The 72,089-nt window shown below is 27.9% G+C and overlaps 5 protein-coding genes and 2 pseudogenes across 7 annotated transcripts in view; 2 read left to right on the forward strand and 5 right to left on the reverse strand.

Annotated features, from left to right (window-relative positions):
* Positions 1–1,126: 1,126 nt before the first annotated feature.
* Positions 1,127–2,983, reverse strand: LOC124930756 (DELLA protein GAI-like). The gene has a single exon (XM_047471108.1). It carries the CDS (start codon positions 2,834–2,836, stop codon positions 1,226–1,228), a length of 1,611 nt encoding a protein of 536 aa, XP_047327064.1. The 5' UTR covers positions 2,837–2,983; the 3' UTR covers positions 1,127–1,225.
* A 6,918-nt stretch (positions 2,984–9,901) lies between these two features.
* On the forward strand, positions 9,902–11,131 carry LOC124932707. The gene has a single exon (XM_047473373.1). It carries the CDS (start codon positions 9,943–9,945, stop codon positions 11,095–11,097), a length of 1,155 nt encoding a protein of 384 aa, XP_047329329.1. The 5' UTR covers positions 9,902–9,942; the 3' UTR covers positions 11,098–11,131.
* Positions 11,132–15,839: 4,708 nt separating this feature from the next.
* LOC124929843 lies at positions 15,840–23,707 on the forward strand (annotated as a pseudogene).
* Positions 23,708–36,515: 12,808 nt separating this feature from the next.
* Positions 36,516–37,067, reverse strand: LOC124929845. Its single transcript, XM_047470231.1, has one exon. It carries the CDS (start codon positions 37,065–37,067, stop codon positions 36,516–36,518), a length of 552 nt encoding a protein of 183 aa, XP_047326187.1.
* Positions 37,068–37,082: 15 nt separating this feature from the next.
* On the reverse strand, positions 37,083–38,060 carry LOC124929846 (annotated as a pseudogene).
* A 9,957-nt stretch (positions 38,061–48,017) lies between these two features.
* Positions 48,018–50,394, reverse strand: LOC124932955 (potassium channel AKT1-like). Of its 3 annotated transcripts, XM_047473674.1 has the most exons (6): positions 50,350–50,394; positions 50,190–50,240; positions 49,088–49,297; positions 48,821–49,002; positions 48,661–48,736; positions 48,018–48,576 (listed from the first exon to the last, which is right to left on the reverse strand). In XM_047473674.1, exons 2-5 carry the CDS (start codon positions 50,208–50,210, stop codon positions 48,700–48,702), a joined length of 450 nt encoding a protein of 149 aa, XP_047329630.1. In that variant the 5' UTR covers positions 50,211–50,240; positions 50,350–50,394; the 3' UTR covers positions 48,018–48,576; positions 48,661–48,699. The 3 variants fall into 3 exon arrangements, with proteins under 3 accessions (XP_047329630.1, XP_047329629.1, XP_047329628.1); XM_047473673.1 differs by lacking the exons at positions 50,190–50,240; positions 50,350–50,394 and adding an exon at positions 49,370–49,416; XM_047473672.1 differs by lacking the exons at positions 50,190–50,240; positions 50,350–50,394 and having other exon boundaries at positions 49,088–49,364.
* A 21,422-nt stretch (positions 50,395–71,816) lies between these two features.
* Positions 71,817–72,089, reverse strand: part of LOC124929847 — a 4,495-nt gene continuing 4,222 nt past the window's right edge. Inside the window, exon 5 of the mRNA XM_047470232.1 lies at positions 71,817–72,089. This exon is cut by the window's right edge and continues 27 nt beyond it. Within this exon, the coding sequence (XP_047326188.1) occupies positions 71,817–72,089 (273 nt within the window).

Raw genomic sequence — 72,089 nt, forward strand, 5'->3', positions numbered from 1 at the left:
TCCAGTTACCTAATTTGGTGAAAATGATTAATTATACGAAAATAAATAACAGTATAGAAAAAGTAAAAAGACAAGACATTCATTAATTCCTTTTTATGCTTAATTAACTAAATAACCAGCTTCCATTAAAACCTAAAAATAGCACCTTTTTATATGCATTTATATTTCTAGCCACAATTCTCTAACTATAACTAAGAGCTTGTTTGATCTTGGATTATTTCAAATTCTTGTTGAGATTTTTGAATATAAGAACTTTTATCTCCTTTTTTTTCCTTGAAAATTATCATTTATTTCCAATTTATCATCTAGCAACATCCTCTTACACTTTTAATAAGAATTTAATCTAGAAATTGAGATAAAATACCTTGTAAAAAAATGAAAAAAAAAATAGTGACAGCTGTTGTAAAAATAATAATTGTTATTATTATTTATCATCTATCACTTTCAAAACACTAACCATCTAGAAAAGATCGCATATCAAATTTGACAGCAAAAAAAGTAAAAATAAAGAAAAAGATTATTTAAAGTTACACTCTTGGGAAACAAACATCTCCTAGTGGGTTCAGTTTACACACCAAGGAAACTACCATTTTTAGATGAATCATCGTTTTTAATCCAACGGTCACGATTCACAATAAAAAGGATGTAATAATTCAATGTCTGATTTGGTAACCTAGCTATATTATACAATATGAAGAGATATGAGTTCAATCATCAAATAGGCATAATATCAAAGTTCTAATTTAAATTAATTTGGGTTTTTTCTAACCACACATTAGAAAAATGATAATATGATAAATAACATTGAGAGTATGTTTTCAACTCTCAAAAGTAGAATTGTCTACTTTAAAGCATTATGAAGAAATAATTGTATTTTTGGGAGGTTCTTTAGTTATTGAAATGTGATAGTTTTAAGTGTTTATAGTTGAAGTGAAAAAAGTTTGATAGTGTCACCATTTTTTACTAATTTTAGATAAAGAATTTCACCCATATTTTAACTACCTTTAAAAATGTAATTAAATATTTAAAATATTATTTGAATTCGATTTTTATTTAAAATTTTTTAAATTAAAATCATATTTATAGTATATGCTGCTGCAGTCGAATAATATATTAATAAAGTTAAAAGAAAATAAACATTTTCATTGAATTAAGCATTAATATAAGAACTCCAATGACCCGACCCAAATTAAGTAGAAAATTATACATGAACCGTTTTTATTAACTAAATAGAACCGACCGAATGATCCAGATTTGAACCCGCATGCCAAGCCGAAGCCGCAATGAGTGGGCGGTTATGCCAGCCAAGAGTCAAGCAGCCGTCATTTTCTTCCACACTATACCCTTCAGCCGAGAATAGGGTTAGCAGCATGCTGGCTTGTTTATATGCATTCGACCCGAGATGAACCGGGTGAAACCCAGCTTGACCGAAACGGGCACGCCACTTATCCAGTGTCTCATGTCTCTCGACCCGACCCGACCCTTCACAACATACCACATTGTATATCTGTTTCTGAATATACATCTCGGCCAAGGCCTTCTCGGGTTGAATTGAACAAACCTCTAACGAATCGAACATCGTGGAGTAATAGTACAAAGCTTCCATGAACCGTTCTAAGAACTCGGGCTGGTTATGATCCACTTCTTGCTCCACCACCGTTACGATCTTCGGGTTCAGAGTTTTTATCCATTTCAGAACTGAATCCATTGGTGCGGGTCGGGTCGGGTCTGTTGCTAGTAGCCTGTGGAATTGCATGATTGAGTTCACGGCAATTGCTTCTTTCGGGTTGACTTGTAACATCCATGGTTTAACATCTTCAAGCCGTGAAGCGGCGACTCCACGGAAAGCAAACCGGACGTTAACCGACCGTGCCAGCTCAGCCAATCGGAGACCGATTTCACGGAGGGAATCTCGTCCGTCCGGCGATGGTGGTCCTATGCCGGTTAGTCGAAGTAACGGTGGCCCGCCGGGGCGTAAGGCTAATGCCTGAATTAACGCCGGCCATTGAAGACCCTCCATTAGGTTAAAATCAACAACGTGAACGCAATCGTGACCGTGGAACGCTTCCAATATCGCCTGATTTGCGGTGAAATGAGCGAATTTTAAATAGGGACAAGCCTCGTAGAAATGACGGTAGAGTATCTCGTTCTCGTAAACAGAGGCGACGGAGGAAACGGGTTGCGGCGGCGAGAAGATACGTTGGCTGAGTGCGTCGATGAAGTATCCGGCGACCTTGCCAATGCCGCAATCGGTGTTGACACGTGTCAACAAATCTTGCATCTCCTCTACCAACGTCGCCGCTAAGGTGAATTCTCCCCGTTGGATTGTTTCAGCGCAGCTCATCAACAAATGAACAATCCGAATACCTGAATCTTCTTCAACGGCGGTCACACCTGATAATTGCTGCTGCGAATTTCCTGAATGTTGCCCCTCCATATGATGCACCGCCGCCGCCCACGGATTAAGATTAGGATCAGTATCCACCGTCTGATTCGCGGCGGGGCCCACTACTAGGTTATAATCATCAAGATCGGGGAAATTGGGTAAATTATTATCAGGGACAGGAACTGATTGGGGTAATTCAGAGAGAAGGGAATCGACCCAGGAACCGAGATCAGATGGGTTGTAAATAACTGTATCGTCTGCAATATGAGACAGTTCGGAGGAAGGTGCGTTGACCATGGCCGTCTCGAGATATTCAAGGCGTTGAGCTACATGCCGGAGCTCCGATGATCTGACTTTGTACCCTGTTCCTGCTAACATCCCATCAATATTATTGGATGATGAACTACCGCTGCTGCTTCCTCCTGATGTACATGAACCGTATGGACCCATATACAATCACTGATTTGACTCACCGGAGTTGCCTTCAGATTACCGGTCTCGGTCTCCGGTGGACATTTACCGGCCGGCCGATTCGAGAAGAGAGAGAGAGAGAGTATGTATTTACTCGGAAGGAGGAGTTTCTTCAATTTCTATTTATTTTGTTGATGCTTTACGCTTTAGGTTTGTGTTATTACAAACTTATCCCTTCTTTCAAGAATTTATTGAGAATCTCTACTTAAACCATAAAATAAATGAAAAATACATCTTAAATTATTAGAATCATTAATTATTATTTTTTATTATATTTTAAAATATTAAAATACAATATATAATATTTAAAAATTAAGTAATAAAGTATTAACATGTATTTAAAAAATCTCAACTTTTTAGGGAATTTCTATTAATGTGATACTCATCCATGTGGATTGATATGGACATTCAAGCAAATTAATATTTCCCATATTTAATTATTTTTATTTATTCATTATCACATGAAAGGAACGTCATATTTTTTTAGAAAAAAATGAAAAGGACATTTTTAACCACGTTTAATCTAACCAAACAAACAATTTTAAATTATTTTTATTTTAATGAATTTAGTAAGGTAGTTTAATGGTCACTTTTAATTAGAACTTAGAAGTACCCTAATAAATTTAAAATAAACTGTATTAACATTACTTTTAAAAAAAAACAGATTTTTTTTTTAAAATAGATTGAATAGTAATTAAATGGCAGATAAAAGTCCACAGTTAGAAATGGGTAGTTTTATTTTCTTTCTCAATGTCTATGTCAATGAAATATTTTATTTGGTAGTAGAGAAATTAATTAATAGCAAGTCCACATCATTAAAATATAAATACTTATTAAAAGAGGGTAGATATATTAATTAATTAATATTTAAATAATTACTCACCTCGTATCCTATAATTTGATAGGGAGCATATTTTATTGCACACTTCTCTTTAAACTAATAATTAAAATATCAAAGCAATGGAACAAAATGAGTAATATAAACAATTCTGATATTAATACTCTATTTTTTTCTATTTATAAATAAGTCCGGAATATTTTAAATTCATATCCAACGAGCAAGATTCTCGTTTTATTACGTAATCAAGCCTAAGACCTAGACCGAAGGACCTAGACCAACCAATATCCAATAAATACAAAAACACACTACTTTCCGTGAGCATGTTTGTATCGTATTGATTGATATGTTTCATCGTATAATCAGATTTATTAATTTTTAGTTTATTAAATTTAAATTTGTTGTATTCCATTGGGTTAAGTTTAATCAAAATAACTTATTCATTAAAAGTAATGTAATACTTTAATAATCAAACTAATATATTATGATTATCTATTCAATTATTTTAAAACTCAATTATTATTTGAAGTTCAAAATAATATAACACTTAAATTATTACCAGAAAAAGCTTCAAATAATTAAAAATATAAAGTTTAAGTTTCAAAGGACATAATTTAAAGTTTCGAGATATATATAAAAATATATATAAAAAATATCACATTTAAAGAAAAATAGTTGGGCATTATTTAAATAATTACAAAATCATGCATGTATGATGTGTAGATAACATTAATATTAATGGATGATATATATTCCACTAATTTTCTTTTAAATAATATTTATATATCGGTAAATGGACTGTCTAGGTTATTCATTAATACTTAATGAATATAAAGTTTGAAATAATCTTAAAAAGGAATATTCGACTTGCTAGAAAAATGTGACAATTTTTTTTAATCCATTATTTATTTCTTTTTCCATCTTAATGTCTTACTTGTTTTGTTTGTCAAATGGCCTGACAATCATAAATAATAAATATAAACCCAAGCAAAGAAGAATTAACACGACATTAATTTATGCCTTATTTTATTATCTTTAAGTTATTTAAAATGAATCTAGTTTGTAATAAAAAGTTGATTACTTAGTTCAAATTATAAAAATAATCTTAGTATTTAATATTTAAAAGATTTATAAAAAAAAATACAATAAGTATATTTTAATATTTTATTATCTCATATTATATATTAAAATTTAATAATTAAAGAATAATTATTAAAAAATTATCTCAAATAAATGTGTACCATTCATTCTGAATATCTAATTGTAAAACAAAAAAGTCTTCATTATAACACTTCTCACTTGGGAATTGTTATTCAATAGTTTAATAATATTTAATTTATTTGAATTCTTAATGCTGAATTTGTTTAATATATTTAATCACTCAAATTTAATATAATATTTTGTATATGAGTGCAATTATCTAACTTATTACAAAACAATTAATAATATGTTTAATTTACTATATAAGTTTATTAGACAATCTATCACTCAATAATAAAATAGAGTATTAGGCCAAAAAGATAGGTAGGTTAATTTTGTTTGACATCATAGCGTCAAACCCGCACTGCCATGTCATTATAAAATTATTACTTTTTCTTAAACCCCATTAAAAAAGTTGAATGACACGTGTCAAATATTTAATAGTGTAATAAGTTTAATGATAAGATTGAAATTTTCAAATTTTCTTTTTGTGAAAGTCAAATAATAATAATAATATTTATATTCGAGAATATATCGATTACCCATGCATTTCATAATCCAATGACTAAATTATAAATATGTTGTATCATAATAAAAATTTCATTTTAATCTAAATAAGTGATAGTCGAATTTAGGTAAGATCTTAATTAAAATTAGGTATAATGGGGGTTAAGATTAAATTGATTGTATACTGAAATGGTTGCCTAAGACTTAAGATCCTATATATTGACTGTATATGTAATTAATTAAGTCATGTTTGAAATGAATGAATGAAAAGAAAAAAATGGGACCATAAGGGAGGTGAAAAGGCAAATGTTGCAATCGAGGACCCAAATGCAACATGCTATGGGACCATATATTTATTTAATATTAATTATTAGAGTCAGATTTTTGGGACAAGCATATGTATATACATATTGCCTTGTTCAAGGAATCTATCACTACCACAAACTTGTTTAAAACCTCATTTATTTAATTAAATAAATTGGCCACTTTCTTAATTTATGTCAGCTATAATTGTGTCATTTATATATTTTTATCAAATGGGTCTGTTATATGTACATGTTTTTATCTTGGAAACGAATATTATTAATTAATTAATTAATTAATTAATTAAACATGCATGTTTTAAATAATGACAGTTTTGTAAAAAAGAGTAAACTTGAATGTTATCTGCTGGGTTTCATTTTATATATATATATATATATATATTTTTTACCAAAATAACAAAATGTTGAATAACTTATTGAGTTTTATTTTGCTATCGGATAGACATTGACTAGAAGATTATATGATACTAACCGATTGTGTAATTAATCAGGAAAGACGGCCTAGGTTTAATGAGGGCTGGTGTGGTGGCCTACAATAATAATATATAAACTATAGTTAAATGGGTGTGACATTGAAAGGATGGTTCTAGCTAGGAAATGAATGGGTCCACTAATATGGAAAGAAAGAACATGACTTGTTTTCCTTTGCTTTGGACAGGTACGTACCCATCATCTCCATCCGTTCTTATAGCTGACATTTCATGTTATATCTTCAACTCCCTCTTTCCTAGCCCCTAATTCTATCCAAATCTCATTTTTTCTAAACAAAAATAATATCGAATGAATAGAGGAGATTAAGACATTTGTTAGAATTATAATATAGATATTCGATAAATCTCGTGTTAGGGTAGCTTAAGTAACCAGAGTACCTTTATAAAAATTTATAGTCACGATTCTAGGATTTATAGTGATTTATAGTTTTACAATTAATTAAGACTAATTAGTTTGATTAAGTAATGTATAGATGTAACATGCTAGCTAGGTAGGTAGGGAGAAAGAGAGTTGACATAGAGTGGGAATGGTGAGAATTGTTTGGTCCTAAAATGGTAAAATTGTATTATTGTTATTGAATGAATGGGTATACTTGATCAACATTATTGGCTGGCTCCATGGAGTACCAAATTCTTCTGTTGATGACTTAAATCAATATCTTATCATTGATTCCAATTCAAAGAAAGGAATTGAAAATACGATCGGTTATTTAATTCAGTTATCTCGTAAAAACTCATTTATCTCTACTTGTTTGGCTAGCAAAGGTTCACGTTATGTTGAGACTCGATTTGGTTTAATATTGAGTTTTAAATTTGAGGGGAGTTTTGGATTGCATTATTAATTGTTTTTGGTTATGATTCAATGGGAGAGGTTATTGAGTATTTGATTTTTAATAGACTAATTAATTCATAGAAGTAAACAAGTGTATCAAAGAGGTTGAAGATTTCAATTATTATTATTTTTTCTTCCAACATATTTGAAAATTGATTGCCTTGGCCCATAAATAAATGAGAAATTGGCTACCTAGCCCAAATTCAGTGCTTTTTTATGGATCGAAATAAAACAAATTAAGTCCATTTGCTAACTCAATATTTTTATTTTCTTAACAAAAATAAAATAAAATAAATTTGATAACAGCTCAAGTGATAAAAAAAAAATTGGTAAGATTTTTTTATCATTTTTTTTCTTTGGTATGAAAAATATATTTGAAAATGTTAACATTTCATCTAGTTTTATTTACTTAAAACTATTTTACGTTTTATATCTAATATAAATAAAATAACTCCTACTTTTTATTTTAATTATTTTTAAAATTAATTGTGATAAAATATTAATTATATTATTAAATGAAGAAAAAATAATTATAGTAATAATAATTCATACTTAAGTAAATATATATTTTAAAAATAGTTTGATCTTAAATGAAAATAAAAGTCACGAGGTCATATTGTTACTAGGGGTTCTATCTGTCGTCGATTAAACGATTTCGGTTAAATCTGGTTTACCTCTTATTTTTCAAACCGATTAACCAACCAGTATTGGTATAGTTTTACCGGTTCTGGTTCTACGGTTCCGGTCGGTTAATCAGTTTAACTATGAATCGATAATTCAATTTTTTAAATTAAGTAATAAATTTATTAAATATTTTTTTTAATTCTAATTTGCGTGGTACTATTATACTATTCTTCATTTTTTTATATGCAATAATATATTATAATATAATATAATAATATTTCATAGATATATTTATAAATATGTTGTAACAATATAATATATTTTAAAAGTTCATTTTTTAATTCATAGCTATATAAATTAGATTTATTTTTTTAAATAATTCTATACAAATTATATTTTAAAATTTTAAAATAATTATTTATAAAATATATCTAATATTTACGAAAATAACAAAAATAAATTATAAAATATAAATATATAACTAAGTTATTACTGGTTTACCGATTAAACCCGCTAGAAAAATATTTTAATCGAAAATCGAACCATATAATCGGTAAAAAATTAATTAATCAAAATCGTTAAAACCTATAAAATAAAACCAGTAAACTATCGGTTCGATTCGATCATCGATTTTCATTGTTTTTGGGTACCGTCAAATAAAATAGAAAATTTAAAAGAGCTGATGAATGCAATTGTTGACTATATATATATAGCCTGCTTAAGGACTTATTTTTTTTTTATTATTGTTAGTTTGTAATTATTTGAAATTATTTTAATATTATTTATTATTCCACTTTATTTATTATTAATTAAACTATTTATTATTATTTTTACATAAAATATTTTTATATGTTTTAACACATTTTCCACTCATTTAATTAAATAACTAATTTTTTTCATAATAAAAAATGTTATTTGTGAATAGTTAACCACCATAAAGGCACCAAGACTTCTGATAACTAGTTTGATAGTTACCTATTACCTATTTGTCTAATTAATTCATTAATGAAGTTAATGATAGGATATGAGAGATTCAGAAATGATCATTTAAAAAATAAAATAAATTAGACATTCCTCCATTGCAAACAATTTTAATAAGGGACAACTTCTTAAATTAATAATAAAAAAAAGTATCATTTTCCTTTTTTTAATATGAGAGTGAGAGGAGGAGGATAAAGTAAAGTATTATTTAAAAATGATTAAGTTTTTGATCAAGTGGGGATTGCTAGTTATATTCTATGTATATTATTATGATAAATAAAGCTTGATCTTAACTATTAATCTATGCTAATGATTGATGCTTGACTAGATAATTAATTAAGATGCGTGCATTATAATTCTTTCTCACACTTCCAACATTTTAATAACAAGCTTGACCTAATATAAAGAAGATGAAAATCAAAGTCTATTTCAAATGTTTGGTTTACTAACTAGTAACTATTACAATATTTTGCACCCATTTTGATGCCTTATTTGAAATTTGAGAGATTTAACATGTTATGTACTATAAATTTTAAATAATAAGTTTTGTCGATTGAGATTAATTTATAATATTACAATATTTCGTATACTCAACCAAATATATTATGGATTTTCTAGAAAAAAAAGGATTTTAGTCGTTTCTATTTTTATACATACTTATGATCTACACCATCAAAAATAACAAACTCAAAATCCGAAACTTTGTCTTATTTTGAATTTGTTAATCTTGTTATAATATGATTAACATATATTAGGGATGAAGCATGACATTGATATTTTGGTAGAATGCAACTAATAAAAACATAAAAACATGTCATGACATTAACATAGAATCATTTATAGCATGCTGCAGATCTAACTCTTTTTAAAATTTGTTTTCTTATCTATATATTTATTTGTTTATGTTAAATATTTATATATGAGAAACAATAAAGGACAAGATGAATAATTTGGGTGTGAGTCACAATGCACCAATTAAAATTATGTCAACTCTCATTGTTGAAATCGCATTACCTAACATCTCCACCGTCCGTTTCTGTCCGACCATGACGATGCATTCCACGTCGGATGCTTTGTCGGATTATCTCTTTCGGTTCACCTGACGTCAACATATAATTTACTATTATTTTATTACTTTAATTTTACCTAAAACAAATGCCACTAACATTTTATACAATATATATATATATATATAAAGACATACGACTCACCCAACTACTAGTGCTACAACATTATTAATCCAAATAACTATACAACAATCCCCTGCCTCTTCCGGCCTAACTACATACATGGGTTTCTCCTCCCAACCCGAGTTCAACCACCGGAATCCTATCGCCGCCACCGCCACCACTGCTCTCGGGTTCACTCTTCTCCCATCCGAACTAATTCAACAAATCATCCTTAACTTATCCTTACCGGATATAACTCGTCTTAAGCCCATAAACAAGCTTATCAATTCTATCACACACGAAACCAATTTTCTAAAAGAATACAACGCGCGATCTAGCGCATCCACTTGGTTGTTCCTATATAGGAAGCCGTGGCATCGGAACTCAATCCTCCACGGCTTCTCAGACGATTCCAACCGGTGGTTCAAGTTTCGTATTGACCATCTTCTACACTCCAAATTCGACGACGCCTATTTCTTAGTAGCGGGTGGTAATATATTTCTCTTCGCTTTAAACTCTAGCCGCGATGTTATCTCGGTCAACCCTATTTCCGGGACCACCAAACGTCTCCCTCCGAGCCCTTTGGGCCCGCGTGACACTTCACGATGGAGAAGGTCCGGGATGAAGTTGTTGCCCGGACCACCAGGCTCAGGCCATTTCAAGTTCTTATTCACCGACTTGATCCACGATCACCCCTTTTTGTTCATTTATGACTCGATAAGTGACGAGTGGAAATCGAAGGAAGCGCGAGAGGGTGTTAGGGAGGGTAAGGGAGGCGTGGTTCTTAGCGTGGTCCATAGGGGGAACGAGAATATAAAGATTGCTTATAACAACGGGGAGGCAGTCATCCTACGGCCGAGATTGGACGTGGGAGTGGACGGGCTTAGAGTGTATGGGGATGGAAAGATGATGATCGTTGGATCTGAGGGGGGATCGGTGAAAATGATAAAGTGTGTTGAACTATATGGATTGAGCTTAATAAATGATGAAAGGAAATGGGAAAAGATATCATCAAAGATGCCAAATGAGTTAATAGAGAAGATAAAGAGGCCTTATAATGTGATAATGGGTTGTTTGGAAGAAACTAAAAATGGAAAGATGGTAAGGGCAGTTTTAGTGTCAAATTATGAAGGACAAATGGATATAACATGGCTATGTTATGATATGGATAAGATGACGTGGACTTGGGTCCCACTTCCTGATTGTCAAATGAAAGGATCAAACATGGCCGGCATTGCCTTCTCATCCTCTGGCCTCACCTTGCCTTCTAATTAATCCCTTCATCATTATTGTGTTCTTAATTATCAAAATAAAACCACAATATATAAGCTAATTAATTTGCATGTATTTTGGTTAATTGTGTATTTCAAACCTATCCTTATTTAGGTAATACTCAAGCCACTCTATAAATTGGGATATATATCAATCTCGACCCTAACTAACTAGGGGAAAATGGCCTAATTGAAATCATATGATGCATAGTTCATCTCAATTGAATTTTTGTGACGTTTTTTAGGGAAGAATATATAGTTAAAGAAGACTCTAAAGAAAAACTTTTTCTTTTTAATTTTTTTTTGTCTAACTTCAAAAAATAAATTAAAATTGGTTATATCAAAACTTAGTTATCGAACATGGATTTGTATTAAGTTGTAAATATTAACAACTATTTGATGACTACTTAAGAAGCTCTCTTTTGTTTCTAAAATAATATTTAAATAACATTCCATATATATATAAAATTCCATATAAGTCATATCTACAATATCCTTATCATTATCCTCTAAATTAAGATACATTTAATATAGAACAATGAAATTGAAATTATGTTCTAATTTCAATTCATAAGTTTGATACACCATTTAAAATTAAAAATTGAAATTATAATCATAATAGAATTCAAAATAATTTAATTTTATAATTATTAATTTTAAGTTTTTTTTTTTAAAAAATCTTATTATTTTATCATTTACATCATAATAAAAGTGTTCAACTTATTTTTTTTTAATTTAAGATTTTAAAATGTATATATATTTTAATTTTAGTAAGTTAATATTTTAAACCGATATAATCATCTTCGAATTTAGAAAGTTAAAATTTTGAACTGATATTTTTTTAAATTTAGAAACATGTTTTTAGTTTAGAAAATTAACATGTTAAACTGATTTTTTTTCTGGATGAGAATCGAATTCTAGATAAATATTTTGAAACCTGAGCTAATAGATTATATCAAATCAATATTTTAATAATATATATAATATACATTAAAATTATATTTATTAGATTCTTCTTTTTAAAAATAAAAAGAATTATATGGTAATTAAATACTAATTATTTGGAATTGAAATTTGAATTCCAATACTTTTAAAATTAAAATTTTAATTTTAATTTCAATTCAAATTTTAATTCAAACATAACTTAATTGTTTTCTCCTGGTTTGTTTCTCTTTTTTAACATCCAAATTATGTTTCTGGAAACATTTTATTATTATTTTAATTTTTTTTTTTATATTTTAAAGGACAATATTTTTTTTTTCTTTACTTTAAACAACTTAGTTGGGATATATGAATTTCTGTAAATTAAATTTATGTTTCATCCAAGGTTTTGAAAACCGTTCCGATTATCAACTTGAAATTTTGGGCGAAATCCGGTTTAAACGGTTCAACCAATTGGACCACCGGTCGGACCTTTTTTTTATATATTTTAGATTTATAAAATAATTAATTCTACATTGAATTAAAAAAAAATAAAAAATAAAAAATGTTGTCAACATTGATTATTACCTTATCTGAAAATACAACTCTATCTCTAGAGTATATTTACAGATTGACTTGACAGTTATTATTATTATTATTTTTATCTTTGTTATTTTTCTTATCTATATATTTCATTTCTTTTTTCTTCCATACTCATATAATTTATAGGGCCATTGACTGGAACTGCAAACGGCCGTCGAATGGAACTGCAATCGGTCAATAGAGAATGACGCCTGTTTGAAACTACAAACGGTCAATAGAGAATGACACTTATTTAGAACCCACGCTCCAAAAGGTCACACCAACATAATGAAGAATGACCGACTGTTTGGAACCAGACCGACTGTTTGGAACCGACCGAGCGGCAAACGGCCAATCGTCGTCGAGGTGAGAAAGAGAAACAACGCATGTTTATGACAAACCTTTCGAACCGGAAAATTCCGGTTCAGATTTTCAATCGAACCGGACGGTTAGATCGGTTTTTGAGCGGTTCGTAAGGTACCCGTTTGAAGTGAAAAACCGAATCGTTCATCTCACCGGTTCCCGGTCGAACCGGACCGCGTATTTTAAAACTTTGGTTTCACCCTCTAGATTATTGATTTTTTAATAATATGGCTACAGCCAGATTCCTTTTTAGAAATTATTGTAATTTATGATTTTTCCATTCTTATCTAACTAATAATAATGTTTTTCGAACATAATCTAATTATTGAGATATTGTACTTTATAATTAAATTATTGACCATGCTTTTTATTTTTATGATAATATATTTAGTTTGATTGTGCTTAATAATATATTAAAAAAACAAATTAATGGATTAATTTAATTTATTTATTTAAGATAATTCAATTAAAGTTATTTTTTTTTGTTTTTGAAAAAAGTTATGCATAATAATATATTAATCTTTTAAACATAACAATATATAGAAGTATATTGACTTTGATTGTTTTGACTATCTTCTCGTTAAAATTAGGTTGGGACGATTTTTTTTTATTATAATTTATTAAAAAATATATTTTTTATAATATTTTATCGAAGTGTTGATTTATATGAAATAATGTTTTATAATATTTTTTAATTATATATATATATATTAAAAAATAATAATTATTAGTTCAATTACAATTTCACTCCAATTTCAAAAAATTTAAAACAGAACCAAAGTGAAAGAAAAATAAGAGCCTTTATTTTACTATCTTTGTTTGATTTGTGATTATTTAAAAAAAAAAAAAAAGAAACATGGATTATAATTATGTGAGAAGTGATTAAATTATTATTTATATTTAAATTAATATTATTAAAATAAATAATAATATTTTAATTAAATAATTTTAAAATATATATGATATTAATTTTTTTAAAATAATGACCCAATAACAATTGGCCGTCCTTGAAGTCTATAATTGGATATATCTTATCTACAACCCAGCTCAGTCCAACCCATATATTTCTTTTTTCTTTTATTATGTGATTTGTTATTTTTTCTGAAAGAAATGAATGGATATTTACCAACATAAAAATTTAAATAGAATACACCAGTACACAACGCTGTTGGTGTTCCTTTAACATGTGATGCCTAGGAAATTATTTTGATAATTTTTTTTTACTAGTTCTTTATACAAATAACTAAAGTATCCTTAATATTTTTATATGATTTCATTTTCAAATAAAATAAAACTTTAGTAATAAAATTTGTGGAGTAATAATATTAATCAACATTAAATTTCAAAATAATGAATTTTTTTTTATCATTTTGTTTTAATTGATTAATTATTTTTAAAGATGTCATTTATTTTAATATTATAAAAAATAATTAACTTTAATAAGAATACAAAAAATATTTTAAAAAATCATAATATTATAAATATTGTGAAGAAAAGAAATATAAATATGTTAATCAATCTTTTAACAAATGAAAACAAAACAAAATGATTAATTATCAAGATAAATATATAACTAAAAAAACCTCAACTAAAACAATATATTTACAAATATTCTTTGTATTTTTATAAATATACTTTGTTTGGCTTATAATGAAAATTCACCTGATTTTAGAATCCAATTTTGTTGAGAAACTAATTTCACAGCTTATTGTACTGCAAAACCATTTTCAATATTTAGGCCTATTTTCATTATTTATTAAATCTATTTTCAATCATTTTTTCTTAAAGACATTTCTAAATAATATATATGATACTTAATATTTTTTTTAAAAATATAATATAAATTTTAAATAGATTGTTATATATATAATTTTAAAAAATTGTTCATATATATATATATATATATAGACTATAAAAATAATTAATTCAAATAGAAATTATTGTTATATATATATATATATATATATATATATATATATAAATATTTATTAAAATATTTGATTGAATAACACTTATTATTTTAGGGTACATATATATTTATTAGAGAGACCATTCTCAATCATATAAACAATGTTATTAATCTATTTTTTAACATCATTATTATTCTCACCTTCTCTTTTGCCAATGTGGACAATGATACTCAACTTATTGTCGATAACAAAAAAGATTGCAAATAATTATACAAGTTTTTGGTTGATATTTAATATTATTTTTACCATTCATTCATAGCTACGTCATGAAAATATCATTTCCCTCTATTTGGACTTACAACTTGTTCAATTTACTTGGACTATCTTAATGAATTATTTTTTAAGTACATTATTATTTTATAAAGTTAATGCATTATTTTCTAGGTACATTATTATTTTAAAAACTAATTTGTAGATACTCACATTTTACACCTCATTTCTAATTAAAAATTGAACTTTGTTTTAAATTAAAAACATCATAATTAAATCAACAAATTTAAAATAAATATTTATATATTAATTTGTTGTGTGTTTGTGCTTTGTTTGTAGGTAAAAAAACAAAAAACAAAAAAGAAATGCTCAACAAACCAAACAGGACAAATGGACAATGCATAGAGGACATTCTTAATCTCAAATCAAACGGAGCACTGCAAGACCAGCAGGCAAACTTTCCCCTTCCTTCTTCTCCAACACGTTTCCTTATATCTGTTACCTCTCTTAACACCATCGACAGAATCCCTCTTTCGTAAAACTCCAGCTGCAACCAAATCAGACAAGGACGGAGACGCGAGGAACGCGAGGCCAGGAAATGACACAGAGTAAATAAAAGCAGCTGACAGACAGGTATCGAACACATAATTTATAAGGTTCATCTTTTAAATTTCCTATGTTCATCTTTCTCTCTTTAACAATGGAATCTTCTTCTTCTTTCATTGACTCTTTCAAAACCCACAATGCATCACCTTCATCCGATCGCATCCTTTTCCCCGTTCTCTCCGCTGGTCATGCTCTACTTCACCTTGTTGGATATGACAGTGTTAAAGGTTTGCTTTTCTCACTTAATTAGCTAGATTTAGATCTAACAGTTTATATGCTAGAAATGAATGTGTTATCTTAGATTACATCATTTTTTTTTACATCTCAGGAACAAGATCCGAAGAGTTTCCGTCAATGGGGAAGCAGCAGTACACCTGGTCATTCTAAGGTTTGCTCTACCATTAGAATATGTTTGATCTAAATCACTATTTTCTGGAAGTAATTTATAAATGCCTGCAGTCTAACTTTTTCTTCAATTTTGTTTAGAGCTGTCAAATTTTTTTCTCTTAAATGTTGATAAAAAAACACATTTAATACTTTACCAAAATCAATATAAATCGTATAATTTATAAATTAATAGATTGTTGAGTATTATTGGACCATCACCAACATTAGTCTTATGTCGAAAAATTTAGACATTTTTATTCGCAATAATTTGGCTGACTCCGTTGTTTAGCTACCATAAATTACAATTTGAAACTTACGAAATTGAGCTTATTACAAATTTTCTTACTTACTGCTTAATTAATTATAACATACATATTGATAAATCGTAAATCGTAGTGAGTTATTACGTATTTATGAAAAAAAATCCATTTTCATACTAGACATGGTTTATGATAGACAAATTAAACATCTCTGAGATTAGGTTGTTAGGTAATACTCTTTCAAATAGATAGATTTTTCAGATAAGATTATTGTAAAATAAATTGAAAAGCTAAATTTAATATACATGGAAAGTTGATTCTTTGTTTCTTCATCAACAAAACCAATTTTTAAGTTGTGCCATACCTATCTCATATTATCTTATCACGAATAATTTGACAAATTGTTATTACAAATCAAATAAACTCTTACCATATTTATCTGATATAAATAAGAAAACAGTACGATAAAAATTGAAATGTAATGTATAAAAATATTAATAATACTTACAAAGTATTCAACATCTTTTTTCGTTACGAATGAAAGTATTGCTCAAATTTTTAAGTATATAAACGACAATGTCTTGTTAATAAACATGTATATATATATTATCTAATAACATTTTTTATTGATTAATGACGTGTAAGTCTGCGTATCCAACTATTGTAACGGTTGTAATAGATAAATACATTAAAATAATATATTTTTTAATTAAACAATTTTGTTAAAAGTGACTTTTCATTATTATATGTATATGTACAAAACATAGATATAGACATTCTCTTTTAATAAAAATGTTTGGTTAGAAAATATATCATTTCGATATATTTATCTATCAAAATCATTACAACAATTGGATAAAGAGACTTAATTAATAAATGAAAAATGTTATTAGGTAGTGTATATATTTATTAACATGATATTAATTGTTTATATACTTGAAAATTTGAGAAATATTTTTGTTAATAGCGAAAATGATGTTGAATATTTTATAAACATTATTATTTTTTTTACATTTCATTAAAATTTTTATTCTACTGTATTTTTTTGTTTTTTTGGTATTTTTTTTATAATGGAGACATATTATAATGGATTTGTCTTTGACTCATAATAACAATTTTCCCAAATCACTCCAATATAGGATAATGAGAAAGGTACGGCATAACTTAAAAAATGATGATGTTGATGAACAAACGAAGAATCAACTTCGAAAGTTCATTAGATCTAGCATTTCGATTTTTCTATACAATAATCTTATTCGAAAAATCTACCTATTTAAAAAAATACCTAACAACATGATGTTACAATGGTTAAGAAATTATTAAAATTTTGAGATTTATTGGTATTTTTGTCTAATTAACTAATTACATATTTTTATTGTAATTTATGTGTATAAGATGATTTTTTCTTTTCCGTTAAATTAAATGAATATGTAATAATTCATTACTATTTATCCTATATTTATCATATGTATGTTCTAATTAAAGGGTGAGTACTAAAAATAATAACTTAATTTTATTATTTATATTTTTTAACTAAATTATAAGTATTATTTTTACATAATCTGGAGAGAAAATTTATAGCTGTTAAAATTTGTGGTGAGTTATTTGATATTTTTAGTGTTGCAATTTATATGGGTCAACCAAATTATCGTGAATAAAGGGGTCTAAATTAATATAATTTATATCTAAATTAATATGATTTATGACAGTTTTAAACAAAAGTGAAGAAACATAAGAATGCGGGAGTTTAGAGTGACCGAAAGAGGATATTTCCTTTAATTTATAAATATATTTTTTATTTTATGACATTTATTATTAATAAATGTTTCAAACATTACATGTTTGATTTACATTAACAATATTTTACTCAAATTTTATTATATATTTATTTTTAATTATCAAACAAAATAATAAAATATTTTTATTTGAATAAACCTAATTATTTATTTATAAAATCTTAATTGATATTCATTTTTAGAAAATAATTTATTTTATAAAAAAAAATTAAGAAATATTAAATATAATAATAAAATAAATATATTTTTATAAAATATATAAAAATATTATATTTAATAAATTAAGTAAAATGATAGTTAATTATATAAAAAAACTTATTTAATAATATTTATTTTATTAAATTTTATTTTTAAATAAAAAATACATGATATTTAAGTTAATAAATTAAAAAGCTTAGATATGAATTATTTAGGAATTTTTAATTGAAATTTAAATTTAAAGTTTAGATAAATTAAGTGTTATTGATTTTTATAAAATTTAAATTTTAAATACAAATATAAAATTAATTAATTAAAATTTTAACCCTAAATCATTGATTCATATTTTATGATGAATATATTATAACAAACACATTCAAAAAAATATATTAATTTTAATTTATTTTGGCAGGTTATATAAAATAGATAAATGATTCGTTGAAAAAAGAATATATATTTTTTCTATCAAAATTGTGGTAACACGTTATTTTCTCCCCTTATCACCTATATAACCTCAATATTTAAAATAATGTTTTCATGATATACGATAAAAATAAAATTGTACTTATAAAAGTAGAAAAAGAATTTATAAATAGTTAATTTAGTTTTTTTACTCAAAATTTATATATTTTATTATTTCATTATTTTTTAAATTTATTAATTAAAATATTAAATTTAATTTTTATAAAAAATAAATTTCATCAAACAATATTTCTTTTTAAATTCAATTAAAAAAATAAAAATCCACAAAATGTCTTATTTTATTTAGGTTTTAAAAAAATTAAAAAAAAATAATTTTCTAATCAATTAACTCTTAATAATTACTTAATTCATTTTAATAACAAAAAATTCTAAAATATATATATATATATATTTTATTATTATTATTTTTTATCTTATTTATATATTAATATTTTTAAAATATTTTTATTAAAAATTCTCAAAATCATCGTCAATATTATTTTCATTTACTCTAATTTTTTAAAAATTTCTCCAATCCTAACAAACGCATATAATGGTTCACTCTTTATGCGCACTCAATATAAAATATATATTAATTTGGTTATATAATTCAACAAATAAAATTTTTCAACATATTTTTTTTTGACTCGGTTTAATTTTGGGTTATTAGATTTTCGAAAAATTTATTGTTTAAAATATATATTATTTAATTTTTAATTAATTTAATTATGAAAATATTTTTTATATTTAAATTTAATAAAAATAAAAATATATATATTGTAGTATTTTAATTAATATATTTAATATAAATATATGTGTGTTAATTTATAAGGAATATATAGATGTAATTTTTAAGAAAATAATAAAATATTTACATCTATATATCAAATAATTTTATTAATAAATAGTGTTTTAATTTGCATATTCTTTATTTTTTATTTTAATTAAATTTGAATATTATATATTAACTATATTTATAAAAATCATAGATTAATATTTAAAATGTATTTTTTTAATTTATTTTAAAATTAAGTAATTTTAGTTATAAATATTTAAATTAAGTTAATAACACATTCAAGTTGTTTTGAGTAAAAAAATTGAAAATATATAATTAGGCAATGAGTTATGTATTATTAATGATTTTTAAAAAAATTATTAAAAAATTAAAGTAGTTAATATTTAAGAATAAATAAAATATAGCTATAATATTAATTATTAAATATTATTACAAATATAAAATAAATAAATTAAAACAATTTAATCCTAATAAAATATAGCATTCAAAAGCTAAAAAATATTTGAATATAAGATTCACTAGATATTCTTCATATTGTCTCTATTTCTTCGTACATGATTTAGGATTTAAGGATTATAATCTATATTCAATATATAAATTCTAATTTAATTGTTCTAATTTTTAAAATATTATTTTATATTATTTAACTTCTTATTTGAATTAACTTTTTATAAAAAATAAAATTAAATGAATAGATTGAGTATAAATTAAATTAAACTAACCTTAAATTAATTAGGATTACACATTAATTTAATTAATTAGCGATTCTATATATTTGAATATATGAATTGTGTCCAAACTCAGCTATTAATTATAGAAAAACTATTGAGGATTTGTTGTGGGATTATTTAAAAATATTTATAAATCATGGTTAAAATATGATAATCTTGTTATTATATTTATTTAAAAATGTTATTATATTTAATAAATAATTGATAAATTTAAAATCATTTTTATAAATATTTAATTTTTATATTGTTTTAAATTTATTAGTATTTATCAATTATTTATTCGAATGCTAAAAGAAAGATTTATTACACTATATAAATAATAATTAAAATGTAAATATATATATATATATTAAAATATAAATAATTAAATTTATAAAAAATAATTAAATTTAAATTATATATCAAAATATAAATAATTAAATTTATAAAAATAATAATTTAAATTATAATCAAACTATAAATAATCAAATTTATAAAAATAATAATTTAAAATATATATTAAAATATAAATAGTTTAATTTATATAAATAATAATTTAAATTATATATCAAAATATAAATAATCAAATTTATAAAAATAATAATTTAAAATATATATCAAAATATAAATAATCAAATTTATATAAATAATTATCTAAAATATATATCAAAATATAAATAATTTATTTTATATATAATAAATATTAAATATAAAAAAAAACTAAGTTTGAATAGTAAAATAAGTTAATTTGTGTACTTGTTTGAAAAAGTGTCAAAAGTGAACATAAAAAAAAAAGTTATTTTTGTAAATATTCAGTGTATGATAAATTAATAAACCATCCGGTGTATGATATATTAATTTCAATATATTGGAAGTTCCAATACTTCAGCAATATACATTTCTTAAAAGTTAATTTCAATATATTGCAAGTTCTAATACTTCAGCAGGATACACTTCTTTAAAGTATGTGACAAACTTTATGAATATTATTTTATTTATTATTTTTAAAACGTTTACAAACAAATGATTATATAACATTTCATTATATATATATATATATATATATATATATATATATATATATATATATATATATATATTTGTATGTTTTATATTTTACATTTTCAAATTTTTTAATTTTTTTTTAACAATATAATATTCTTCAATTAATTGGTTAAGGTTACTTTTCAAGTTAAATATTATTTAAGATTGTTTGGAAACTAATGTTTTTGTTAAGATCACCCTTATTTAATAATGATACTCCTTAAAATAAAAAAAAGATATTTAATATAAAAAATGTGATTAAATTGAATAAAAAATTTAAATTTAAATGCGTTTTGAATTTAAGTAGGAGTCATGCTAATTTTTCTTTATTCAAAAAAAAAAATATTTATTATTTTATAAAAAGACTCTCCTCCTAATTGAATTAATAGAGATAAATCCTAACTGGTTTTATTTTTTAACAAAATAATTTTATCTTTTATTTTTTAATTTATTTATTTTAAACTACTCTCGAAAAACTGTTTGTGTATTTTTGCCACAATGTTTGTATTGTTGACTCGTAGGGTTGAATTATTCAATTTTATAATATTAATATATTTTAACTTTACACCACAATAATATCATACTAATTATAATTAATTTTTTATTTAAAAAAATTGTTTTTATATAAATTTAGCTAAATTAATAAAAACATAATTTTGTTATTATTTTTTAATAGTTTTTAAGTTTAACTAATACATTTGTTAAACAATTATTATTTTATAAGTTATTTTCTATATATCTATAGTCAATTTTTTTAATAACTTCTTATTTTTGTTTAATAGAAAATTTAGTTTAAAATTATTTATTTAGTTGCATTTTTTAATTTCATTTAATATAAAGAGGCATTACAATTTAAAACCGAAACAATGTACACAATAAACTCTAAATTCTTAAACAAGACAAAATGTATTATTTATGAAAATCAAATAAATCAACAATGTATTATTTATAAAAATTAAATAAACGAATAAGAGTTCATATTAATAATTACTATTTCATCGTATATTCTAAATTTTGTGAGTGGTCAATTATTGAATCTTGTATCCACCTCTATCTAACACAAACAAGACAATCATTATCATCCATAACTTCTTCAAGGTAGTTCAATTCGATATTACCTTTCCTTATAATCTTATAAGGATAAATATAGTTTTGCAATCTCATAGAGCTTCTCAAAGCCATTTGGAATTAATATATCTCAGCCTTTCTCCCCTCTTATTTCTGAAAAATATAATGTCGACGATTCTATATAGAATCCTATCACGATCCCTATCATCATACTCAAGTGCGAGGTCGCAAATCGCGATGCTAAATTTCAAAAAGTATAAATTAAATATTTGATTAATTAAAATGTAAAAATATTAACTAACTGTTTATTAAATCGTTAATTAATTAGTAATTGATTAGTTAGTTTGGTTAATTAGTTAGTATTGAACTCTTATATAAGAGAGATATGTAATTGTTTGAAAACAACTTTCAATAATATAATTTCAGTTTATACTTCTTTTTCAAGATTTTAACATGGTATTAGAGCTCCAAGGTTAAGAATCTTGGTGGGTTTCCGTTGCCTCGGAGTAGCCATTAGTGGAGAGGGCTTTATTCTATATTTTATTATTCTAATAGAAGAATGAGATGTATAAGGAGATTGTTGGGGGTTCTTTTGATTATAGTGTTTGGATGGGCATATCAAATAGCAAGTCCTCCTTCTCCCAAAATCTGTGGTTCCAATGGAGGTCCACTCATCACAGCAACCAGACTCAAGCTCAGAGATGGAAGACATCTTGCTTATCAAGAACATGACGCTCTCAAAATCAAGCAATCAATTTACTCTTCTTCTGAAAATAAATGTAGGGTGGTAGCAAGTCTAAGAGAAGTTTAAGAAAGGACGGTGAAAAGAAGAAATCAATTTCAAGGTCGATGAAGGCCGGTCTTCAGTTTCCGGTGGGTAGGATCGGGCGGTTCTTGAAGCAAGGTCGTTATGGTAACCGTGTTGAAAGAGGAACTCCTGTTTACCTAGAAGCTGTTCTCGAGTATCTTGCAGCTGAGGTTCTTGAGTTAGCTGGGAATGCGACAACAGATAACAAGAAGTGTAGGATAACTCCAAAACATCTTCAATTGGCAGTAATAAATTGGCAGTGAGAAATGATGATGAGCTTGGGAAGCCTCTTGCAGGGGTAACATCTTCTTATGGTGGTATCAAGAACATGTTGCTCCCAAAATCAATGCCACCCATAACATCGTCTTTCTTCATCCTTTCGCCTCTAGTCAACTCGACCCCAACATACTTACACCGGAAATAGCAGAGGAGGTAGGAGTGTTCTTGAGATGGTTCCCTTCCTTCAGTGTTGCATCAGGAAGCGGGAATTGCCCCCTTCCTTGTGAGGAGGAATAGGGATAGCATATAAAATCAGTAGCAACAGAGGATCCAAGTAGCGGCCCAGAAGAATGAGAGAAATTGTGACGGTACAAGTTGGAACTTATGTAAACTTTGTAGGTTCGCACTTCTGGAACTTTTAGGATGAGTTACTTGGATTGGCTGAAGACCCTCACAGTAATGAAGTATTCAGGGGGCAATATCTTGACATGGATGTACTATATCGTGCTGGCGAAACGCAACAGAGCATTTCTACATATACACCTCGTGTGCTCTCAATTGGTCTTCAAGACTCAATTGGGTCCATGAGTTCGCAAGGTAAGTTGTACAATGAAGATCCGCTAGTCTCTTCAGAAGTTCCCACGTGGACTGGCAATATATCCACCCAAGCATCTGAAGCGCAAAAGAAAAACCTGTTCTTGCAAAGTTTATATGAAGAACATACAAATAATGACGTCAACAACCAAAATAATGGTTCTAGCAAAATTAATGAAAAGGACATGGTTGAAAACCTCGAGAATGTTGTTCAATATTGGACAGACTACTCAAAAGTCCATTATCATCCCAAAAGTCTTTATGAATTAATCGGACTATGGGTGGAACCTCACCAGTTCGAACTATGGTGCTGGAAAGGATGCTTTTCACGAGGGTTTGAGGGGAGAAGAAAGGACTGATAGACTCCGTTTTTTCATTGAAGACTGCGACCATATCCAGGGTATTCAATTTATTGTTGATAATGAAAATCAAGTTGAAACTGTTGAGGATGATTCTCTTATAGTCGCCGAAATAAAGGAGATTTTTCGATATGATTCGTCAATACCAAAAGGAATGCTAAATTGACTTTCTTTGGAAAAAAAATCGAAAGCTGGAAAGGTTGAAAGCTAGTGGCTAATGAAAAAAAACAATTCATGATGATTGATGTGGATTGGACTAACGAAGATTGAGTTATCTATATTGGGTAGTTCGAAAAAAATAGAGTTTGCTGAATTGGGCTTGATCGACTGTCTATGTTGGGTAGCTGGAAAAAAATGGACTTTCTGAATTGGGTTTGCTCGGCTGTCTAAATTGGATAGCAAAAAAAAATTGAAGTTTGCTGAATTGAGCTTACTGAAGACGATGGATGCATGATCGTAGTTTGATGTTTCATCGACTTGTTTTGTCAAGGTGAAACTTTGTTTCTACTACGTTTCTCCTTGTGGGGAGGATATAAAAATATTAACTAACGGTTTATTAAACCGTTAATTAGTTAGTAATTGATTAGTTAGTTTGGTTAATTAGTTAGTATTGAACTCCTATATAAAGGAGATATGTAATTGTTTGAAAACAACTTTCAATAATATAATTTCAGTTTATACTTCTTCTTCAAAATTTTAACATAAAGTGAAAGTGTAAGGTCACGAGATAAAAGCTTCGAACAAAATATGTGATGAGATATATGAAATGATAAGTTATTTTATTTAAATGAATAAATTGTAAAATGAGAATGTTTTATTTTTTTAATTTAATATATTATTCGCGATTTATTAAAAGTTTTAAACATTAAATAATAATATTATTATTTTTTTATTAAATTTATTTTATTTATATTTTTATCCGTATATATTGTATGAGAATGTTACTAGTTTAAGGTAATTCAATTAAAATTACCTTCTTGTTTAAAAAAAAAGCATATTATCTACGGATGGGGTTCGGACAATTTATTTTACAATTTATAAAAAATTATATTTTGTTTACAATATTTTATTGGATGCGGTGATTTATATTAATTAATGTTAATAAATATTTTTTTAATTATATATATATATATATATTAACAAATTTTAAAATATTTGTTCGTTCAACACAATTCCACTCCAGTTCCAAAAGTTTTCAAACATAACCAAAGTAAAAAATATAAGAGCTTTTATATACCATCTTTGTTTGATTTGTGATTCTTTAAAAAAATATGGATTATAATTTTGCGAGAAGTGATTAAATTATTAAAATATTATTTTTTATTTAAATTAATATTATTAAAATAAATAATAATATTTTAATTAATAAATTTAAAAAATATATTATTACAAAATTTTACAATAATGAAAACCAGCTACTAATATATCTTTCTTTCTTTTATTATGTGATTTATCATTTTTTCTTAAATAAAGGAATGGATATAACAACATAAAAAGTTAATAATAACAATTTTTTTTTAAAGAATATTCATTTAACATGTGATTCATTGGAAATTATTTTGATATTTTTTGTACAGTTCTTTATACAAATAACTAAAGTATTTTCAATACTTTTATATGGACAACCATGTTTATTATAGTATATGCTAATTGCTATGAGCCATACTTTAAATAACATAAAATATGTTAAAATCATCTCTTTTGTGTTCTTATCATGCAAATAGTTACATCCTAAGGAAAGAAGCATTGCGATTAACCAATAAATTGAAGATACAATTGAACGATATTAGTTATCTATTTAGAGATTGTTAGAGAAGACTAATCTTATTGCAGTTAGTCAATGTTACCATGATGACTAATTCATGAAAGAGTACTTAGTATTCTTTAAAGTTAGGTCCTTTAAATGAAAATCAAAGACTATATGAGCTTCGATAACGTTTCAACTTGAAAAAAATTGTTTAATGTAAATATATTATAATAAAACTAAAATGAACACAATAAACTGATAAATAATTTGTAATTGCAATCAACTAAAATATCCTTAAATTATAATAAACTGAAATATACTTACATGTTAATAAAAACAATAAAAACAATAAAAACAATGTATTCAACATACTCCCTCAAACTCACACTATAAATAAAAATATTTCCGAGTATATAGACAGTCAATATAATATAAAGCATGTATATACTGCCTAGTAATATTCTCATTAGATTATAGCATATAAATCTTCGTATTCAAGTGTTGTAATGATTACGATAGATAAGTACACAAAAATGATGTATTCTCTAATCAAACCATTTTCTCTATAATTTTGATACAAGATTGGACGGGTACATATAATGGCTGCAAGTTGGAAATATATACCAGCGGCAAGTCAAAATATAATTTTGTGAGAAAGTGATTAAATTATTAAAATATATTTTAAAATGAAAAAAGGCGATTTTGTGAGAAAGTGATAATAATATGTATTATGTTAATATTGTTTCATTTACTTTTATTTTTATAATGTTTTATTAACTAATCTAAATCATTTTTATAATGTTTTATTAACTAATCTAAAACATTATAAAAATATATTTAAAATAAAAGTAAATGAAACAATATTAACATAATACATGCTATTATCTTCTAAATAAGTCCTTAAACATATAATCAACACAGTTTTGAAATTAAGCTAATCAATCTAAATAATCAATACCAAAATTAAATAATTTAGATAATTAACTACCTTAACCATCATTAGATTTTTAATCATCATCCACCTTAATTCTCCAAAGTTACATCTTTAGTATAATTTGTGTACTTTTTTATAACACTCATTGTTACATCTAATTATTTTAGATCTTTATTAATCAAAATATTAAAGTACACTTTATTTTAAATTATTATTATTTATTATTATATATTAAACTTTTAAATCTTTTTTACCACAAAATAATATACCTTAAACTCACACCAATAATTTAAATCTGCATAAGTCTTCAATTTGAGTAAAATGACCATACAATGATTTGACAATTAAATTATGAAAATAGTAAATGCATGTCAATCAATATAATTTCTTTATATATAATTAATGTCAACTAATTCTATTTTATTTTATATTATACTAAATTTTAAAACTTTTTTTATTTGATTTTGACAAATTTTAAAAATTAATTATAATGATAATTATGGGGAAAAAAACTTATTTGAAAGTGTACATTTTATAAAACAAACCTATTATATCGGATCAGAATCATGACTTAATTACAGTAAATAATCGCCTAGTCTATTCTATATTAATTCCAATTAAACTATCATACAATATAAAAAAAAAAAACAGATGAACTATATTAATCAAATTATTAGAAATTTGGATAAATCATTGTCGAGGGGCTAACACAATAATGAGAACACTTGGTTTGGGACATATAGATTGAAGGCTTGTTTGAAATAAAATAAGATTTTTTTTTTTTATCTTAAATTTAACAATTATATCAATCATTTAATTAATTATTTTAACATTAAAAATTAAAATTACTCTCTACTTAAATATTTTATTTTATATTAATAAAAGACATTGAGAATATTTTAAACATAATAATTTAAAATTTTAATTTTCTTTTAATTTATCATGGTTTCTTTGTGTAAAACCCAAAAACCAATTATCGAAAGAGCCTAAGATTAAATAATAATAATAATAATTAGTGTATCTTACTAAAATAACACTACTAATAAAAAAATAATAATAATATTTCTAAACAAACATTTTCTAGAATGTCATAGAAGGTTGAAAACTGAATAAAAAAAAATATAGCTGCAATTTTTTTAAAAAAAATATTTATACTTATTTTTATTAAAATAGAATTATAAAAAAAACATATTTTAATTATGAAACTAATTAATAACTCAAAAAAACTTATTATTTTTTATTTTATTGTATATTATTTATCAAATATAATTTTATTTTTAACAAAACCAACAAAATAATCAAATAACAAAACCAATTTAAATCTAAGAATTCATTTCTATAAAAAGCAAAACTGGAAAGTCAAAAAATTAATTAGATAAGATGTGTCAGCAATTAATTTTCAAGACTAATTAGATAAGAGTTCAAATAATGAAATTAATATATAACTGAATAAAAATTAACAAAAAGTTAATAATATTTTAATTTTTCATACCTCTGTAATTTTGAATTTCATATCATCCGTCTTCTTTAAAATAAGTTATTCCTATAAAATGGTTGAAATAAGTTATTTTAACACAAAATAATATAATAAAACGTAAAATAAGTTATTCCTATAAAGCTTAAAAGAAAGTAGTAAATCAAAACCTGAACAGTGATCCCTTCTCATTTGAAATCTGGAGAAAGGAAGAGTACCCAAAAAAAAAATATAAAGTATTTGAATGGCCGAAAGGGTTTATTTATACCTAAAAGATAGGGAAACGAAACCCTAAACAAAAGTGGAATTCCGAAATTACCCATATTAAATTTATTTAAATATTTTATTATAATAAATATTATATATATATTTTAATTTATAAATACTATTTGAGTATAGTGAAAATAATATTAAATATTTTATATTATTTATTTTTATTTATGACACTGAGACATTCTTAATGGGTTCATTAAATACTTTATATTACTTATTTTTATTGATGACAGTGAGACATTCTCAATGGGTTCGCTCAAATCTGACTCGTAATAACAGTTTGTCCAAATCCATTATAGGATAATGAGACAGTTACAACCTAACTTTAAAAGGGACGAAATTGATGAATAAACTAATAATCAACTTTAAAGTCTATTAGATCTAGTTTTTTAAATTTTTTTACAATAATTTTATTCGAGAAATCTATGTATTTGAAATAATATCTAATAACCACCTGATTTCATAATTGCGTAAGAAAATATTAAATATTTTGAGATTTTTTTTTGTGATTTTATCTAATTAATTAATTAATTATATGTTTTTATTATAAATCATTGATTCATATTTTATGATGAATATATATTATATAACAAACATAGTTCAAAAAAATATTAATTTCTAATTTATTTTGACATGATTTGTATATAAAACAAATAAAACTATATAAAAATAAGGAAAATGATATTTTCAACGAAAGAGTAGCGAAAGCAAGGCCACGAATCCTACGTGGCCTTGCCAGCTAGGAGAGAGAAAAAAAAGAAAACGTTTCAGTTTCCCCCTTCTTCTTTCCTCTGTCTTTCTTCTTTTCATTTATTCTTTCCGACGATTTTTCTCTTCTCTGGCGATTTTTCTCTCTGGCGGCGACATCCCCGACTTCTTCAACTTTATTCATCTTCTTTCTTTCGATCGAAAATGGTAGGTCTTCTCATTCGGGTATTTCCGTTCACTTCACTGTCTGCATTCATTCGTGAATATCTTTTCTCTTTTTCAGGCTGGTGGTCCAGGTACATCTCCATGCAAGACTCCAAAATCTCCAAGGACAAGGTAAATAACATCTCCTTTAGAATCCTAAAACATTTTGATGATTTGAAGACCGTTTAGGTTTTTGCAGTTAAGGTTAGGGTTAGGGTTAGGGTTATGGATTTTGATGATTCTGCTGATTCTAATGATTTTAACGATAAAAATGGTTGATTATTTTGTGTTTGGCTGTTATGGGTCCCGAAAGTGTTGTTTCGGGGACCCGAAAGTATGATTACATAGTCCAGAAATTTGATTTTGATATGTTATTTGAATGAACGGTCCCGAAAGTGTGGTTTCGGGACCCAAAAGTGTTGTTTCGGGACCCGAAATGTGTTGTTTCGGGACCCCAAAATTGAATTTTGATATGTGAGGCTGTTATGAGTCCCGAAATGGGTGGTTTCGGGACCCGAAATGGGTGGTTTCGGGACCCATAAATCTGATTTTATAATGTTTGGCTGTTATGGGTCCCGAAAGTGTGGTTTCGGGACCCGAAATGGGTGGTTTCAGGACCCATAAATCTGATTTTGTAATGTTTGGCTGTTATGGGTCCCGAAAGTGTGGTTTCGGGACCCGAAATAGGTGGTTTCGGGACCCATAAATCGGATTTTGTAATGTTTGGCTGTTATGGGTCCCGAAAGTGTGGTTTCGGGACCCGAAATGGGTGCTTTCGGGACCCATAAATCGGATTTTGTAATGTTTGGCTGTTAAGGGTCCCGAAAGTGTGGTTTCGGGACCCGAAATGGGTGGTTTCGGGACCCGAAATGTTGTTTCGGGACCCGAAATAAGGTGTTTCGGGACCCGAAATTTTGATTTTTAACTTGTTTTCTCTTGGTTTTTAACTTGCTTTAACTTTGTTTCTCTTAGATTATCTGTTTCATGTTTTTTAAATGTTTATCTTTTGTTTTTGTAGGGCAAATAAACGTAAAAAGAATGCCCAAGAAGCAGCATCTCCCAAAGCAGTTCACAAATCCCCAAAAGCTCCCAAATTAGTTCCGAAATCCCCCAGAGCAGCAGCTCCCAAAGCAGCCCCACACAACCTTTTTTTTTAACTAGGACATCTTCTTTTGGCCTTTTCAATCTTCTGCAACTACTGTCTAATGATCAAAAGGAGGCTGTGAAGTCAATAGGCTTTGGCCATCTACTTTTATTATCACTTTCAAAATGCCCCGGGGAGATATCTCGTTATCTAGTGAGGCAGTTTGACTGTGATAAATGTTCTTTCACTCTAGAGAATGGCGAGGAAGTGAAAATCGAAGAAGAAGATGTTGAAATGGTATTGGGTCTCCCTAGAGGGGAGTTGGACATTGTAGAATATCAGAATAACGAGACTGATGACAAGCTGAAGGCATTTAGGACTCGATGGGGTAACCCTATTAATGGCGCTCCTTTAGTGACTGCTATGCCGACGAAAATGATTGAGAACAAAGCTGCTGACAACAATTTTAAGATAGACTTCGTATTATTTGTTGTCAGCTGCTTTCTCTGGTGTGATCACCTAGGTCAACTATCAAGGTACTATCATTTTTGTTATTTCATTTTCATGACAACTTATATGACATGTTAATAAATCCTCAAATATGTTTTTTCCCCTTGCAGGTATAGAATTCTGAAATCTATTTCAGATATTCATAATATCAAGAAGTTCAATTGGTGCAAATTTGTACTTGAAGGATTAGTTCAATCATGCGCAAAAGTGAAGGAGAATGAAAAACGACATTTCCAAGGACCACAGACGTTCCTTATTGTAAGTTATCCGTTAATTAATTTCTCTGTTTGCAAAAATAATTGGTTTTAATTAACATATGTTTATTTTCAGTTGTGCTACGTGTATAGGGTGAGCAACCCACAACTGGGAGGAGTTAATGACCGTCGATTTCCAATACTGTCATGTTGGAATGACACGAATTTGAAGTTTAGACTCGATACGGAGTTTGAAAATGGAGGATTCGGACGCGGAAGCGTTTTGGGACGAATTCCACTACCGGGGATGTGGGGGGAGAACGATGAGGAGGATAATGATGTGGGGGATAATGATGAGGAGGATATGAATGAGGGGGTGTCTGAAACCCCAAAGGCGGCGGCGGCAGCAACAACAGCAGAACCTAGGAATAGGTCACCACCTAGGAATAGGTCACCACCTCGGATGAGGCCACCAATGAGGAGGTCAGAACCAACGCAATCAACACCTATGAATCAAGGCCTACCACCTATGAATATAACACCTATTAACACGGCAGGTCCGGACGTTGATAAACTGACTTTTATAGAGAATTTGGCGTGGATTGCTAAATGTACGTTGTTTATTGAAAAAGCCACGAGAAGACTGAAAGCTTTAACTTCAGGCTGGGATGCAACGCCAATGTATGACAACGCCATCCACGTAATTTATAGAGCAATGGACAGTAATAAACCTTTTAGGGATGCCATGCACAGATACTTCAAAGATCGAACACCCACTAAGGATGATGGGGTAAACGATCAGGACGCTCACACTGAGGGGGCTCACATTGAGCGTGCTCACAGTGAGGGGGCTCAAACTGAGCGTGCTCACAGTGAGGGGGCTCAAACTGAGGTGGCTCACACTGAGGTGGGTGTTATCGAAGAAGAAGATGAAGATGAAGTACCTGAAAAAGATGGATCTCCAAGAAAAAGAAGGAGAAATCCAGTGCGACATATGAAAATTCCAGCACGCCTTAAGTCTCCATACAAAATCGCCATTTTCAGCCTCTTCTTTATTAGATGGTATTTAGTATGGCTTCCAAGTTTTATAGGAAGTTTCTTCATTATATGCCACAAACAAAATTGATGATGCGTTTTAGGAAATACCTTCTCAATTGTAATCGCCATGGATCGACATTGGTCTGTGATTATGGCATTGGGAGGTCTATCATGCATACATTCCAACCAAGTTCTAAACAACCATTTGAAAGAATCTGAATCTTCACTTGACAATAACCCACATCCAAGCAAAATGGATTGACCATGATGATTAACACCAACAAACGGAGCGAAAGGCATGTCATAGCGATTTGTCAAATATGTTGTATCGAAAGAGATAACATCATGAAAATCTTCAAAGGCAGCCCTGCACCTACCATCTGCCCAAAACACGTTTTTAATTCGGGATTCCTCGTCCAAATCAATAAGGTAGAAGAAGTTTGAGTTCCTGGTTTGCATTCTTAAGAAATAATTAGTGAGTGCTTCAGCATCCCCAATCCCTAACCTCAACCGTCGTGCTTCTGTAACGTAATTTCTACATGTCCTCTCATCGAAAGACATGTTTTCATACCCTCCAGCTTCAACTACAAGTGATTGAAATGTTTTGGCCACAGTTATTCCAGCTCCATCGTTTGTATCCAATCTTCTCTTTACATTTCCGTCAATTACTTTGTAGGATCTAACATGACGTATTCTCTTAGGGCTTAAAGAATGGTTGTGCTCAAGAGAAATACTTGTTATCACATATTCCCCTTCATTTCGAACAACAACATTAATCTTTGCTTTACAATCTGTCTTCGTTATCGGTCTAGGCTGATGAAACTTGTTTTTTGACTTCGATTCTTTCAGAAAACTCTTGGCACAACCAACGCTGAAGTATTTCCTCTTACCACCTACATTTTTGCTCCCTAATTTGGTAATGCCGAATCCCGTTAAGTGGGCATATGATGTGTAGAATTCAAGAAGTTGTTCTTCGGAGGAAAATGACATTCCAACACTAGGAATGTGACTGCAAAAATTAAGTGAAACCGTAAGAAAAAAGTCCATAAACCACTCATTTCGGGTCCCGAAACCACCCATTTCGGGTCCCGAAACCACCCATTTCGGGTCCCGAAACAAGATTTCGGGTCCCGAAACCACCTTTCGGGTCCCGAAACAACCCATTTCGGGAAATAAAAGGACCCTTTCGGGTCCCGAAACCACCCATTTCGGGACAAGGAAGGACCCCGAAATGGGTTGTTTCGGGACAAGGAAGGACCCTTTCTTGTCCCGAAACCAACCATTTCGGGACAAGGAAGGACCCTTTCGGGTCCCGAAACAACCCATTTCGGGACAAGGAAGGACCCTTTCTTGTCCCGAAACAACCCATTTCGGGACAAGGAAGAACCCTTTCTTGTCCTGAAACCAACCATTTCGGGACAAGGAAGGACCCTTTCTTGTCCCGAAACCAACCATTTCGGGACAAGGAAAGACCCTTTCTTGTCCCGAAACCAACCATTTCGGGACAAGGAAGGACCCTTTCTTGTCCCGAAACCAACCATTTCGGGACAAGGAAGGACCCTTTCTTGTCCCGAAACCAACCATTTCGGGACAAGGAAGAACCCTTTCTTGTCCCGAAACCAACCATTTCGGGACAAGGAAGGACCCTTTCTTGTCCCGAAACCAACCATTTCGGGACAAGGAAGGACCCTTTCTTGTCCCGAAACCAACCATTTCGGGACAAGGAAGGACCCTTTCTTGTCCCGAAACCAACCATTTCGGGACAAGGAATGACCCTTTCTTGTCCCGAAACCACTAGATCTGTTCAGGGTACCTTTCGGGTTCAACAGGGGTGGATCTGTTCAGGTTAAGTTGTTCATCTACTGGGTTGTTCAAGTTCGGTGCTTCGGTTTCCTGAAAATTCAAACAGTTTAAATCCATAAATACTTATGTAAAATGTAAACCCTAGATCTGTAAAATCTAAACCCTAGATCTATAAAATCTAAACCTTAGATCTATTCAAAAAAAAATAAAGATCCTTAAAAAGGATACCATGGAGAAGTAAATGCTGCCGTAGAAAGAAATAAATGCAGCCGGAGAAGAGAAATAAGTGCAGTCGGAGCCGGAGAAGAGAAATAAATGATGCGTTTCAAAGAGAGAAAGAAATGCATAAATATGAAACCTATTGGGTGAAAGAGGATATGCAGAAATGTAGAATTTTTTTTTCTTTTTCTCTCTCTTAGCTGGCAAGGCCACGTAGGATTCGTGGCCTTGCTTTCGCTAACCCTTCCTTCATTGGGTTTATCATTCCTCTAAAAATAAATATATACCAAGAGAGGTGAGAGTAGAAAAAATTAAAATTAGAAAAAGAATCTATAAATTTATAAATCTATAAATAGTTTAATTTAGTTTTTTTTACTCAAAATTTATATATTTTATTATTTTTTAAATTTATTAACTAAAATATTAAAATATTAAATTTAATTTTTATAAAATTTAAATTTTAAATAAAAAATAATATAATACTTTAAACAATTAAAAATTCAATATCATATAACTATCATAATATTCAGAACAATGATTGTATTTTAAAATTTAAAAAATGAATCAAATCGCATCATTTATTTTTATTTCTATTCTATGATGGTTTTGTCTCTTTATGCTATCTTTCCTTAATCAATTCTGTAGTATATAAAATATAATTAATGTAAAATATATCTATATCTATATATATATATTAATTTGGTTATATAATTCCACAAGTAAAACTAATTTCAACATATTTTTGTTTGACTTACGGTTTAATTTTAGGTTATTAGATTTTGGAAAAATATCTTGTTTAAAATATATATTATTTAATTTTTAATTAATTTAATTTTGAAAATATTTATTTTATATATTTAAATTAAAAAAATGATATATATATATATTGTATATTTAAATTAAATATTTATTAATTAATTAATTTCTCTTATAAATATTTAAATTAAGTTAATAACAAATTCAAGTTGTTTTGAGTAAAGAGATTAAAATTAAAAATATATAATTAGGAAATGAGTTATTTATTATTAATGATTTATAAAAAAAATTATTAAAAAATAAAAGTAGTTAATATTTAAAAATAAATAAAATATAACTATAATATTAATTTATTAAGTATTATTTAAGGTATCCTATTTTGACTCTGATACCTTGTTAGACTATTTATTCATAGCATGGTATCAAATTTTTTCATTTAATACACTACCATATCAGCTTAACATCTATTTTAACACTCACTTTTTAGCATTTCTTACAGCAGAGTGCAGAGTGTTATTCAATGTATCAAAATTATTTTTTCACTTTCTCTTACTTCCACATCATTTAAGCGTATACACACATAATTTTATTTTTTTAAACCACAAACAATATTATTTATCACTTGGTAAATCAAACATACAAATATTATTTAAAACGAAGAAGAAAACAAAAACTCTAAACATTGTTAATTTGTTAAGTAGTGTTTTTAAAACTCTAATAGAGAGTTGTTCCAAATTTATTCAAAATGTGCATGACAATATATTTCTTCAATTGAATATGTTGTGCTTTGTCACGTAGATCGGCCCTAGTATGAATATTTGATTCATATCGGCCTTGAACATGCACTTGAAATTGAGGTAGCACTTCTGTTTGGACATTAACTAAGGAACTAGACCCACAACTATTCGAACGTTCGAAGTCGATATTTTCCCAATTTCGTGAATACGAATTTCGTTCATCCTCCACAATCATATTATGTAAAATTATGCATGCCCTCAATATTTTACATAGGCCATCAATATCCCACATCATAGCTGGTTTGCAAATAATAGCAAACCGTGCTTGGAGTACCCCGAATGCACGTTTTACATCATTCTTGCATGCTTCTTGTTGTTTTGCAAACAACTACGCTTTGTCTCCTTGGGGTATTTGAATTGATTGGACAAAGATGGGCCATTTAGGATAGATTTCATCAGCAAGATAGTAGGCAAAATTGTATTGTCGACCATTCACACTGAAGTTCACGGCAAGAGCTTCACCAGACTCAATGTCGTCAAAAATTGGTGACTTGTCTAATACATTAATATCGTTCAATGTTCCGGGCATGCCAAAAAAAGCATGCCATATCCACAAATCATAAGATGCCACTACCTCGAGGATAATTGTTGTTGAGCCCTTGTGTCCATTAGTAAACTTCCCTTGCCAAGTCTTAGGACAATTCTTCCACTCCCAGTGCATGCAATCAATACTTCCAATCATTCTAGGAAAACCACGCTCTTGTCCAACTTGGAGTAACCTCTGCAAGTCTTCCCCATTTAGTCGTCTTAAGTATTCATCTTGAAACAAGGCAATTATTGTTTTGCAAAAAATACGAGTGCACTCAAGTGTAGTGGTTTCTCCAATTTTCACATATTCATCACAAGCATCCCCGACTACTCCATATGCAAGCATGCGCATGGAAACTGTACACTTCTAGATCGGTGTCAATCCTCCGCAACTATTCGAACGTTCGAAGTCGATATTTTCCCAATTTCGTGAATAAGAATCTCGTTCATCCTCCACAATCATATTATGTAAAATTATGCATGCCCTAAATATTTTACCTATGCCATCAATATCCCACATCATAGCTGGTTGGCGAATAATAGCAAACCGTGCTTGGAGTACCCCGAATGCACGTTTTACATCATTCCTGCATGCTTCTTGTTGTTTTGCAAACAACTACGCTTTGTCTCCTTGGAGTATTTGAATTGATTGGAAAAAGATGGGCCATTTAGGATAGATTCCATCAGCAAGATAGTAGGCAAGATTGTATTTTCGACCATTCACACTGAAGTTCACAGCAGGAGCTTCACTAGACTCAATGTCGTCAAAAATTGGTGACTTGTCTAATACATTAATATCGTTCAATGTTCCGGGCATGCCAAAAAAAGCATGCCATATCCACAAATCATAAGATGCCATTACCTCGAGGATAATTTTTGTTGTGCCCTTGTGTCCATTAGTAAACTTCCCTTGCCAAGTCTTAGGACAATTCTTCCACTCCCAGTGCATGCAATCAATACTTCTAATCATTCTAGGAAAACCGCGCTCTTGTCCAACTTGGAGTAACCTCTGCAAGTCTTCCCCATTTGGTCGTCTTAAGTATTCATCTTGAAACAAGGCAATTATTGTTTTGCAAAAAATACGAGTGCACTCAAGTGTAGTGGTTTCTCCAATTTTCACATATTCATCACATGCATCCCCGACTACTCCATATGCAAGCATGCACATGGCAACTGTACACTTCTAGATCGGTGTCAATCCAAGCTTTCCTGCATTATTCCGCCTTTGGGTGAAGTAATGGTTGTAATTTGTTACGGCTTCTACAATTAGGAGAAACAATTGCCTTCTCATTCGAAATCTACGTCTAAATTGCATTTCGCATGGCCCATCGAAATAGTCGGCCATGAGCCTCTGATGGGCAACTCCATGGTCCCTGTTTATAGAATTTCTTTTACGTGATCGATTGTTTCGCCTTTGAAGCTCTTCAAGAAGTTCTTTTTGCCTTTTGAGTAAAGATTCCTCCAACTCTCATTGTTGTTGAATCTCTTCGAGATTGAAAGGGTCTGGGGGAATATCCATATGATGATATGAAGAAGAAGATTAAAGTTGAAAAGTTTGAAGTGAGAAATCATACGATGTGCATACAATTTTTATATTAAAAATCTCTCAATAAAGGTGTGGTCATTATGAAGTCAGAAGGTAATGGGGGTGGGGACGTTCTTATCAAGTTGGAATCTCTATGTATGGGTGTTGTCATTATCAAGTCAGAAGGTAGTGGGGGTGGAGACGTTCTTAACAAGTTGGAATCTCTATGTATGGGTGTTGTCATTATCAAGTCAGAAGGTAGTGGGGGTGGGGACGTTCTTATCAAGTTGGAATCTCTATGTATGAGTGTTTTCATTATCAAGTCAGAAGGTAGTGGGGGTGGGGACGTTCTTATCAAGTTGGAATCTCTATGTATGGGTGTTGTCATTATCAAGTCAGAAGGTAGTGGAGATGGAGACGTTCTTATAAAGTTGGAATCTCTATATAATGAAGAACACACATTTGACACATAATTTGAAGAACACACATTTGAAAATTAAAACACACACTTTGAAAGTACACAACACTCAAATTAGTTTGGGAACAATTCCCTCAGTAACATCTGATAAGTATTCTCGTCCACAACATCACGCTCTTCTTTATTCTTCAAGGACATCAACATCTCCAACTTCCTAACACGTGTATACTCCAACATAGTCGAAGCAATACTAGCCCTCCTTTCTTCAAATTTTTTAAGAGTAGAGGCTACATTAGATAACTCCTCATCAATTTTAGCCTTTGATTTTTTTGAAGTTGATGCTTTTCTAGCTTTCTTCTTTGTTGTGTCCCTACCTTCTGGACGTACGATGGATGGAGCTGAGGATTCAACTTCATCACCTCCACTTTTTCTCTTTGATCCACTACTTCCAGATTCATTTTCTCCTACCATATATCTTGGTTGGTTGATCCACTCGGGAATATTAGTTGAACCACTACTAAAACGGAGTGTGTTTAGATCATTTGGTTGTTCACTGTTTGGATAGTTAGTATGAGAGACATGAAAGTTATTTCCAGAGATAGATGGATAGCCATAAGGCATATAAGTATGGTTATACGGGTATTGCATGCCAAAGTTTGGTGGCATCATATATTGTTGTGGAAAATTAGGATGGATTCCGGTATTCATGGGATTTTCCGGACGTTCAATATTTTGATTCGAAAGTTGTATATTTGGGTTTTGAGCTTGATTTGGGAAGTAATTTGGAAATAAGTTGTAGTTTTATGAAGGATTCATTAAAGAGTTTGAAAATTTCAAAAGAAAAGTGATACAAACAAGGATGATAATATGGTGGAAAATTCCAGAAGTTTTTTGGTGTCCAAATAACACAAACCAAGTCTCTATTTATAGATCTCGAAAAATAAAAAATAATGATATATATATATTTTTTATTTTGATCAATTATTATGCAAAAGTAGTATTTAAAAAAAAAAAAAAATAACCCACCAGCGCTGCCACTTGGCGCGCTGTCATTGGGCTACATCAGCTGGAAATAAAATTTGCACCGGTATCAAAATTTGATACCCATTTGTACCCTGTTGCACCATTTAGTCCCCTGCTGTGGGTGGTCTTAAATCTAAGTGCAGAATATTAAATCTAGAATAAGATAAACAAATTGTAAGAAAGATTAAAAGAGAAATCCAAGAAAGAAATATGTTATCACTAGTAAAAAAAAGCCTATGAGAACCACATATACCATCAGAATTAATCTAATAGTAGTTCGAAATGGTCATCAAAATTAGTCCTTAAAAGTTGGTATTATTAACTTAGGGAAGGGGACCGCATTATGTAAGTCCGAAACGTGGACTCTATTATATGTTGTAACCATTATATTGAGCAATTTTTTAATTTTAACACTCAAAATCTATCGTTGTTGATTTGGATGTAGTATTACTTTTGATATTGAACTCTACTAGTTAATTTGGATATAGTGGACCCATTATTCCTAAAATAAATCAAATATTATTATTATTATAGGTTTGATCATACATTTATATATTAAAAAGAGTATGGTACTGGTTACATACATACCATATATGCAGGGGCGGAGCCAGAATGAAAAATTACCTAGGGTTGACTTCAACTTGCATCTCAGATTTAACTTTTTATGCTCCGTTTTTTTTTCAATAAAATTTCCACGATTATTAGAAGATAGAGACTCGTCATGCCCTCTCAATGCACACGCTTGCAAAGTGAGCCACTGAGTGTTTTCAATAGTTGTTGTAAGTCTTAATCTGTTATTTTGTTTTTCATATGAAGACTATGCATTCATTACTTTGTCAATATGACAAAGATATTCATTAGATTATCAAGATATTCAACTGCCCTATTATGTGGTGAAATATTACATCCTATATACATAACAAAAGAGCATCTATCCCCATCATTAACTCGTTTTCAATATTTGAATCCATCTATTGTAAATGTAGATTTTTGGGGTTGCTTATGTGCAAACAAGAAACATGGGAAACAAAAAACAGCATCTTTCAAAGGAGAGTATTCTAACTAAGTAAATTTCTTAAACTAATGACTTTGAAACTGTCGATTTTGATTTCTAAATTTGGTCGGCGGGTACTCATCCTTAATAGGTTGATATGACCTCATCTTGATATAAGTTCGTCTAATTTCATCCATTTGATTAAAAGGATATTTTCATATCGGAATACGTAATGATGAATCAAGTTTAAGAGAACTTACATCAACATCAATTCTAGGAGATTTATTAGGTTTTTGAGTAGGGATATCAAATTCTTTATTTAAATATCGAATCAATGTAACCATTTTAACTTGTTTATTAATATTAATTTATATTTTCTTATAAATTTTTGAAATAGTTTAAAATTAAGAAATATAAATTACTATTATTATTTTAATTTTTATATTTTACCCTTATAAATAATTTGTATTATTAATTATATTAAAATAAATAAAAAATAATGTATAATTATTATATAAATATAATTTTAAAATAAATAATATTATTATGTGATTTTATATATTAGAAAAAATTGTTATCATAAATTAAAGGTGAGGCCAGAGTTTGATCACCTGACCTCATTTTCATTGTTTAGTTACATAGCCAACTAGGCTAAGAGTCACATGTCTAATGCATATATAAAATCTTATATTTTAAGATTTTAATTTAGGTGGGGCCCACCTATCCCATGAGTGGCTCCGCCCTTGCATATATGGAATATGATATAAAAAAACATGATATACAAAGAATATGATATACATAGAAATATGGTTATCCAATTAAAGAATATGATATACCTAGAAATATATGGTTATGAAATAAAAGAAATATATGATATACATGGACTTCCGTTGGTTCTTGCATTGATATTCTAAGTATATTAATTGGTATATTAGATATGCCGGACAAATCTACAACTTTTATGGACCTAATCGAGAACATAGGGAATAATTAATAATTGTGGATCTTGGATAATGTTGACGTTGATGTTGAAAAGAAATGTAAATTATGTTTACTTATAGATTATACAATATATTCAATAAAGGGATTCGTCCAAAGGATTTGGAACGAAAATAACTGGGCATAGAAGTTATTTTTATGTTTATTTATAATATAGAAAGTGAAAATGACAATCATCTCAAATTAAAGATTTTTTTTTAGTGAAAACGCGACTTACTAGTCTTTTAACATTTAAATAATTTATTGGTTTATTATTTATGCTAATTTTACTTTAAATATTTAGTTATTATTATTATTATATCATATTTTGATTTTTTTTAATAATAACTTAGATTATAAATTTATATTTTGAAAAAAAATGAGTATCACTATAAAATATGATATATTATATCAAATAAATATTGTTTTAATAATTTTATTAAATAAATATCAAATTTAAGATATCAAATTTAACTTCTTCTTTTCTTCAATTTTGAACTCTCATAAATTTTTATTCCATCAAAACTCCAATTTTAATATATGGTTATATTTACCACTTTAACATGTATTAATGTTTATTTTTTATACTTGATCTAAAACAGTTAAATACAAATTGTTTAAATTTCTTATCGATCAAAAAGAAATTTATATTACCTTTTTCGTTACATAAATTAGTATGTGATCTTCATTAGTGTTAGAATTATCCTAATTAGATCCTAATTCAATATGTGAGAAATTAAAATCTGAATGCGGCGGAAGCGTACCTTAATTAATCGCATTAATAGTGAATCTTCTCTTTCCTTAAACTTTATGGATTGAATGATTCTTTCCTTAAACTTTCCTTATATGGAATGGTTCTTCCATTTGATGAGTAAGTCAATAGGTTTCTCTCTCTGTTGATGGGGACGCAAAGGAGAATTGACGTTACTTCAAATGGGGACCATTACCGTTACATATAACCAACAATAAGTTAGTTATTATAGTTTGACAATTTCTAATTTAGCCCCTTCATAAAATTAGAAATGCCACTTAGGTATCCTCACTTTATATTCATGACAAATACACCCATAAGCCATAAACTTAATTTCACATTAGATCACATTATTTTGGCTTATATTAAATATGACATATGCACAATTATTTATTATACAAGTGACCCTAAAAATTCCAACAATCTCCCACTGGGTCACGTATGTACAAAAATAAATGTATCAACCATAATGCGCCTGAAGTTTTATGTCATCTTAATCATATGTTGTATTAAACAATTTTATCAATTAATTATATCAATATAGAACCAAAGAGCTCGTCGTTGTATTTAAGCACAACTAGACCCAACAATGATCACATAAATCAATACAATTAATTGACAAATCATATCATGAATGTGAGGAATGAAAATTCCATGCAAGGTGATCTTTTCATGTCAATTTTCAACTGGTCCTACTTAACTTTAGTGAGATCATACTTTAAACATAATTATACAAAGTGTAATGAACTGAATAATACTTAAGTTCTGATCAGAATAAAAACTTTATAAATATCTATAAAATAATTAAACTGGAAGATGTCAAAATTACAAACTCCCATTGAAGTTAGAGATCGTTGATCTCTACGACACTCATACGAGTAATATCCTTATGAAAGACATTAGACGATAAACCTATTGCCAATAGGTTCATAACCATATAGTTTGTACACATATATTTTTATAGAAATCTATCCACTTTGTATCATTTCTTTCATTAAATAAACTTGATGTCAAAATCACTTAATTTGATGTCTAGTAACATGTCATAAATTTCGCTGCAATAGTGGATGACGCCATAAGTGTTTGTTTGACACTTCTTCAAGAAACGACAAAACCAGCTAGCGAAAAATATTATCCGAAGTAGATTTCATACTATTTTGGCATCTCGTAATATCGGAGTCAGAATACTCAATGATCTCAAGACTTTCCGACTTCTTATATGTGAGCATTTAATTCTTAATTCTTTTCAAATATTTCATAAGTATTGGCTACTTAATGTCAAGCAAAATTTGTGACAAACAAAATGTCACCCATATATAAAACCATAAATAGACGTTTACTCCCACTAAACATGTGATACACAAATAATCAATTAAATTCACCTCAAAACCAAAAGAGAGAATTATTATTTTGTAAAATTTGTGGTATCACTAACGAGATGCTTCTTTAAGTCTATAGATGAATTTCTTTAATTTGCAAACCATATTAATTTGGTCTCTCGACACAAAGTATTCTCATTGCACCAAATTGTTTTTCAATGTCTCTATTGAAAAACCCCTTAACATCTACTATGGTGAAGCTCCATATCAAAATATGTAACGAGTACCATAAATTATTCTTAAAGAGTAATTCAATTAAATTGGATTGTCATAAAGACACTTGATTTTGAGGTTGTTGAGTTTGTACTTAATGAGTTTGATCATATTGTCTTGTTACTCTTGATTTCAATATCAATAAAGTTCTTATCAATGTCAAGAACACTTGAGATATAAATCAAATCTTCCACAATAGGAATTATTGATCTAAATCAGTTTTAAAGACACAATCATTTCTCCCCTCAAACTCAATATCCTCAAAAATATATTGCAGTCTCGTCTAAAAAAAACTATCTTTAACTTAACATAATAAAAAATTATAGCCCTTAATCACTTAGAATATTTTAATAAAATAGTTGCTCACATTTATAAACTTAAGTAACAATTAAATTCAAATAATGATTTATCCCATCTCAAAATACTTAATGCAACATTAATATCAAGTCTTTGGACAGTAATATTAATTGCTAATAATATTTTGGTGTAATGATCAAACATTAATAATAAGACATGTCAAATAATCAATCTATCTTTGGATGGATTAATTATTCACATAAATAAGACTTTATAATTATTACATATTTATCATCACAAGTATTAATGCAATTCTGTCAATTAATTATCAGCCTTTGGGCCAAATAATATAATCACATGAATTACACAATACTACCATTCAAAATTGTCTTGAATTAATTTCAACAAACATTGTCACTTTGGTGATTATTTGTATCAATCAATACAATCCAAATAATGAACAATAATATCATTAATTTAAATTTAAATGTTATATTATTGTATATAACTCAAATCAATAATATATAATTTTCCCAGAAACATATAATTTATTTTATTATAAAAAATAAAATTATACTATAGGCCAAATCTTACTTATTTTGAAATTTGTAATGTCTCATATTAATTAAATTAAATTAAATAATAAATCTTCAAGATTTATTTGACCAAATTTCAAATATTAGCCTAAATCCAATTATTAATTAAGTTATTAATAATCATTAACCTTAATCTTTTAATCCTAAAATAAAGGATATAATTAAAATTTTATTATATATTGATTTATATATATATATATACTTAACCTTAAACATTATTCCTTAATTCTCTTCTCATTTATAATATATATTATATATTATTTAATCTCTTAACAACAAATATCAACGTCAATTTAAAACGGTCAATTTAAAACCGAGAATTTCTACCTTTAACGAGAAAATCTAAATTAAAACAGAGAATTTTTCGCTTAACGAGAAAATCTAAATTAAAACAGAGAATTTCTCCCTTTAACACGAGAAAATCTAAACCAATATCAACCGTCAATTTAAAACGTATAATTCCTCCTTTAACGAGAAAATCTAAACGAGAATCTTAATTAACCATAAATCTAGTAAACCTTATTAAATAATATCATAAATCTTTATATTTTGTAATAAGTTATTCCATATTATTGGAAAAATCAATATATCCATATATTCCAAAATAATTGAAAAGAGAAAATTCAAAATATTCTTTTAATCTTAATGGTAAAATTTAAATATCCTTTAATCTATATATATATATATTCGATTAAAATTTTCAAATATAAATATATATATATATATATATATATATATATATATATATATATTCTCATCATAATTTATTGAAATTATCAAAATCAATATATATTCCTAATATCATGTTTGAAATTCTCAAAACCAATATATAATCCGAAAATATGAAATGATCTATAACCTAATATTATGTCTTTGAAATTATCAAAACCAATATATATAATCCGAAAACATGAAATTATCTATAAATTTATACATATATATATATATATTTATGATTACTGAGAATCTAAATATCCCTAAACCGAGGAGGAATCTTAATTATGAGATAATTCAAATATCTCTTCTCATCAATCTTCATGATAACATCATACGATATTAATTAATATATAACCGTTCCTCTTTACAGAAACTTAAAGATCTAGGAACTTAACAAAACCAGAGAATCTAAATATTTATAAATCGATAAATCTTTATATATTTATACCAAATTAATATATATATATATATATATTCCTAATAACATGCTTTTATTTTTATTATGAATTGCATGCCTATAAATTTCATGCATATATATCTACACCGATATAATTTTTTCACATAATTAAATTAGGATGGCTCTGATACCAATTGTTAGAATTATCCTAATTAGATCCTAATTCAATATGTGAGAAATTAAAATCTGAATGCGGCGGAAGCGTACCTTAATTAATCGCATTAATAGTGAATCTTCTCTTTCCTTAAACTTTATGGATTGAATGATTCTTTCCTTAAACTTTCCTTATATGGAATGGTTCTTCCATTTGATGAGTAAGTCAATAGGTTTCTCTCTCTGTTGATGGGGACGCAAAGGAGAATTGACGTTACTTCAAATGGGGACCATTACCGTTACATATAACCAACAATAAGTTAGTTATTATAGTTTGACAATTTCTAATTTAGCCCCTTCATAAAATTAGAAATGCCACTTAGGTATCCTCACTTTATATTCATGACAAATACACCCATAAGCCATAAACTTAATTTCACATTAGATCACATTATTTTGGCTTATATTAAATATGACATATGCACAATTATTTATTATACAAGTGACCCTAAAAATTCCAACAATGTTCATTCTCTTATTTTAACAAGACAAATGCATATATTCAATTGTTGTATATTTCCAATATTTCTTCTAGTCATCTTCAAACTTTAAAACAAGTTTGAATTACTTCAGAAGCTCATCTGTTAGGTTTTCTTTAAAGAGAAAAATTCATCGATATATTTTTATTAGACCAAAAACCGTCATTTTAATTAAAAGACAATACAAAGAAGACATGTGATATTTCAGATTTTTGGATGGATAGCTAAGTTTAGGTTTAAGAAAAGTAAAAAAAAAAAAATTAAAATTGACGTGAGATTTATATATAAAATAAATGTATTAGTTCCTTGAATTATTTGTTTAAGTATCAATAAAGTTATAAAATATATATTTTAACTACTTTTACTCAATTTGTTAACGTTATTCACATTTTGACAAAGATGGGGTAAAACAAGGAATTAATATTTTGACAAAGATGGGGTAATTCAAGAAAAATATAAGAAAATTAATATTTTGTTTGTAGATTGCTCGGTTCTTCGGTTTTCAAAGGAACGCTATTTTCTACTACCTCGTGCTTCCTCTTCCTTGCACTTCTCCTTGATCTCATTAGCAACACTTTTCTTCTTCTTCTCGGGTTTCACTCCAGGTCTTAATTCCCCAAGCATATATAAAAGCTTCTTTCTTCTTGCTCTTGATCTTCATCTTCTTATTCTTCCTCTTCTTTCTAAAGCTAGCCAATTCTATCTTCTCTTCGTCTTCTTCGGTTCGGTTGCTTCCCTTAAAGCCATCTCATTCCAGATGTAATCAATCCTCATTTCTAAAAAGTTGTCTAGAAATAATCTGATTATTTCAAGATAAGACCACATCAAACAAGCCTAAGTTACCACAAACAAATACAAATAGAAAAAATGAACATGAATATATGAATAAAAATAAATGTATTATGTATACGGTTGAAAAGAGGTTAGGCCAAAAGACAATATATATATTAGGAGTTAGGACTTGTCTGGATGGAATAGTATGAAGAACAAAATATTACTCAAGATGGTAACCAACCCCAAAACAATTCCTATTTATAATCAAGGTGAGATCTCTGTTCTCGGGTTTTCGTATTGGTGTTCTCTTTCTATTGTGATCTATATATGGTATTGCAATAGGAGCCAGTAGATAAAAAAATCGAAAAACAAAATCGGCAAAATTTGACAATTGTTACCAGAATTGATACAATTGGATCACGAGTTCAGATTTCAAGTACCGAAGACAAAAGACGTGCAACCTAAAATATTGCAGTAGTTCTAACAATATTAGACTCAAACATATATGAACTCAATATAACCATAGACTCAAACATACAATACCACTCATTCAAATACTTGTTTCTTCAATTTCAATAAGTTCAGACTCATTCTCACAGATTAAATAAAATCATACAAAACACATAAAAAACAGAATATACTCTTTCACATATCCTCTAATCGATCAGCTCTGTTCCGCAAGCGACGATGAGCTTTCATTTCCAGCTCTAGGCTTGTCTTTAAGCCATGTTTCAAATTTACCACGACAAATGTTTAGGATGCCTATGTCATTGAGTTGATTAGCTAAACTAATACAACTCAGTCCTTGTTTGTCCAAAGCGTGAACATCTACCCCTTGATTCATTAAATACCTAACAATGCTGCAATTTCTTTTTCTAATAGCAACGTGAAGAGGCGTGTCTCCACTTTCATCATAGAGTGTTAGATCTCCACCATAATATACAACTTTACTTAGCATCGTCTCTCCATCCTTCCTTTGAATCGCATCAAAAACGAAACGAGCCATATCCCCTTGGCATAAATCTCCACCACCTCTTTCCAGTGCTTCAATACACTCATAAGAAGTTGTCTTCAATGCATTCCAAAGCGGAACTATACCATCAACATCTATAACAGTTTTTTGAAAAACTATATCAATTCATAAAATTTAAAAACAAACATTAATAATAAAGAATTTGGTATAATTGGTACCTCTAAAGTTAGGATAGGCATTGTATTTTAACAAAATCTTTACCATAATAACATTTGCCTTGGCGGCTGCAAAATGCTGTTAATACAAATCAAACATATTTAGGTTAGTTATTATTTAAAACATTTATCAATAATAAGTTTAATAAAATAAAAAACTTACCAAAACTTTTCTACCATTAGAATCTGCTTGATCTGGATCACCATTTCTCGAAGTAATTTATAAATTAAAGGCACAAATCCTCTTTCGGCAGCAAAGTAGACAGGAAAAGGCAACTCCAAACGTCCGCAGTCTAACTTTTCCTCAATTTTGTTTGATGCTGCCACATTTGTTCCTCTTAAATGCTGATGCACATAAAAAGTAAATAAATACATATTTTAGTAGTTCGCCAAAAATAGTATAAATTATAATATAATTTATGAAACTAACCTTGATCAGATTGTTAAGTATTATTGGGCCATCAACGATATTAGCCTTAATTATGTCGAAAAATTTGGACATGTGCATTCGCAATAGTTTAGTGGACTCAGTTGTCTTAGCAGCTATGTAATGCAATTCCGAACATACCATATTGACCTCACCACAAATTTTATCAACCCCTAAATTTCTCTCCAAATTGTCCTCAATATCAAAAAGATTCTAAAAAATTACAAATATAATTTAGTTAGAAAATATGAACAATAAAATTGAGTTATTAATTTTTATACTTACCATCCCTCCATCAATCAAAATATACATATATGATGAATCTTAATGATTTATTATATATTTATTTGCTGGAAAAAATTTCATTTTCATCTTATAAACCTATTTATGATAAAAAAAAAACATATAATTAGTTAACTAGACAAAACATCATAAAAATCTCAAAGTATTTAACATGTTTGACCAATTGTGAGATGAGGTTGTTAGATACTCCTTCAAATAAACAAACTTCTCGAAATATTTTAAACATAATAATTTAAAATTTCTTTTAATTTATCATGATTTCTTTGTGTAAAACCCAAAAATCAGCCTAAGATTAAATAATAATAATAATAATAATAATTATTAGTGTATCTTACTAAAATAACATTACTAATAAAAAAAATAATAATAATATTTCTAAACAAACATTTTCTAGAATGTGATAGAAGGTTGAAAACTGAATAAAAAAAATATAGCTGCAATTTTTTTTAAAAAAATATTTATACTTATTTTTATTAAAATAAAATTATAAAAAAAAACATATTTTAATTATGAAACTAATTAATAACTCAAAAAAACTTATTATTTTTTATTTTATTGTATATTATTTATCAAATATAATTTTATTTTTAACAAAACCAACAAAATAATCAAATAACAAAACCAATTTAAATCTAAGAATTCATTTCTATAAAAAGCAAAACTGGAAAGTCAAAAAATTAATTAGATAAGATGTGTCAGCAATTAATTTTCAAGACTAATTAGATAACAGTTCAAATAATGAGATTAATAAATAACTGAATAAAAATTAACAAAAGGTTAATAATATTTTAATTTTTCATACCTCTGTAATTTTGAATTTCATATCATCCGTCTTCTTTAAAATAAATTATTCCTATAAAATGGTTGAAATAAGTTATTTTAACACAAAATAATATAATAAAACGTAAAATGAGTATAAAAGAATGGGTTAGAAAGCTTAAAAGAAAGTAGTAAATCAAAACCTGAACAGTGATCCCTTCTCATTTGAAATCTGGAGAAAGGAAGAGTACCCAAAAAAAAATATAAACTATTTGAATGGCCGAAAGGGTTTATTTATACCCAAAAGATAGGGAATCGAAACCCTAAACAAAAGTGGAATTCCGAAATTACCCATATGTGATTTTCTGCTGATCTTTGTCCCCTTCAGAGGCATGGCTTTGGATCGTGCGGATGAGGGCCTTTGGAAAGATGATCGGACGATCAGGCATTGTTCGGGCAGAGGAAGGACAAGCACGCCTCTCTCTTTTTTTCCTTGTTTATACTTTATTGAGATAAAGGGGTACTTTTTCATTGTTCATCTTTGCTTTTCTTGTTTGTTTGATGTTAGTTGAGAATTTTATTATTATTATTATTATTATTATTTAAGGTACAATGATTCATCTTATTCACTTTAGCTTATTCATCATAGAACAGGGTTCGAAAGAAAATAACTCGTTTAAATGAAAAAAAAAATATATATATATGATTATAATTTTTGTGTTAATTTACTAGGCAAAATTATTATAATAAATTATTATGCAAACATTTAATGTAAACTATGAATCAAACGAGCCTTTAACATATTATCCATCCATGTATAATAAATAGGGTTTGATACTTTGATACAAGAAAAAGATAAGCTTTCTTCTTCTCTACAGCAGCAGAACCAAATTAGTGCAATTTTTTTTTTCTTTCTGAAAAGTCTGAACTAATAAAATACATTTAATTTATTCTTAACAAAATTAAAAATAGAAAAAAAACATTATATTAATTTAACAAAATAAATCCAGACAATCTATTTTTTTTTTTATTATTAAACAAAATCATATTTAAAAAAATAAAATGGTAATCTATTTTTTAAAAGTGAACATTATGATATCTGTACATTTTTCTTATAGTTTCGTTTGATTTAGTTTTTTTTTATAAAATTCTAATACATTTACCGTACTAATAATTTTTTTATCGATATCAAAACTTACATTTTTTCGATATACTTTAAAAATCGATATTTTTGATATATTATAATACTATATTTCAATATTGACTTATTAACCTATCAGCTAATAAACTCAATCAAATACGAATTTATAATTATTTTGTTTTTGTAATATATATTACACAAGACTTTGAAATGATTAAAAATATAAAACTATTACAAATAAAATTATGTCCAATCATTATGCCAACTTTTTCCTTTTTTTTCTCTTTGTTTCCTGTTTAAGTCATGTGACCTGCATTGACGTAAACGTGTCCTTGATAATATTTTAGAAGCAATCCTGATCGTCCATTTTATTACCCGTGAGTGTTCTGAGACACCTAACATGCATCCTGACAGTCTATTCTTAGACCATATACTGCAAAGTCTGCAATCAATCCTGATCGTCCATTTTATTATATATTTAAACATAAATAATCTGTTAGTAATTTTAACTAATAAATGAATAAAAAATAATTATAATTAATATATTATACATTTAAACAATTTTCTCTGTAAAATTTAAAATTAACATAAATTCCTAAAAAAAACATGAATAAGCCCTGGTTCACTATTCACCGTGTCAAGAAGTTTGGAAAGAGAGCGTTACTTTAGAAAGATAGTGTGAGTTTAATAATAACATGAGAGGGAGTGAACATATTTTTTAAAATAAATTTTAATTTATTGAAGAATATTGATATGTTTATTGAAAATATGAGAAATTTTTGTAAGAAAATTTAAAATTATTAATATATAATAATAAAAATAAAAAATAAAATAATTTAAAATTTATTTAATAAATTTAGTGATTTAATTAATATGATTATATTTAAATATTTTCTTTTTATTATGGTTAAAATTTTCTAATAGACAAAAGAGATAAACACTGTATAGTATTAGAGAGGAAAAAAAAAATTTAAAATGAGTTTTTTTTTTTTAATTAGTTATATAAGATTTTGGATAATAGATATAATTTTCTGGTCGATTAGAGTTATTTAAGAATTTAGAGAGATAAAAATAATAATAATTGTGGATGATTTTAAGGAGATAATAATTATTTTTTTGATAAAAGACTTAAAAAAATATTTGATATATGTAAAAAAATAAAAAATAATTTAAAATTAAGAATATTTTAATATTTTGATTAATGATTTAAGTATTTTGATAGAAGAGAGGAGAGTGAAATAATGTTTAATTTTGTTAGAGTTATCTAAAATCCAAACTGAACAATGAGTTTTAAATATTTTTTTATACATAATTTTATTTGAAATAGTTTCTTACATATTTATTTTTGTTTAAAATAATAAGACTATTTCAAACAATAAAACAAGAAGAACATAACTACAAGTATGAATAATTTTTTTTTTTCTATTGTCTAAATTTAAAACCTTTTGATAACTAATTTAAAATTATATCGTATAAAGTTCTAACTAAATTGGGTTTCTTTTTCAAATCAAATTATATTTATTATTACTTTCAATTCATTCTCACTAAAGGAATAGGGAGAATCATTTTTGTGTAAAGTATGTCTAGCCACTGATTTAAGTATGTAACTAAATTAAATTACAATATTATATTTTATATTTGTAATTTTTATAGTATTATTTATATTTTAATTATAAAATTATTAGACATTTTTTGCTCTTCAACATTAATCTTTTTTTTTATTTTTTATTGTTTAGAGTGATTTTAAAAGCACACCAGAAACCTACCATATTTAAATATTTAATAATAAAATATATGAGCATACCGACACAAAATGCCTTCTTTGTGTGGGAGAGGAGAAAACCATTGATAAGCTTTTGGGAAGCTACTCCTTTGTTTCATTGATATAAAGGAAATTTGCCAAGGCAAGGGATTTCTCAATTTCCCAAATAAATGGTGTGATATAAAGGAACTTGCTCTCGTTAAGTCGAAAGGTGATCGATTCTCTTTTGTCTTCAAATGTTGTTTTTCTGTCATTTTATCGTGATTTGATAAAAAAAAATGCTAAAACTTTCATTAGATTTCAAAATAGTGTGGAACAATTTTGGAGGAATATTAGGTTTGATGTTGCTCATGTGCATACGTGGAGAAGGATTCCTATTTATTAGAATATAAGATTATATATAAATATATTATCTTATATTCTAATTTGCATATAAAAGATAACTTTTTTTTTCTCTTCCACTCTCTAGTAGAGCTAGAGTTGAAAACTATGCATTTGTCAATCTAATTGGTAGAATAAGGTCATCTTTAGTGCAATATTTGGTATCTTTTTTACTATTAATAGGGTTTAGGGATGCTACTTTGCGTTATCATGGACATGACCTTCATTGTTTAAATTTATTTTATTATTATTTATTTTTAAATGGCTTATAACACGTTATTTGAATTGAATGATTTATGATGCGTTATAGAACAAAAACAATTCTTATACCAAGATTGATTAAATTGAATACCCTCAAAACAGTTAACATCATTGCCTGAATATAGAATGACTATAATTTTCACTTTTTTTTTTTTTCTTTTTTTTTGTCTTTTTTGTTTTGGGGTTAAATTTAAAGATTCTATGTTTGCCAATCACTTCATATAACTATACAAATATACAATACACTTCATATAACTACAAATAATATTCCATAACTATATATAACACTCCATATAACAACATATAACTGTATAATACGTTTCATATAATCCATATAACTATACAATAAGCTCCAAAATGTTTAACGCTTAATTATTTTTCTTCCTCTTGTCATTCAAGATAGGAGGTGTAAGAAATCTAATCGGTTTATTGTATTCTCTTCTTAGATTTTTCCGAGGTTGCTCATTTATAATCTCCTGATTTTCTATCACGCATACTCCTGAACTTGAAGGGACGTAGCGACAGTGGATGTGTTTTCAGCACTAATTGGTTGGACATTAGTGATGGAGGAGGATCTTCCTTGTACACCGTTTTAAACTATTTTTTTAAAATTTTTTCTTTTGTAGGTATTATTTTCTGAGCTTCGCTACTCGTTAGGTGGATTTTCATCTTTTTATTAAATTTAAAAAACAAATGAAAAAAATATGATATTGAATTTTTAATTGTTTAAAATATTATAATATTTTTTATTTGAAATTTAAATTTTATAAAAATTAAACTAAATATTTCAATATTTTAGTTATAAATTTAAAAAATGATAAAAATATATAAATTTTAAGTAAAAAAAACTAAATTAAACTAATTGTAGATTTTTTTTCTACTCTCACATTTCTAGGTATATATTTATTTTTATCACATATCTTGAAATACTATTCAAAATATTGCTGTCATATTTGTATTATTCTTTTTTAAATATTATTATTTCTTTATATCACAACTCATAAAAATAGTATTCATTACATGTATGTTTTATTTATTATTTTCTTTTTTAAGTTGATTTTATTTGTTTACCTAATGAATCATGAAAGAGTATTATTATAACTATATATGTGCATATATATATATATATATATATATATATATATATATATATATATATATATTTTTCTGTCTTATACGTTTATATACAAATCATGGCAAAATAAATTAGAAAATAATATTTTTTTGTTATAATATATTCACCATAAATTATGAATCAATGAATTATGGTTAAAATTTGAATTACTTAATTAATTAAGTAGTTAATAATAATAATACCTTAAAATTTTAATTAATTAATTTTATTTTAATTTTATATTTAAAATTTAAATTTTATAAAAATAATTAATATTTTAGTAGATAAATTTAATAATTAAATAATTAAAAATCAATAACACTTAATATACAGATATATAAGTTTCAAATAAAAATTCTTAAACAATCCATATCTAAGCTTTATAATTTATTCTTAATATAATATATTTTTTATTTAAAATTTAAATTTAATAAAAATAAAGTAAAATGATTATTAATTAAGATTTTATAAGTAAATAATTAAATTTATTCAAATAAAAATATTTTATTAGTTTGTTTGATAATTAAAAAAAAAATATATATATTAAAATTTGAATAAATATTATAAAACAAAATTCAAATCAAACTAGCTCTAATATATATATATACTAAAAATCATAAAATTACATGTTTTTGTTAATAAAAAATAATTAATAAATTTGACCCTACGATACTGTTACCAACATGCTGGGAAATTGGATGAAATGACCTATTAAAGTGCCTAAATATATAAATGGACCGGTCTCATAATACTTGAAAAATGAACTTTTTTGTCTTGCGAAAAGTCTATAATTTCGTGCGTCTGATTTATCGTTCAATTACGAGAAATGAAACTCACGCATTTTCATCTAAAACATGTGAGTTGATTAACGCGTTTTAGATGAAAATGCGTGAATCGCATTTTTCGACTTTTCATTTACGGGAAATGTAACTCACACATTTTCATCTAAAACGCGTTAATCAACTCACGCATTTTAGATGAAAATGCGTGAGTTTCATTTCTCGTCTTTCATTGCATATATAGATTTTTTTGCCTAATTTAAAACAAAACCCCATTCACGAATATCGATCGACTCTCTCCCACCCCGACTTCCAAAACTTCGTCTTTACAACTGTCGACTTTCCATTCCAACTTCGTTCAACATCATCGATCAACCTCGTTCAACATCATCGTTCGTCGTCCGTCATCCGTCTCTTCGATATATTCAAGTGAGTTTAGGGCTTAGGGTTTAGGTTTAGGTTTAGGTTATGTTTTGGTTTAATATGTAATATTCTCTTCGATATATATTCTGCCGTTTATATTGATGGATATTGATGTATTTAGCTTTTAGGGTTCATGTATCATATATTCGTTTATGTGTGTATATGAGTGTATATGCTTTTAGGGTATATGACGAGTATTATATCAATGTTCTTATTTTACATGCATGCATTTCTCGTTTATTCTTTCATTTCACGAGCATTGTGTCATTTCTTGTATATTAGTGTTCTTAACAAACGAGAAATGACATTTGTTATGTTTCTTGTATATCACTGTTCTTAACAAACGAGAAATGACATTTGTTATGTTCTTGTTAAGAAATGGCATTTTCGTGTATTCTTTGATGTTGCTTGAGTTGTTATATTATGTTTTTCATATTAATGTATTTAGAACTGTCAATTTGCAAGCATTTCTCAATGGTTAATTCTATTAGTATTTTAGATTATTAAAAATTATTAAGACAACTAGTTGTAACATGATTTTGGTTACCTTACATATCAAAACAATTCCTGTCTTTCAGATTGCGGTGAGCTTTTTGGTGGGAATATGGGGTCTTATTTGAAATAGTTTAGGTAATTATAATTTTCTGGAATTGTTTACTCGAATGTTGTTCCTTGTTTTGTAGATGGAGTCCACCATAATTCCTGAGTTTGCTGGGAGGGTCTCATGGAAAACCAATATCGAAAAAATTGCCTCCAAGTTTGTTTCAATGAATCTAACGGAAAGGGTAGAGTAAACCCAATTCAGATTCTTATTCAAAAGATACCCATTACTACGGTTTTTAGGAACGATTATACACCAAATGCTCCTCAGGAAGTCCAGCTCAAATTCTATGGAGATGAAGTTTCTCGTGAATGGAGAAGAGTTGTGCTTCGGGATAAAGGAGTTTGTAGTGGTCACATGCCTCAATTTTGGGAGATTTCTTGCGGAGGAAACCATTTTCAATCAGGTTAAAGAATGTCCACCTTTGGTTGTTAAATATTTTAAAAGTAATCAACTTGTTAGAACAACAGACTTTCATTCAAAATTCGTGTCCTGCTCTGATAAGGAAGATGCATGGAAATTGGGGCTGATATACCTAGTTTCCCAATATCTCTTCGCCCTTGACCCAAATAGGATAATAAATATCAAACTCCTCAGCATGGTCGAGGACATCGACACTTTCTCAATTTTCCATGGGGAAAGTTGTCCTTTAGAGCAACCATAAAGGGTTTGACCAATGACCTTGATCGCTACAGGTTGCTATATCTAGAGAAGAATAAAGCCATGTGGAAGAAGAACAAAGACATGGATGTCGATGTTTCTTATACCGTATATGGGTTCGCACTAGCCTTACAAGTGTGGACCTATGAGATTTTCCAAACGTTTGTCCATAATCTTGCAAGTAAAACGATGCTCCAAGCGCAAGAGCTTGTCTGCCCAAGGATAATACAGTACAAATCCAGGAGGAAGAGCACTGCATCTGATCTTCACACTGCCCTACAAGGCAAGATTGTCAAGAAGATGGAATTGTTTGAAGAAGAGAAGATCTTATATGTTGGGGAGGACTTTGAAGATATGAGAGGTAATGTTTATGATGTCTTTTTTGATCTTGATTGCAGAAAGAGGAAATTTGGAGATATTGAAAATGTAGTTCCTCATAAACCTGACATGAGGAAGAAAAGACAAATTACTCCTGCCAAAGAAAACCTTCAACGAGTAGAAGAACTCGCAACCCTACCCCAGCACCAGCAACTCTTATTCTGTCGAGAGCGCCACGAGTAGAAAAGATGATGAATCCTCTCCCACGACTCTAACAACAACAACTCCCCATGATAGATGTAGATTTGATGAACTTACAAAGGAGCTAAATAAACTAAAAACTGATATAAGAACTGAAATAAATCTCATAAAAGATATGTTAAATCAACTACAACAACAGTTTGACATATTATCAACCACACTAGGAGAAAAAAGAAGGTGAATGAGGAAGACAAGGATGAGGAAGATTTGGAGGAGATAGATGAGGAAGATTTGAATAAGGTGAATGTGTTCCTTAGGATTTGTTGAATGATGATAATGCCAGGCTTGTGGAGAAGAAAGACAATGCCGGGCTTATGGAGAAGACGAAGAATGAGGATGTGTTGATTGATGATAATATTGAGGTATGGTCTTATTCTAGTATTTGGTGTATTTTGAGCATATGGTGTATTTCGAGTATATGGTCTAATTAAAGCATTTTGTTTTTTTAGGATGGGCATATGGTGGAGGATGATTTGGTGAATGATGAGATTATGGAGAAGAAGATTGATGATATTGAGGTATGTATGGTGTATTTCTCGCAATTGTTGTGTTTCTCGCAAATGGTCTAATTCAATCATTTTGTTTTATAGGATGTGATAGAGAAGAACAATGATGGGCTTGTGTTAGAAGCTGATGTGCTTGATGAGAAATTCAATGATGGGATTGTGGAGAACAAGATTGAGGATATTGAGGTATGTATGGTGTGTTTCTCGCAATTGGTGTGTTTCTCGCAAATTGTGTATTTCTCGTAAATTGTGTATTTCTCACAAATTGTGTATTTCTCGCAAATGGTGTATTTCTCGCAAATGGTGTATTTCTCGCAAATGGTGTGTTTCTCGCGAATTGTGTATTTCTCGCAAATGGTGTATTTCTCGCATATGATGTGTTTCAAGCCTATGGTGTGTTTCTCGCAAATGGTGTATTTCTCGCAAATAGTCTAATTCAATCATTTTGTTTTTTTTGTAGGATGGGCTAGTGGAGGAGAAAGTGGAGGAGAAGAACAATGATGAGATTGTGGAGGAGAAGGTGGAGGATAAGAACAATGATGGGATTGTGGAGGAGAAGGTGGATCATATTGTGTTTTTCTCGCAAATGGTGTGTTTCTCGCATTTGGTCTAATTCAATCATTTTTTGTAGGATGGGATAGTGGACGAGAAGAACAATGATGGGATTGTGAATGATAAGGTGGAGGATATTGAGGTATGTATGGTGTATTTTGAGCATATGGCGTGTTTCTCGCAAATGGTATATTTCTCGCATATGGTATATTTCTCGCATATGGTCTATTTCTTGCATATGGTGTATTTCTCGCATATGGTCTATTTCTCGCATATGGTCTCGACCTCAAGCACTAGGCACTGTGTGTTCTACGAATGAAAGAATGGAGAATTGATGTTTATGATTGCGATTAGTCAATTTTCAAAGACGACGATTTTGTAGAATTCATGATATTCATTTGTCAAATGTTGCCACCCTTCCTTCATAAAGCATTGTCTGAAGTTCAAATGGCCAGGTATCCTAACATGAGAAATGAGACTTTAAGATTTCGTAGAATCTCACATCCAGAAGTACCAAAAGCAACAATAAGTGGGGACTGTGGCGCTTTTGTATTAATGTATATAGAGTACCTGACTGCTAAACTTTGTCTAGAAAATTGCATATCAGATAAGATAAAATTTTATAGAGAAAAGTGGGCAGTCAGGTTGTTCCACCAAATTTTAGAGCCTAGAAGTTGTAATATGTTGAATATTGTTTAACATGTTGTGTAATACTGAATATTATTGTTGTAACATGTTGTGTAATAATGAATATTGTTATCATCATCATTAGAAAGTGGGCAGTCTAGTATCCTAACATGTTGTGTTATACTGAATTGTAATACGCGTGAGTTATAACTCACGCATATTACAATATGCGTCAGTGACTACTCATGCATATTACAACATGACTCACGCATATTATAATATGCGTAAGTTACTACTCATGCATATTATAACATGACTCATGCATATTGTAATACGCGTGAGTCATAATTCACGCACATTGTAATATGTGTCAGTTATGACTCACGCATATTACAATATGCGTCAGTTACTACTCACGCGTATTACAACATGACTCACTCACGCGTATTACAATAATTGTGAGTCACTGTTTGTTCAACCAGTTGAGTCATTAGCATGGCCAACCTAGATGGACACTTTGTGGCTTCTCTGTTTACATAATTAAGATTCAAATATTCTAAAGAGAAATCTAATGCATTTGGTTTTCAATGAATAAGTCCAAAATAAGTTTACATTTCATAATAAATTTGGTTTTCAATGAATAAACCAATGCAGCACCGCTTTTCCTCTACATGCGCATGCGTTCCTTCAGTTGCTTGGGTCCTACTTCCATTAAAATCAAATATAAAAACAGTTAGATAATCCTTAACCACTTAGAATTAAACACTATTTTGTATTCAATTCACTATAAATGTAAAAAGTCTTACATGAGATGATGGTTGATGTTGCTGCTGAGATGATGATGGTTGATGTTGCTGCTGAGATGCTAGTCTTGCAGTAGATGGTGCAAGCTCACTGATTTACATGTTGCTCTGTTATGACCCTGACCACCACATGAGCTGCATCGTCTTCGGACCTTAAAAGTCTCACCTTGGGATGACCTATATTTTGTTGTTGGTCGCCATTTCTTCACCTTAATAGGTGGTTTTAGACAGACACATTGTTTGATAATTTTCGGAATATCCCATTCTTTTTCATCACCAAGAGGATAACATGTCTCCGAATATGCATTCAACCACATTTGAGTTGAGTAATACATGAAAGAGATAACGATTAAACATGTGAGAAATTGGTTAGATAGATAGATTAAAGATAACGATTAAAAATGCAATTGTTACCTTGAGCAAAACTCATAGGGATCCAATTTTCGTGTACGGACAGCAACTAGGGCATGAGTACAAGAAAGACCAGATACATCAAATACCCTACAACTACAAGTCATTGCGTGTAAGTTAACTTTAAAATGAGATTCACCGTCATGCACATAAAACTCGAATCGGTTAAGTAAATTGATGTTATACAGTCTAGCTTTCTCAGCTTGCTCACGTAAGAATTTTTCACAATATTGAGATAAACGTTCTTTGTGATTATCCGCTTTTTCTCTTCTAATTTGAAACCAATCCTGTATTGTGAATCTTAAATATTCAGCTAAGGTTGATATGAGATACTTTCTAGCTTCTCTACTGTGACTATTAAAACTCTTGGCTTAATTGCTTGTCATTCGATTGTATCATTTATCGGGGAAAATGCACGACTCCATCTCTCCATCCCAATATCTGCCAAATAGACAGCTATACGAGGGTCCTTAATCCTGATCTTGTCAAAAAACCGATTAAACATTGGGACAATGTATGCACGAGAAGCCAATTCAAATTCTGCGTGACAGTGATCATTTTTAAATCTGGCCATTATATTCATCTTGATGTGATGTGGTATGTGCATGCACCGTGATATGTTTCTGGAAAAACTGAGCACAATGCATTAGCAATACTTGAGTGTCTATCGGATACGAATGCGAGATCTTGGACTGATCCAATTGCCACTCTTAGTTGTTGCATGAAATATGTCCAAGAGTTATTATTCTCTGAATCAACCACGTCAAAAGCAACAATATATAGTTGCTCATTTGCATCCAATACTATAGCCACCAACAATTGACCTCCAACCTTATGCTTAAGAAAATTGGCATCGACGCACAACACAAGACGACAACTGGTTCTAAAACCCCTAATTGAGAGGCCTAGGGACATGAACATATACCTGAAATAGCCGTGTTCATCCGTCTGTATGTCTGTTATGGTATCCGGATTATTCATCTCCAACATGTAGAGGTATGATGACAATTTACCATAGGAATCCCCTACAGTTCCTCGCACCGCCATTAGGGCATGTTCATCTTTCTCTCTTTAACAATGGCATCTTCTTCTTCTTTCATTGACTCTTTCACAAGCCCTAATTTACCGCTCCACAACCCACAATGCATCACCTTCATCCGATCGCATCCTTTTCCCCGTTCTCTCCGCTGGTCATGCTCTACTTCACCTTGTTGGATATGACAGTGTTAAAGGTTTTCTTTTCTCACTTAATTAGCTAGATTTAGATCTAACAGTTTATATGCTAGAAATGAATGTGTTATCTTAGATTACATCATTTTTTACATCTCAGGAACAAGATCCGAAGAGTTTCCGTCAATGGGGAAGCAGCAGTACACCTGGTCATCCTGAAAATTTGAAACCCCTGGTGTTGAAGTTACAACTGGTTTGGATTTCTGTCAAGATGTTATTAGATTTTGATTCAAATTGATATATAGTCATTATCTGTTATTGTTAATCATCGGTTTCCTAGCATGATTCATACTAGAGCTAGCTGCTAGCTTTTTACATTGTTCTTGAACATATTATTTTCTAATCCAATACAGGAAGTCAACCAGCTACATACATCACGGCCCCTCTATACCTTATGAAAAGGAAAATCAGTCAATGGCTTCACAGGAGACTTCAGAACAGGAAGATAAAGAATAGCAAACATGCTTGTTTTTTTGCATGTGTACTGGGTAAGGCTCATCTAACACCCAACTATTTTTTTAAATATTTTTATTCTGATTAAATATTACACATGAAGAATATCATTTAATTTAAAATATAGTTACTATTTATTAATCAATTGTACAAATCTGGTTGGGGGATAGAAGAGAATAATATATCCTTCATGAACATAGAAATGTGAATCCATTTAAAAAGGGTCATTAGGAGCCTGACCATGTTGTTCATTTTCTGGACTGGAATAACTTTGTAAGGATTCTATTCTAACTTTTATTTTTTTTTTCAACCCTGACCTTTTTTCAAAATAGAGAAATTTTGGTGACTTCATTTTGAACAAACATTATATATTATAATAAAGAGATCATATTTATTGACATTATGGGTGATATGCACATTATGTGAGTTTCTGTATTCATTCCTAAGGATGGACCTAATAGATGATCCACACTTGACTTCTCATTCATCAGGTTCAATTGACGAGACCAAAGGTTGATGGCCTCTTGGATGATCATGGAGGTATTAATTATGCTTTTTGGTCATGTTTTATTTCTTTTTGATGGTTTTTTTTATAGATCTTACTGTTATAATATGTTTATTAGAAAATGAACTTGTGAAATAGGTGAATATTGATTATGTGTATGATTTTTAAATTGAGATTATTGGTTTGATCTGCTTTTATCTTTGATAGGTAAATTCAAGCATATGATAATTCACTCATCAATGGCTGACGGGATTTTCTCTTCTCTATTTTTCAGGTAAAAACCTCTATTTTCTAATAGACTTCTAATTTCCATTTAGTTCCTGAAATTACTGAGATATTTTTTATTATATTTTTAATATCAGTAATGGCTCTACAAAGGTAATACCATTTGGAGAGTTAATATTAATAATGATTAATAATGACATTACCTTTAGAGAGTTAATATTAGTAATGACATTACCCTTAGTCTTATGATCATCACCAACATTAGCCTTATGTCGAAAAATTTAGACCTCTTTATTCGCAATAATTTAGCTGACTCCGTTGTTTAGCTACTATAAATTGCAATTTGAAATATACGAAATTGAGCTTATCACAAATTTTATCAATCCTAAATTTCTCTTCAGATTGTCATTCATGTAAAAAAAAATAATGTAAAAAAATAATTATAATTTAGTTAGAAAATATAAATAATAAAATTGAGTTATTAATTTTCGTACTTACTTTTCATTAATTAGAACATACATATTGATAAAACGTAGTGAGTTATTACATATTCATGAAAAAAATTCTATTTTCATCCTAGATATGATTTATGATAGACAAAAACATCTCTGAGATTAGGTTGTTAGGTAATACTCTTTCAAATAGGTAGACTTTTCGTATTGTAAAATAAATTGAAAGGCTAAATCTAATATACTTGGAAAGTTAATTCTTCGTTTCTTCATCAACAAAACCAATTTTTAAGTTGTGCCATACCTATCTCATATTATCTTATCGAAGAATTTGACAAATTATTATTACAAATCAAATAAACTCTTACCATATATATCTGATATAAATAAGAAAACAGTACGATAAAATGAAATGCAATGTATAAAAATATTAATAATACTTACAAAGTATTCAGCATCTTTTTTCGTTATGAACGAAAGTATTGCTCAAATTTTTGAGTATATAAACGAAAATGTCTTGTTAATAAACATGAATATATATTATCTAATAACATTTTTCATTGATTAATGACGTGTAAGTCTGCGTATCCAACTATTATAATGGTTGTGATAGATAAATACATTAAAATAATATATTTTTTAATTAAACAATTTTGTTAAAAGTGACTTTTTATAACTCTAATTCAAGTTTTAGACGGATACATATAATGGGCGATAAATCGAAAATAAATAAAAGATTTTAAATGGGCTAAATAAAATATTCTAAATGGGCAACGTTTCTCACTATCCATATAGAAGCTTGTATTTACTTTTTGACTTTTCATTATTACATGTATCCGTACAAAACATAGATAGGAGATATAGAAGTTCACTTTTAATAAAAATGTTTGATTATAAAATATATCATTTCGATATATTTATCTATCAAAACCATTACAACAATTGGATAAAGAGACTTGTACATAATTAATAAATGAAAAATGTTATTAGGTAGTATATATATTTTTTAACATGATATTGATTGTTTATATACTTGAAAATTTGAGAAATATTTTCGTTAATAGCGAAAATGATTTGTATATTTTATAAACATTACTGTTTTTTTTACATTTCATTATAATTTTTATTCTACTGTATTTTTTTTTTTATAATGGAGACATATTGCAATGGATTTGTCTTATTTAACACATAATAACAATTTGCCCAAATCACTCCAATATAGAATAATGAGATAGGTACGACATAACTTAAAAAATGATGATGTTGATGAACAAACGAAGAATCAACTTCGAAAGTTCATTAGATCTAGCATTTCGATTTTTCTTTACAATAATCTTATTCGAAAAATCTACCTATTTAAAAAAATATCTAACAACATGATGTTACAATGGTTAAGAAATTATTAAATATTTTGAGATTTATTGGTATTTTTGTCTAATTAACTAATTACATATTTTTATTGTAATTTATGTGTATAAGATGATTTTTTTCGTTAAATGAATATGTAATAATTCATTACTATTTATCCTATATTTATCATATGTATGTTATAATTAAAGGGTGAGTACTAAAAATAATAACTTAATTTTATTATTTATATTTTTAAACTAAATTATAAGTATTATTTTTACATAATCTTAATCTCTGTAGAGAAAATTTATCTGTTAAAATTTATGGTGAGTTATTTGATATGTTTAGTGTTTAGTTATTTGATATTTGACAGATGCGCATTCGTGTGCGATAGCCTGCAATAGCTTTCGACATATGCATTTTAAACCCAAAACGATTCAGCCAGCCAATAAACTTAAACCTAAACCTAAAACTAAACTTAAACAATAAACACTAAAACCCTAGTCGTTCTGCTTCTGCTTGGATAATCGTTCACACTAAAACACTAAAGCCTTCGACAAATGCATGGAAGGTAAAAGACAAAAAACAGGAAAAACTCACCTTCAATGATAGTCATTCTGCTTGGATCGTCGTCGGGGGCTCGGATATGTCGTCGGGGGCTCGGATAGTCGTTGGGGTCGGGGGAGAGGTGGGGTTTCGTGGGCTTGGATCGGTCGTCATCGGGGAGAGTTTGTCGTTTGGAAATATGAAAAGAGGAGGAGAGGGAGGAAAACGGGGAAAACTGAAGGGGAGGACGGGAAAGGATGGAAAACTGTTTTTTTTTTTAATTTAAGGGCAAAAACGTCTTTTTCCATAGGGAAAATGTTATATTTGAAAAAATCATTTAGCCTATGCTAAATTTGGAAATAACCCTCTTATGAGGGTTATTTCGTCAAATTTCCCGAATAAAATATCTTATATAATGTCATTAATTTTTACATTGTATTACTTAAATTATTTATCAAGTTATTTAAAAAAATAAAATTGTAATTCTACATTAAGCTTTTGACATTAGCTAAGCTTTAGAACTTAGATATTTTTTTTTTAGTTTACTTTTTTTTTGTCTTACAATTTTCTATTTTCTGCAGTATATATATTTTTGTCACGTGTAAGGATGTTAAATCTAAACTAATTATATTTCTGTAAAAGGGAAAAAAGTCAGCATTAGACTAGGTTAATAACAAGAAAAATAGGGTTATTCCCAACCAATATATTTCCATTATTAGCTTAAGTAAACAAGTGTTTGAAATAGGTTCAAGATTTCAATTATAATTATTTTGCTTCCAATATATTTGAAAATTGATATCATCTTGGAATTTTGATTGCCCTGGCCTAGAAAGAAATGAGAGATTGGACCACCTAGCCCAAACTCAGCGTTTTTGTATGGGTCAAAATATTGAGCTTTCATTTGCCAAGCCTTATGAAATAAAACAAACTATCTTATTGCTAAAGATTAACGAGCTGATGAAGGTAATTTGTTAACTATATATATAGTTTGCTTAAGTTAGATTTTTTTTGTTATTTGAGATTATTACACCAAACTACTACTACTACATAATTAATCCAAATAACTATTGTACTTGCCTCTGCCTGTAACTTGCCTACTATATGGGTTTCTCATCCAACCCGGAGTTCAGCCACCGGAATCCCATCGCGTTCACCTCCACCATCTCGGCTCTCGGGTTCTCTATTCTCCCATCCAAACTAAATCATCCTTAACTTATTCATAGTCTTAAAAAATTCATAAATAGGCCTTATAACGTTATAATGGGTTATTTGGAAGAAACTAAAAATGGAAAGCTGGTAAAAACAATTTTAGTGTCTAATTATGAAGGACAAAATATATATATATATATATAGATGCTTAATTTTGAAAGTGTTCGGATTGATGGGTCGAGAGTTGTGCTTAATTTGGATATATATGTGAGAGTAAATAGATACTTGGGTCGGATTCTGGGTTGACCCGTCCATAAACTTAAAACGGTTAAAAATAAAATTAAAAATGTTATAGATATGTCTTGAACTCACATCCTAACAAAACAAATACAACTCTTTAACCAACTATGTTAAATTCAACACCAAATTTGATGAACGCAGAACATTTTTAACTAACTAATATATATATATATATATATATATATAATAATATAATAATAATAATAATAATAATAATAATAATAATAATGCTTAATTTTGAAAGTGTCCGTATTGCTGGGTCGAGAGCTCTAATTAATTTGGATATATATGTGAGAGTAAATGGATATTTGGGTCGGATTTTGGGTTGAACCCGTCATAAACTTAAAACGATTAAAAATAAAATTAAAAATGCTATAATATGTTTTGCAACCTAATAAAACAAGTAAAACTCTTTAACCAGACTAATAACACTTTATATTTTAAATACAACACCAAATTTGATGAACGCGAGACGTCGTAACAATATATTTTTATTCGTGTGCATCGAACGAAAATCTTTCTCACGGATATAATAGGGCTATGTTATATGACGTGGACTTGGGTCCGCCTCCTGATTGTCAAATGAAAAGGATCAAACATGGTCAGCATCGCCTTCTCCTCCTCGGGCCTCACCTTGCCTTCTAATTAATTAATTCATTCATCATTTCTATTATCATTATTGTGTTCTTTAATTTATAAATCAAACAATTCTTAATTATCAAAATCAAACCACAATTTGTGTATGTGGATACCATATTATAATATTGGTTAATTAATATATCATAATCTAAATTTACATGTATATATTTTGGTTAATTGTGTATTCCAAACTTATCCCTCTTTTAGGTAATACTCATCGAACTTTCTAAATTATCAATCTCGACCTAGGAAGGGAAAAATGGCCTAACTGAAATCATATGATGCAAAGTGAGGGTAAGTTCGTCTTAATTGAAATTTTGTTAGGGAATTAAGACTCTAAAGAAATAAGAGTTATTTTTATTTGTCTAACTTCAAAAGAATAAATCAAAATTAATTATATCAAAACTTATTTAATGAAATGAATTTGTATTAAGTTGTAAGTATTAACAATTAATTGATGACTAGGAAGAACTTCAAGAAGCTCTCTTTTGTTTCTAAAATAATATTCAAATAATATTCTCTATATATATATTCTCAAATTGATGATCTACAATACCCTCATCATCCTTCTCCAAATTAAGATGTTGATACATTTTAAGGGTGTATTTGAAAATCATAAAATTGAAATTGGAATTAGTCTAATTTCAATTTCTAATTTTGATACACCGTTTAAGATTAAGAATTGAAATTGAAACTAGAATTCTAATTAAATTTAAAACAAGTTAATTTTATAATTATTAATTTCACTATTTTTACCTCAGAATTGTAATTCTAATATTATTTTTTCTGTCTTTTCTAAACAAAAAATCTTAATTATTTTATCATTTACATCATGATAAACTTGTTTAATAGATTTTTATTTTAATTTAGGATTTTCAAATGTCAAGCATATATATATTAATTTTAGTAAATTAACATTTTGAACCATTATATTTTTTTAATTTATAAAATTAAATATTAAACTGATTATTTTGATAGAGAATCGGATCCTAGAGAATTTTTTTTGAAACATGAACTATCTAATAGTTATGTAAAACAAATATTTTAATAATATATATAATATACATTAAAATTATATTAATTAGATTCTTCTTTTAAATTTATAAATTAAATTTGAATTACAATTCTATAATTTTTATAAATATAAAAATTGAATCGTAATTTAATATAAATTCTCGTAAAATTAGAATTATAATCTAAGTCCAATTCAAATTTGAATCATTGCTTAGGGTTTTACAATTCAGTTCTTTGTTACTAATAAGTTTGGTTTCTCTTTTTTTTAACATCCAAATTATGTTTCTTAAAATATTTTATTGTTATCTTAAAGTTTGTTTTTTTATTTTAAACATTAATAGTTATGTCAGGACTATATTATTATTTTTTGGTTTTACTTTAAACAACTTAGTTGGGTAATAAGAACTTTTGTAAAAAAAAAAATTGTGCTTTAACACACCATTCTCGATTTTCTAATAATATGGTTAAGACAATTCCTTCTTAGAGATTATAGCAATTTAAAGTTTTTCTATTTTATCTAATTATAATGTTTTCGGAGCATAATCTAATATTTACATATTGTATTTTATAATTAAATTATTTATAGTGCTGGTTAATATCTTGGTTTCATAATTTTAATTTATTTATTTTAATAATATATTAAGAAAAATAAATTAATGGGTTAATTTAATTTTGTTATTTAAGATAATTCAATTAAAGTTTTTTTTTAAAAAGTTATGTATAATAATATATTAATCTTTTAAACATAGCCATAAAAGTATATTTTTTACTAAAGTTGTCATAAAAGTATATTTTTATCTGTAGTTAGTGGTTAGAGTTTGAGTTAGAGCTAGAGTTAGAACTAGAGATACGATGATATGTTTAAAATTTATTTAAAACTATATTTTTTACAATATTTTATATTTTAATGAAATATTAATTTAAATAAAAATAATATTTTGAAATATATTTTTAATTATATATATGTTAATAAATTTAATAACATTTGTAACTAAATGTTTTCAAAACAAAAGATGGGTGAAAGAAAAATTAGAGTTTTTTGATTTGTAATTATTTAAAAAAAATATGATTATAATTATGTGAAAATTGATTAAATTATTATTTTATATTTAAATTTATATTATTAAAATAAATAATAATATTTTAATTAATAAATTTAATAATTTAAAATATATATAATATTATAAAATTAAAAATAATGAAATAACTCAATACCAGTGCCGTCCTAAAAGTAAGTCTAGAATCTCATATTTATCTGTAGCCCAGCACAGATAATTTATTTATTTATTTATTTATTTTATTATGTGATTTGTCATTTTTCTGTAAAAAAGAATGAATATTTATCAACCCAGCACAATTTATTTATTTATTTTATTATGTGATTTGTCATTTTTCTGTAAAAAAGAATGAATATTTATCAAGATAAAAACTTAAATAGAATACACCAGAGTAAAATAAAACATTAAATAATAACAATTTTTAAATAACACATCAAATAATAACAATTTTTTAAGGATATTCATTTAACATGTGATTCCTTGAAAATTATTTTGATAATTTATTTACTAGTTCTTTATACAAATAACTAAAGTATTCCTTAATACTTTTTATATGATTTCATTTTCAAATAAAATAAAACGTTAGTAATAAAATTTGTGAAGTAATAATATTAATCAACATTAAATTTTAAAATAATGAAAAAAAATCTTTTTTTTTTATATTTTTTGTTTTAATTGATTAATTATTTTTAAAGATGTCATTTATTTTAATATTATAAAACATAATTAACTTAAATAATAATAAAAATAATAATAAACAAAATCATAATATTATAAATATTGTGAAGAATAAGAAATATGAAAATGTTATCAATCATTTAACAAATGAATACAAAATGATTAAATCAAGATAAATATATAAATAAAAAAACCTCAACTAAAACAATATCTTTACAAAATATAATTAGATACTATTCTAATATTCAAATATTCTTTGTATTTTTATAAATATACTAAGTTGTTTGGCTTACGAGAATTCACCTGATTTTAGAATCCAATTTTGTTGAAAACTAATTTGATAGTTTATTGTATTGCAAATCATTTACAATATTTAGGCAATCTTTTTTCTGATTTTCATTATTTATTAAACATATTTTCTGATCATTTTTCTTAAAGACATTTCTAATTATTATATATGATACTTAATATTTTATTAAAAAATATAATATAATTAAGTTGCAAGTAGATTATATATATATATATATATATATATATATATATATAATTATATAAATTATAAAAATAAAAAATAAAAATAGAATTATTGATATATATTTATTAATAACATTTTATTGAAGAATACTATTCTAACTCTCGAAAACCCTTCTTCTGAAAAAAAAAAAAAAATGAGATTCGAGAGATTACGGCCTCGGTGTCATACACATTTTTAAAAATAAAACATTATTTTATAAAGTTTTAAACAAATTTTAGCAGTTTTAAAATTAATTATAAAAATAATTAATTTGGGTTCAAGTTTAAATAATCGTTAAATTTGTCATAATCAAATTAAAATTTGATTTTTTAAAATATATGTTTAAATTAACTAAAATAATTAATTTAAGATTATTTATTTAAAATAAAGTCGCCAATTGATTTTATTTTTAAAATCAATAAAATTGTATACGTATACCAACATATTTTTCACTTGAAGTTTTATTTGATTCGTAATTTGGTGATACTCAGGAATTAACTTTCACGATTTATCCTCCGTACCCGTTTTAAAAACGGTCTTTACTTTATAAAATCTTTACTTTTGAAAATTGGTTGTATAATGTTTTATTTTACTAATTATTCTTCCGGTTTTAGACATGCAATGTTTTCGTGTATTTAAAAATTGTAACAACAATATTTAAATGTTGATACTTGTTGCTGATGATGTTGATTATGGAGAAAAATATTTGAAAATATCACTATTTAAAGGTATTTAGGGTTTAAAAAATAAATCGCAAACAGTCCTTATCAAAATATTTTTGTGGAGATATCCCGAAAATACATTTTGAAATAATTTTATATTTTTTTAGGAAATTTAGAAAATAGTTTGAAGTTCAAAAATTACAAAAATAATTTTGAAAAATGAAAATTGCAACCAAACAAGACTGGTGTCCTCGGTCCTAGGTGCATTTTTATCGGTCGCGGGCTAAGACTCTCAGTCCTAGCTTGGAAGTCCCTCAGTCGAGGTTCGAAAATCCTTAGTCGGGGTGCTGAAGTCCCTTGGTCGAGTGTAGAAATCAACAGTCCCAGGTTTGGGAGTTCTCGATCGGGTGCTCGACTCCTCGGTCATGGGTTCAAATTCTAGGTCGGATGTCAAATTCCTCGGTCGGACCTCTCGGTTGAACCTCTCACTCTTGGATGAATTTTCTCGGTTGGACCTTTCGGTCTTTAAGACCATCAAAATTGCAGGTTTTGCAGCTTTGATTAAGGCCCA

This window comes from Impatiens glandulifera, chromosome 3, assembly GCF_907164915.1.
Source record: "Impatiens glandulifera chromosome 3, dImpGla2.1, whole genome shotgun sequence".
Lineage (NCBI taxonomy): Eukaryota > Viridiplantae > Streptophyta > Magnoliopsida > Ericales > Balsaminaceae > Impatiens > Impatiens glandulifera.

Coding starts and splice junctions, on each gene's coding strand:
- LOC124930756 (XM_047471108.1), bottom strand. CDS start 2,836: ATGGGTCCATACGGTTCATGTACATCAGGAGGAAGCAGCAGCGGTAGT.
- LOC124932707 (XM_047473373.1), top strand. CDS start 9,943: ATGGGTTTCTCCTCCCAACCCGAGTTCAACCACCGGAATCCTATCGCC.
- LOC124929845 (XM_047470231.1), bottom strand. CDS start 37,067: ATGCGCATGCTTGCATATGGAGTAGTCGGGGATGCTTGTGATGAATAT.
- LOC124932955 (XM_047473672.1), bottom strand. CDS start 48,706: ATGGTAAAGATTTTGTTAAAATACAATGCCTATCCTAACTTTAGAG. Junction 48,577..48,660: donor TGCCTATCCTAACTTTAGAG/GTACCAATTATA, acceptor AAACTGTTATAG/ATGTTGATGGTATAGTTCCG.